At 43.5% G+C, this 63,794-nt stretch overlaps 2 protein-coding genes across 5 annotated transcripts; one reads left to right on the forward strand and one right to left on the reverse strand.

Annotated features, from left to right (window-relative positions):
• Positions 1–23,878: 23,878 nt before the first annotated feature.
• Positions 23,879–43,082, forward strand: LOC134459890 (ubiquitin-protein ligase E3A-like). Of its 4 annotated transcripts, none has more exons than XM_063212392.1 (16): positions 23,879–24,183; positions 25,680–25,724; positions 27,251–27,410; positions 28,634–28,805; positions 29,333–29,796; positions 30,942–31,121; positions 31,858–31,974; positions 32,557–32,691; positions 33,219–33,650; positions 34,458–34,602; positions 35,314–35,519; positions 36,085–36,249; positions 37,122–37,277; positions 38,462–38,538; positions 39,049–39,192; positions 40,614–43,082. In XM_063212392.1, exons 1-16 carry the CDS (start codon positions 24,107–24,109, stop codon positions 40,732–40,734), a joined length of 2,796 nt encoding a protein of 931 aa, XP_063068462.1. In that variant the 5' UTR covers positions 23,879–24,106; the 3' UTR covers positions 40,735–43,082. The 4 variants fall into 4 exon arrangements, with proteins under 4 accessions (XP_063068462.1, XP_063068463.1, XP_063068465.1 ...); XM_063212393.1 differs by having other exon boundaries at positions 38,465–38,538; XM_063212395.1 differs by having other exon boundaries at positions 24,002–24,131.
• A 1,532-nt stretch (positions 43,083–44,614) lies between these two features.
• Positions 44,615–52,437, reverse strand: LOC134459892 (cyclic nucleotide-gated channel cone photoreceptor subunit alpha-like). Its single transcript, XM_063212396.1, has 8 exons — positions 52,373–52,437; positions 51,606–51,668; positions 50,317–50,463; positions 49,416–49,475; positions 47,765–47,980; positions 47,337–47,438; positions 46,691–46,797; positions 44,615–46,312 (listed from the first exon to the last, which is right to left on the reverse strand). Exons 1-8 carry the CDS (start codon positions 52,426–52,428, stop codon positions 44,913–44,915), a joined length of 2,151 nt encoding a protein of 716 aa, XP_063068466.1. The 5' UTR covers positions 52,429–52,437; the 3' UTR covers positions 44,615–44,912.
• Positions 52,438–63,794: the final 11,357 nt, after the last annotated feature.

Consider the following 63,794-nt stretch of genomic DNA (forward strand, 5'->3'; position numbering starts at 1 on the left):
AGGCCTAACATAGTTTTTTTGAGTCAGCTTTAAACGTATTTTTCTTCAACCGTTTGTTTGGTTTCATGAGGCTCAATCACATTCCAAGGTCATGTCAGACACAGCATAGCATTGTCCTCACAAGCATCCACCGTCTCCCTGTGCCTTTGTTCAGTGTTACCTAGCAACCATCTTGAACTATGTTGCCTATATTTGTGACAAAATGACTGTTGGTCAATAAATTATTAATTTTGTGTCATTCACGTGTCTTTTTTTGAAATGGTGAAATGAAATCATCTTGTATTGTAACAGTTTCACATACGCTACAGTAGGCCTATATGGCTCAAACTGAGTCTATAAAGGGTTGGCCCCTCCCTGGGGAAGAAACGCCTCATTTGCGCGTACAGCCTAGGGTAAGGTAGCCAAGGGGGGCTGGTGGGTGTGGGGATGTTCCCCCAGAACATTTTGCATTTCTTACAAGCGATGTCCTGCATGTTAACCAATAGGGTGAATAATGGCAAATCCCATCAGATTCCAATGTACTGTATTCCATTGACATTTTTAAAACTAGTGTTAATTGTCACGGTAATACGGGACAAATTGCATCCTGTTTCAGCTCAATAGTACCCATACTTTTGTTTCTAAATATGTATATTAGGCTTGCCAACCATCCCTTCAAATATAGAATTGTATGGGACTTTGGATTCTAAATATGGCACGATTCTGTGTTTCAAGGAATGGTTGGCAAGCCTAATATAGGGTGTCCATATTGGTCACTGCCATTTCACAGCTTCAGTCATTCACCATACTGTACAGAGGCGGCGCAATAGGAGAGGTGAGCAGGGCTTTTCCACCGGGGCCCAAGACCCTCCCGTATTGTAATTCTGTTTCTAAATATGGGACGTCACGATTCTGTGTTTCAAGGGACAGTTGGCAAGCCTAATATAGGGTGTCCATATTGGTCACCGCCCCCAACTCTAATTTCACAGCTTCAGCCTCCCACCATACTGTGCAGGGGCGGTGCTATAGGAGGGGCGAGCAGGGCATTTCCCCCGGGGCCCAGGACCCAGGGCCATCCCGTATTGGTGGTGGTGGGGCCCCTATTGTGACCTTGGCAGGCCGTATGGAAGGCCCTATCAGTGTTTTGCCCTGGGGCCCATGTGTGCAATTATTCCGCCATTGATGCTGTGGGCTTCAGCCTTCCACCACACTGTGGGTACCCATCTGCCACGTGCCTCCTTCCTACACAGTCCTCTTGGCATGAGGAATACACAGTGGTGGTCACACTCACCCCACATACAGGAAGATGACTGACAGTGGCGCCACATGTACAGTATAGTTTTTCTCGATTGCTAGCGTGCAATTTCTGGAATCGTGTCACAAATGATCAGAGCTCTACAGTACACACAAATCCAAAATCTGAAACACAATGGAAAAAACCCCACTTCTCCAAAATGAATTTATTTGAGTCTTACACTCAAATAAATGTACTCTACTCTAAAATGTATTGGAAATAAACTGGTAAAAATAAAATAAATAAAACCATAAACATGGGCTACACTGTGAGGCCCATATTCTGCTTCCTGTACTGACAGAGTACTATTGAACATGATGGTTCTGTGGCACAGCGTGCTAAAACACAGTACCATATGCAGGTGACTCAAGTTCCAGTCCATACCAGGTCCTTTCCGGACCCTACCCCGTCTCTCTCTCCCCCCTAATTACTTCCTGTCACCTCTTCATCCTATCGGCATTACAGTAAAGGCACAAAAGCCATTTTAACAAAATTATAGATGCTCCATCAGAGACCTCCTGAAGAAATTCTTTGTGATCTTCCCGCTTTTGCACACCAATCCACACCCACCTTATCCACCACCACAGCTCCCCCTTTCAAACTGACACACTTTTTTTGTTTCAATTGAATAGAAAGATGGCAGTGGAGAATGAGAGAGAGAGAGAGAGAGAGAAGTACACACGGATGCACAGACAGACAGAGGGAAGAAGACAGAGAAGAAGAGAAAGAACAGCAGAAAAAATGTGTTTGTGTGTGTGTGTGTGTGTGTGTGTGTGTGTGTGTGTGTGTGTGTGTGTGTGTGTGTGTGTGTGTGTGTGTGTGTGTGTGTGTGTGTGTGTGTGTGTGCAGGGAAACCGACAGAGGGGGACAAAGGGGACAGTTGTCCCAGGCCCTGGTACAGAGAGGGCCAAGAATTGGGTTCTCATTACCTTGTATGTATTGGGTGGGAGCCCCTTTCTGATGACTTTGTCCGGGGCCCGGCCACAGCTGTCAGCGGCCCTGTGTTTTTGTGTGTGTGTTTGAGTGAGAGAGAGAGAGAGAGAGAGAGAGAGAGAGAGAGAGAGAGAGAGAGAGAGAGAGAGAGAGAGAGAGAGAGAGAGAGAGTGAGATAGAGAGAGAGAGAGAGACAGACAGGAAGAAAGGGACTGGAGAAAGAAGGAGAACATGGAAAAAGGAGCTGTGGTGAAGAAGCAGAGCACGAGTCGTCTCATCAAAAGGCTGTGTGTTGTAACAGTGGGAATATGACCATGTGTTAGAGGAAGCGGCTGACACACTTCATCTGAGTGCTAACCTAGTTACAGGCACTCCTTCACCCATCTTCTCCAGCGTCTACTGAACAGCACAGCTGCTTTCTTCAGTTATGAGGACGTTAAACTTTTTTTCCACACACACCTCAGCTGGCAGCTGCGTTTGAGATTGTCGGCCCATGGGTCACTCAGCAGACAATTTGAAACAAATCCTGCAGAGCCACACACTGACAATATCGCTGTTTTTTTAATGCACAATATTTCGGCCCTAGACCTTCATCAGGTAAACTTTTGAGTTTACCCAAATGGTCTTTGTGCAGGAGTGCTTTCGAGGCATCTCCAGTTTTGAGGACCAAAGGACTTCCCATGAACAGGGACGGATTATGAAGTCATTAGCCCCCGGGCCAAGAAAGTAGGGCTGCTCAATTATCAGAAAAATCAATATCACGATTATTTTGGTCAATATTGATCTCACGATATTTTAGACGATATTTTATTTAAAAACAAATGAATTGTGCTAAACAATTCACAATCTTCACTCCCTTCAGCAGTCGGAGTAGAGGGCCATAGAGAAAGACACAGTGGTGTTCTGCATGAATGTTGGGTAGCAAGTCTGCTTTGTGCTCGCGATGGCTCAAGTGGAGGGCTGTGAGGGCAATACATTGTGCTTATAACCTACCTTTTGGCAGTATAGACAAATGACAAAAATATTGTTTCAAATCGTTATTATGAAATTTGATATTGTTCGACAGCAATATTGATATCACAATATTATTAATACGATATATTGCACAGCCCTACAAGAAAGCCCCAAGATTTTAAAGGTGCACCGTGTAAGATTGTGTCCAGTGTAGGTATTGCAACTATGCTGCTCATTGAATCTCTGCTGCCTATGTCAAATTTGATCTTTTCATGTATATATGCATAAATAATACACCGATATTTACTAGTATGACCAAAGGACGGTACGTTTTGCAGCTGAAAATGCCTATTTCTGGAAATTCAAAATGGCGGACCATGGAGAAGATCCCCCTTTTCCAATCCCAGTCATGGATGTCATGTAGTGTGTCATACATCCATATGCTCTCAATATCTGGATTTCTACTGTTAGTCATGTGGATCAACATCAATTTTCATGCTGTGTTGCAACATTTTTCATTGTCCTGCATAGAGTTCACCTTCTAGCAACTGATGCAAACTCAAGGTCAATCTTTTACTTTTTCTTGACACCTCTGATCATTTTTTTTCTACTTGTTTCTACTTCTTTTCAATATTGCATCACCTTCATAACCCTAACCCTTTCCCTAACATTAACCTATTGTAGCCTAATGCCTGCACAAAATGCCTGTTGAATGCCTAAGCCCTTTTTGGGAAAAGGTGTCCTCTGCCTATTAAAACCTATCTCAGCCTCCGAAGCACATAAAAACATGAAATAAGTTGCATTTAAAGGAATATGCCACTATTTTCGGGCTTAATACAGTTAAAATCGTTGGCTGGGGTTTATAAAAGTGGTTAAGTGTCTTATTTTTCATGTAAGCCGTTGTCTTGCTTTAAGACAAGTTAAAAGAGGGAGCATGTCGCTAAGCTAGTGAAAGTCAATGGATCCGTGTAGCATGCTACATTTGAATGTGTTCTACTGCATTAGAATGTGTTCCCTCAGCTCTAACATACCCACTTTTTTAATTTAAAAAAAGCTCAAATCTCAAGAGTCTGAATGCAGCGTATATGTCGCTCCAGGTGCCAAAGGTCAAACGACGTATACGCAGCATCAGGCTAAAATGGGTTAAAGGGGACATTGGCCGGGCCTCATTCGACTTGTGACAAGCATTATGAAAAGGCGTGTTATTTGACGCTAGCGCATTCCGCGTGCTTGTGCAATGCCTTTTCTTGTTAATTCGTACTCTACAACATCGCAGAAAAGCAGTTTTGTCCTGTGACTGACCAGGCTCGCATGAGGCAAGTAGCGCGGCTGCACCGAACTTCTGTAGCAGACTTTTGGGCAGCATTAAACCTATTCTCTCACCGGTGCTGTACCACCAGCTGTACATTTTATACCTGCGCACACCCGTCTACTTTCACCACTGACCCCACTACAAAGTCTGCCACCTCCCTGACCAACCCCCACCCCCACACCGCCAAGACACACTCAAGACATGACAGTTAGGTTGTCTGCTAGGTAGATTGGACTGGTTCCACTTCCCCCTGCTATGTTGACAAGTTCTCGCTCACATATGTCGACAGAGACAGACAGGTGGGATCTTCTTATATTTATACAGTACATGGGTCAGTGACGTTTCACCAGTAGCACACTGGGGCAGCCATGGCCTAGTACAGTGGTTCCCAACCTATGGGTCGGGACCCCCCTTATGGGTCGCCAAAGATCCACAGGGGGTCGCGGAGCCCTCTTGATTTCAAGGGGTTTCGTTTTAAATATAAATAGCCCATGTTGAATAAAAGACAAAGCATTGAACTAATAAATGCATAGACGCAACAAATTGTAAGTGCTACATTAAACATTTATTCTATATTTGACCAAAGACGAATTGAGGAATAAAATAACTAAAATAAGTTTTCGCAGGAAACGGAGGGCATCTTGTGACTCCGTCTCGTGCGGGCGCTCACGTGGTTGGGTCATCAAAGCTTACAATAGTAAAAACATGGGTCCCTTAAGAAAAAGGTTGGGAACCACTGGCCTAGTGGTTAGGGAGGTGGACTTAAGATCAGAGGGTTGCAGGTTCAAATCCCATCCTTACCCATTCTCCCTGCACATCCATCCATGGCTGAAGTGCCCTGAGCAAGATACCTAACCCCACATTGGTCCAGGGACTCGAAGCAATGTATCCTGCAAATAACTGGAAGTCGTTTTGGATAAAAAAGCGTCAGCTAAGTGCAATGTAAGTAAGTAAGAAAGCACACGTCAGGGCGGCTCAACAACAGCCAGTGCCACTATTCCATGGATTTATTTTTGTGGGGTGGTTTTGTTTGTTTTTGGTGGACTAAGCAGCATATTCATTGCAGCATATCAATCACCAATTACTAATTAATTTATTTCATTATAGTCATTATATTTTTCTTTTCTTTTCGTCTGAGCCCCCCCAAAAAAACATCTTTGATCCACACGCATGGGTTACACTTTACCCGATGGCAGCATCATGCATGCCATGGCAAGTGTCACAACAGTGTCCAAAAGCTGACACAGTCAGGGGTGAATCATCATTATGTCAATGTCATAAATATTTTATGGTCATGAAAAGCTGACACTGTTTGGGCTGTCTTTACCAAAACCGAATCACTGAATGACACAATATTTATGACAGTGGTTCTTAACCTGGGGTGCGGTCACCCCCTGGGAGTGCGTCAGAGAGAATTTTGTTAGTGTTGAGGCTGTGACCAAAATTCTGCTTGGGAACATTATAATTGGGCCAAATCCAAACATGTTTTGATCCCCATTTAAAGTCATTAAGGTATTGATTAATGTCTCATTTATCTCAGAATCATTTAAATTAATCACTTAAATATTTTTTTAGTGCGTATGCACGTGTAGGAGTTTAGGTGGGGGTGCGCGGCTTGTCTTGGGAACATGTAAGGTGTGCTTTAAGACAAAAAGGTTAAGAACCACTGATTTATGACACCTTCCATGACTATGTTACGACACTGTTATGATCTGATATGTCATGTCCTACCTGTGACACAGACTTCAAGTAAAGACAAGTGTTACCCATGCATGCCCCCCCCCCCCCCCCCCCACACTAAAGTCACCTCTAGTCTGCGAGAGTAAAAAAAAAAAACTTGACAGACCAAAACAAATGCATCACTCATTGTAATGTTCAATTGTCAATTTCAGACAATCTACAGTATTTGGAAGTGCTGTTTGGCTCTGGCCTGTAACTGTACAGTTTCTTTCTGCCACAAATCCCACCCAGTGTATAATTCCTCATTGTTGGAGATTCATTGGTATCTCAGGCAAGGCCGCTGACAGCATTGGCTGGGCCCAGGACAAAGTCATCTGCAAGGGTCCCCCAGCCCAATACATAGAATGTAATAAGGATTCAATTATGGGCCCCCCTTCTCTACCTGGGTCCCGGGACAGCTGACCCCTTTGTCCCCTCCCCTTGTCGGCTTCCCTGATCTCAGGAGTTGGCAGCACAAAAAAAAGAACCCTTTGGATATCATTACGGCAGATTGATCTAGGACTCGCCCCCAGAATCAGCATGTTTTGCAGCAGGCAGGCGAGCGATCGCAGCAAGTGAACTTTGCGTGAGCCAGTCATCTGTTATCGGGGTGGCAGAGGAGGCAGTATCTACAGGACAGGCTCATTATGGCCGAGCAGCGAATACAGCATCGGTGGTTCACAAACTTTTTCACCGAGGAGGACCATTTTTGGACTTTAGTCCAATAGTAGGGATGGCACAAACCGCACCGAAAACCGAAACCGTACAATTCACACACATACCGAACCGAACCGTGCAATCCATCGCAAACCGCAATTCATGTACTGCCCAGAAAAATATGTAAAACGGAGATTCTAGGAGTATCTTATCCAGTCTCTCTGATTGAAACATTAGCGTATAAGACCAAATCAGAGGATGACACAATTAAAATCACACCATTTTCACATTATAAGCCTATACAAACCATATGTAGGATATTTACCGATAAGTCTGATTCTATTAGCCAGTGCACCATTTATCATGAACTAAAAAAGAAGAACCGTAGAGAACCGAAAACCGTGACCTGGACACCGCGATATGAACCGAACCGTGAATTTTGTGAACCGTACCACCCCTATCCCAAAGTAATCTATAGTCCACTAGTAATACAATACAATACAATACAATACAATATATTTTATTTGTCATTGTGACAAGCCCAACGAAAGTGTGCATTCCTTGTTGAAGCAAAAATAAATAAAAATAAAAATAAAATAAAATAAATAAAAATAAAGCATAAAAATGGAATAAAAAAATGGTATGTAAAAAACTGCTTTTGAAGCATAATTCAGTTCTGTGATGGCCGCTGTGTAGAAACTGTTTTTCAGTCTGTTTGTCCCGGTCTTCATGGACCTGAATCTCGTGCCAGATGGCAGCAATTCAAACAGACTGTGACCTGGGTGGGATGTGTCTCTCAGAATGCACTTGTAATCTAATAGTGGATAAACTATTGATGGTAAATCTAGCAATATTAATGGACAAAAATTTGCTTAGAAATTGCTTGGCAATTGTATTGTCCATTAATTTTGCTAGATTTTCCGCAGTTTGTCCGCAAATATAACTCCACAGGCCTGCAAATACATCTATATACCATACAAGTGAATACAAGTCCCTTTCGTCCGCGACTCCCCTTCAGTACCTCCGCGACCCCTTGGGGGGTCTCGACCCCCAGTTTGGGAACCACTGGCAATAGAGAATATAGCAAGAGCAGCAGCCTCCGCCACGGCCGAGCGTGGGCCGTATTTCACCTCTGCATTTCCTAACTGCCAGGGCTGGCCTGGCACCACAAACTGACGCGGGCATTTTTGTTTTGGCGTATTCCAGCCTCTCACCCCCAATTGCCTGGTTACCACCAGACCTAATCACAAGTGAGATTAGGTCTGGGGAGTTGCCTATTGTAAATTCCGTATGGGGCCGGAATACTTGGCTATTATGACACACTGCCCTGCTCTCTGATTGGGCAGAGAAACTGTTAAGGTCGGAATGCTTGGCCATTATGACACAGATCCCATGATCTTGTACGTTATGAGTCATCCTCGCCATACTGTCTTTCAGATCGGAGCGATTGTGTAGAACTAAAGGCAGCATGGCAGTTCCCAGGCTACACCCCCACCCTCAAACTACATTTATGATGGGCTCAATCCACTGTATACCAAGGATGCAACGATGGGCCGCCACGTCTTAATTGTAGGCCGGTCTGTACGTAAGGGAAAAATTGAAACAAACACCTAAACAAAAACACGGTCGGCCCACTGGGGAAATGCCCTGTATGCCAGATGACCAGTCCAACCCTGAGGGCTGCTACTTCTGCTGAAGGGCTGCCCTTTCTTTACCCCTGCAGTAGCACCAGTGTCATTCATCAACCCAGATCATGTGCATAAGACGAGGGCTTGTATTAGGAATTAACGGCGGGAAAATACTTTAAGACAAAATTTATGTCCCTTATATGGTCCTGTTTCACTCGCCTGCCTGCCCGCTCGCCACACCACACATTCCGATTTCCTAGAATTGGGAAATAGAGCTGAGGAGTGATTTGTGTTCATTCTTTCTCTCTCCAAGCAGCTTTTTCATGCATTACAGCAGGGGTGGAGAACCTAGTATGACTCGAGGGCCATTTGTGGCCCTTGAGGCCGTTTTATCCGGCCCCGGATATGATTGTAATGTTATGCAGCTTCACATGAAATATGACATATTTTGTAAAGGACTCTTACAAATTACATTTGCAATACCATTACGTTATATTCAGGGGACCTATAGAGGTGGTGGGGTCTGTTTTAAAGGTTGCTGCCTTCAATATAGACCTGAAGTGCAGGGGGATATCCTGGTTTGTGTTCATAGTACGACCCCCTGAGAACTTCTACGGCCCTTGGAGGAATTTGAAGTGGCCACTCAAATGAAAAAGGTTCCCCACCCCTGCATTACACTATGTGGGAGAGAGGGAGAGATGAGGAACTGATCAGGGCCGGTTCTCGTCAATTTGGTGCCCTAGCCCCTTAAGATGCGGCTTTATACATTTGTTGTTACCAGTATGGTAATGACCAAGTAGTGGTGCATTACTAAAGAGCCTGTGTTGTGTCATAGTATTGTAGTGCTATGGTAGTTACATTTCAATGACTATTACAGCGTGCCACTGGAGGTACAGCGCGCATTAAGGGGCTACGAGAGCACCCCTCTTTGCTTTTTGTGGAATTAGAAATTGGCATGTGTAAACATATAGTGTCATACATCTGACAGCTTATCTACAACCTACATACTGGTATATGTACTCAGTGCCCATTAAAAATCATTGTCAATACAAAGCCTTATGCTTCATTTCGCTGTAATGTTCTAATTCTGTGGGACTTGGTGCCCCTAAGACATTTGGCGGCCTAGGCTGCTCTGCCTATGCCTAGTGCCGGCCCTGGGACTGACCCCGGGTCACACTCGAACCCAGGTCCCCAGGTCCCCGGATTTATGGTAATGGCGCCTTAGCCGACTGGACCACAGCGCCCCCCATGGGTAGTTTTGGAAGCATGCAGAGATGCCATGAGGTTAAAGGTGCACTGTGCTAGCCTAGCGCAGCCAGACCCGTACAGCAAAAAGCTGTACCAGGGTCTAGGAGGGCTGGGCAGCAGTGTGGGCGGGATAAATGGTTGCTTCAGCACTCAACGTCACGCAATTGGATGGCAAACAACCAATCCCCACACACTTCTGTGTAACGTCACAGCTGTCTTTCACAACGTACACGCGACACGCCCCTTTGTAGTTGAAGCGGCAACTTCGAGCCGTCGTAGCAGTGAATTCGTGTGATGACCACAGCCACAAACAAGTTTCCTAATAAATCGTGTTTTCACTTATACAGTTCAAAAATGCATCGTTTTCAACCACATGGCCCTCCTTGATCAATCAGCGAAATGTCGAGCAATTTGGGGCTTGTTAAATGGTTATATTTATGATTGTTGTCAACATTGCATGTTCGGTGTTAGCTAGCTAGCTGTATACCCATAACTAATACATGGCTAGCCGCTAGCTCGGTAGACTAGGTGTCATTCACATCTATTTAGTAAGCGACTTACAGACTTTCAAAGCTCCCAAATGTCTCGTTTTTAATGACATGGATCTTATTAGAATTTGGGGCAGGCATATAATACAAGGCTGGATACCTAGCTCTTCTATTGACGACAGGTTAGCTAGCCACTAGCGAGGGTCTCTTTGTAGGTGAAGCGGCAACTTCGAGCCGTCGTAGCAGTGAATTCGTGTGATGACCACAGCCACAAACAAGTTTCCTAATAAATCGTGTTTTCACTTATACAGTTCAAAAATGCCTCGTTTTCAACCACATGGCCCTCCTTGATCAATCAGCAAAATGTCGAGCAATTTGGGGCTTGTTAAATGGTTATATTTATGATTGTTGTCAACATGGCATGTTCAGCGTTAGCTAGCTAGCTGTATACCCATAACTTTCCCTGATTGTGGCTCCCAACGCAGGACGCTCCCCGGTGTGGCAGCTTTTGTGATATCCACCGGAATTCTCATCCGCATGTACATCTGCTTGTACGAGGCTATGGCAAGCGATGTGGGACAAATGTATGGCAGGAACCGAATGTCAACATAAAGGCCTACACAATCTTCGATATGGTCAGCAATTGTTTTGGGACTGTCATTTATGTTATGCCTACACTTTGGAATTAGATCAGAGTCTTGTTGTTACACAGGTAGCCTATATTTGATTTACCCCAACGGTACCCTGTACTTAACTTTACTTGGTCTACAAGCAGATACAGGGCGGATGAGAATCCCGGTGCATATCACAAAAGCTGCCACAACTGTCAGCTCGCTCCCACTAGCCAGACTATCGATCCCACCGCCATATAACGGAGCTAGTTATCTTTTTGATGTTAGTTTTTTGTTTCTAACCCTAGTTTTTTGTTTCTAAGCCTAACCCTAACCTGGATACCTAGCTCTGTGTTGTTGACGACAGGTTAGCTAGCCACTAGCTTGGTAGTGATTCCCATCTATTTAGTAAGCTACTCAAAGACTTTCAAAGCTCCCAAATGTCTCGTTTTTAATGGCATGTGCCTTATTAGAATTCTACACCTACAGTAGTGGTCTGATAATAGCGTCTGACTATCTGGTTCTGTAAAATGCTCAAATTAGCTTACCGAGCTAGTTTAAATCATCGAATGATCAAATGGTAATGTGTTGAGATCTATCATCAATCCATGTCAGCCACGAAATGTATTATCATCCAGGCTTTTTAAATTAAGTAAACACTTTCGTGCTGTACATAGCACGGATGGACACCATGCTTCTTCTTAGAAAGTTTCCTGTTTACTAGGTAGCCCGGCCCCCCTCGCGATTTGATTGGCCCTGTCATCGGATAACTTTCAGCCTCGCAAAACGACCGGGGTCCGCTAGACTGCCCCCGGGAGCAAATTCAATTTGCGGTCGCCAGGGGCGTCTAGATTTCTAGGCTAGCACTGTGCATATGTTTAGCTAACCTGATTTACATCATCTGGCTGCGTTCGGCTACGTCACGCGGGGGCGTTCCCATAGTAAGAATCAGGTAAATGTTTAGCAGCTTCTTTACAGATTTCATACACCCAATTCACAAATGTTACATTTCTCGCACATACTTACCACCACCATCAGCATTCATTATGGTTGGGAAAATTGCATTTTCCATACATGAGATGGTGGATCTCCATAGTCCGCTATTTTGAATTTCCAGAAATAGACATTTTTAGCTGTAAGACTTGCTGTACTTTTGTCATGCTAGTAAATATTAGTTTATTATTTGGTAATAAATGTTCTGTAGTAATATATATTCTTGAAAAGACTACATTTGGCAATAGGCTCCATTCAGCAGCATAGTTGCAGTACCTACTCTGGCCACCATCCTACACAGCGCACCTTTAATGCCTCTGTGTCCACAAGGGGCCTTGTTGTGATTAGTGAAACTAGGCTGAGGCTAGATGCACAACGATAAGGCAAAGAACCGATTTAGCACTACATTTTTAGGTGACCTGAAAAATTACTTTCTTTTTTTGTTTAACCTGGATCAGCCTTGCATTTATAATGGATCCAATATACTTTTTTTCATAATTTACTCCTCAGGTGTAAATGGTCAAAAGTGCAAAAATATGAATAAGCCACCACCATCAATTTCAAAGTATTCATTATGATTAAGAAATGTACGTGTTTCATGCATACAGTATGTAATGGCATGTTTGCTAGAAAAACGTTCTCTATTTCGATCCGACTAATAAATACATGTTTTATATATATATTTTAAAATACATGTAAACATTTAAAAGAAAATCAGATTTGTGAATGAGCACCATTCATTTAGAAAGTAAATGACTAAAATTACAGACTCTGCCTTTAAGCAGAAAGAACCCACACAAATCACATAACATCACAGAAAACAACAACGCAGGTCACAAATCACCCTCAAAAAGAAACATGTGTTACGATGTGATGTTAACCAGCTTGTTTTTCATTCAGTGCACATAACAACAGCAGCAAAACGTCTGTTTGGTTGATTTCAGTGACTCTGTTGAGTTTCATGGGCCTCAGTTCACCCTCTGATGAGGTCACTGGCTGACCCCTTTGACCTCTCCTATTTATTGCAGATAAACTCTGGTGCAAGGCTTCGGGTCTGTTAGCTGCCGCTATGTAGCCTATGAGTCATGTGTGTATCCTACTTTGTACTTACACTTACAGATATAATTACAATTCTAGTGATATGATATTACATGGTTTCAACTCTATAATATCATATCACAAGCGCTGTATTTACATCTGTAAGAAAGAATACTTCTACTTTATACAACTCTGGATTCTAGTAACCTTCATAACAATGAAGAAAGATCAGTAGGCCTATACTTTCTATGTATATATAAATATTATTATTATTATTATACGTAAATTATATCTTATTGATATATGTATATATATATATATATATATATATATATATATATATATATATGTATATATATATATATATATATTGAATTCAGGTTAATTGGGCCACTTTGAGCCATTCGCTTCTACGCAAAAGATTGGCCCAATTTACCTGAATTCACCCCAATATATATATGGGGGGGAACACGGAGGATTTGTGGCCAGTCTGCTTTCCAGAGAGTTACTGCTTGGTGGTTTCTGACTCCCTCTGCTGGTGGTTTGTGATTCTGACGGGTAGTTCACACACTTCATCTTTCGCCTAATGTTCTGTTGACATCAAGAGTTCTCAAACTTTTTTGGGCCGGGGACTTCTACTGTTGCAGAATATTTTGCAAGGGCACCCCCACACACCCCCACACCCCAAAATTACCCCTCAAATTACTTTCGAATTTGAATGCCTATGTGGGAACAATGTATTTTGTCAAATGTCTACTGCCTACCGTATAGTGTATTTCACAGTAGTACCGCAGCAGTTTTCATATATTAAATTCAATTTTTGAAGGGTCCCCGATCCTCACTTTGAGAACCACTGACTGGTGTGTATCTCATGTCTCGCCACTCTGCCAAGGTGCTACTGCACAGTAGAATGCTGAAACATCATCACACACGATACATATGATGGGTATACTGGTATTGGCTTCAATATGTCAGAATAGCCTCAGTAATCTCAAATATTCATACGCTGACAAACTTGACACGTTTTCTTTTAATCCCTTTCTTCCATCTCTCTCTCTCTCTGTCTCTCTCTCTCTACCTCTCTCTCTCTCTCTCGCTCTCTCTCCACACACACAAGCACACACACACACACACACACACACACACACACACACACACACACACACACACACACACACACACACACACACACACACACACACACACACACACACACACACACACACACACACACACACACACACACACACACACACACTTGTGCCTTCAATGTCTAAGAACTGTTCAGACAAAGGCACACTGAGGTACTGTGAGACTCAACCCTTAAAAAAATCGACCATGCTGAACCATGATTTCATGGTGTTTGAGCATGGTTCGGCACGGTTTTTGGTTTGACTACGTATGGTTTAACTAAAAATTAAATTAACTGAAAAAATGTTTGGTTAATTTGGTTAATGAGGGTGCAGGGCCCACCGGTGAGTCAGTTCTGCGCCGCTAATTATGAGGGGGGGGGGGCCTTTAAGCCAAAAGTGCCCGGGCCCCTGAGAATATTCCAAGGACCAAAAGGGGGTCACAGCAGAAAAAGTTTGGGAACTACCCAACCTGACTCTCGCCAGAGCTACACATCACAAGGTCTGATCTGGGGTGCGTTTCTCGACAGTGTCGTTGCTATCTAAGTTAGCAACTTACTTGGTTGCAATGCAATTTCCCATTGGCAACTTACTAAGTTGCTAACTGGTTAGCAACGACACTGTCGAGAAACGGGGTCCTGGTCGACAAAAACGTGCTTTCCAACAACAAATGCATTCAAAACCGCTCTCTGCGTCATCTTTGACCATTCAATTCAATTCAATTCAATTCAATTCAATTCAAATAATTTTTTTCTTTAACTTATGTCTCACATTTTATTTCCTTTTTTAATTTACTTCTTTAATTTTTAATTTTAATTTTTATTTTTTAAGATGCAGAGCTGATGACCCTTTCACCATTTCACTACATGTAATATGTATGTGACAAATAAAAGCACTTGAACTTGAACATGAACTTAAACTTGACCATTCAATTCAATTCAATTCAATTCAATTCAATTCAATTCTTTATTTACATCAGACACAAAATGCATGATCTATATCAAAGTATACAAAATAGTAAAATTAAATAGCAAGACAAAGTAAGGTTAATAAAATAAAATAAAATAAAATAAAATACATATACACAAACATCAGACACAGAGGCACTCTCTTCAGTGTCGCCTAAGCTTAGAAAAGAACCTCACAGAACTCTTCCAATATGCACAGGGATTCCTGAATTCTGATTGGCCCGTTCATTTCTTGGACACCTTGAAGAACGTCTCACTGGCCTACATTCCAGACATATGTGTGATGGAAGTAGGCTACATTCATCTGGTGAAAGTCAGTTAAAGAGGACATGATATGGCTTCCAAAATTTGCACAAAAAAAGAATAATAATTAAAAAAACTAATAATAATAAATAACTAAAAGAAGAGCAACGTCAAAATTAACTAAAAGGAGAACAACGTCAAAATTATCCTGGCGAAGCCAATTCCTACTCCGCTGTGCATCCATTGGTTGGTTCTCACTCATTTACAAACACTTCAAAATGTTTGTTTATATTAGTTAATTAACAATTGTTAATAAAGTGTTAATAAAAGTGTTAATAAAGCATTTTAAGGGACTTTTGTGCTTTGTTTATAATATGAAGGGTTCATTTGCAAAACGGTGTATCTCCATTTTGTAGAATGTTGGGAAATTGACCTTTTGTATTGGGCATTCCATTGAATTGCATTGTAAAAAGCATTTTATATAGGTTAACAGTAAAAAGTATGTTCTCAAAATATTTTCATGTCATTTTCAATAATAAAATGAAAAAGTAAAAAAATGGAGATACACCGTTTTGCAAATAAACCCTTCAATCAGTTCATTAATCATGGTTAATACTGTGTTAATGAAGTGTTAATAAAGCATTTTAAGGAACTGTTATGCTAAAGTGTTACCTTTGTGGTCCACATTTACATCTCAATGTGCCACAGTAACATGTAGCCTGATTATCATCAACTTTCAAATCTCTTCGATACTTGTTCTGACTAAGAGCATAACAATTTCCCAAACTGCCCTGCCTCCCTTGGTTTGCTAATGGTTGTTTGCTTCCCGACAAAGTGGGAGGAGTTCCCGATTTTTGGGGAGCTTAGAAAGTACCGGTACTTGCATTGCTCTTGGCCTGACTAGTAGCAACGCTGAAGGTGTTCCGTCACTAGGAGGGCATGGCCTGGCTAAATAACATGGCTTTGCTTGACTTTCAGGAATATCCCATCTAAACCATTTTTGTCTCCTCACTACCATTAATCCAAAGAAAGCTCCTGCACACTGTTCACATTTGCATGGTTTACTGCAATGTTTCGGTCTAGCCTACTGACCTTCTTCAAGTAATTCAAACCAGGAGGTGTGTTTCAAGTCTTTTTTTTTTTTTTCACTTAGGCCCTTCTGTTAGCACTTTGGTCAGCTGCTTGTGTTGTGTTAAAAGTGCATTACAAATAAACTTTGACTTGACTTGACTTGACTTGACTTACTAAATGTGTCTTCAACACAACATTGTGTCTGAGGATAAGTATTAGGCCTATCAAATATGTCAAAGCAAGCAGCATGTTTTAAGCCCCAACATCTGATGTACATTTACCCCTAATGCAGACCCGTATTTGCCTGGTTAACACCAGACCTAATCACAAGTGAGATTAGGTCTGGGGAGTTGCCTATTGTAAATTCCATATGGGGCCGGAATACTTGGCTATTATGACACACTGCCCTGCTCTCTGATTGGGCAGAGAAACTGTTAAGGTCGGAATGCTTGGCCATTATGACACAGATCCCATGATCTTGTACGTTATGAGTCATCCTCGCCATACTGTCTTTCAGATCGAAACGATTGTGTAGAACTAAAGGCAGTATGGGAGTTCCCAGGCTAGACCCGTATAATTGGTGACACTAAAACTGAAAGTCCCCGGGGAGAGCAAACATTTTGAAAACATCCTTTAATTAGAAGGCCTGTGTTTCCCAAGCGATTTGATTGGCTTGTAACAAAGCCTTTGCTTATTTAAATGGGTCGGTGCTGCCACTGCATAACGCCTAATAGCCAGGTTGGGTTGAGAGCACTCCCCAGCCTTAATAAACCCCCTTTTTAGCACAAATTTGTATAATGCGCTTGAATTTTTTTCCAATACATTCATTATGCGGCCTACAGTATAACAACAATAATATGTCTAATAATAATAACAATAATAAAAATAATAATAACAACAACAATAATAACAATAATAATGATAGGAAGAGGATCATTATTTTGAATGTTCAATTTAAAAGGCAACCAATGTAGATGATGGTGAACGAACGATTGTGCTATAATGCCAATAATAATTGTGAAGTAATGTTTTTGTTTTTCCTGCAGAGTTTTTAGGTATGGCTACCATGACTCATGTCTTGAGTGGGGGCAGTCGAGATCAAGAGGGGGGCTAGAGCTGTGAGACCTCGCAGCACGGAGCACTACATTAATCTGGCCTGCTTTGCTTTGAGTCATCGGACCCTTCTGCATGTTGCACGGTCCCATGGGCCACCTTGTTTCCACCCACCCCCCACCCCTCCCCCTACTTCAATTTGTGTGAATTTTGCTGACATGGAATTATGGGCCGTGAGAAGAGAGGGCGATTAAGCACCTATGGCGGTATAAAACTTGCCCTCAGCAAAGATTTCTGGGCTATTTAACAGATGCTGCTCTATAAGGTATATGTTAAAAGCTTAGAATTTATTTAAATAGTCAGGCCTTAACTACTTAGATACATCGATCTTGCACAGACCGATCATGAAATAAGACTTCATTCTAACAGATGTCTGGAAATATGCCAAGTCTCTGTCACATAGGCTACCTACATGCACTACACCAGTGATTCTCAAACTGTGGGCCAGGGCCCACTGGTGGGCCTTGAAAGTATTCCAAGTGGGCCTTGAAATCATTTTCTAATTATCAAAATACTATTTGTGTGTGTGTGCGTGTTTGTGTGTGTTGATGTTGACTATTTATTTGAGTTGTAGGCCTATAGTTTATTGTTGGGTCAGAGGTAAACCCCGAACATTTGTGAAAATCTCAATTGGGCCCCAAGTTGGAAAAGGTTGAGAACCCCTGCACTATGGTGTTTGGTCAGTCCGTCCATGGATCTGTCTGTCTGTCCATACAGCAATGGGTTTCTTGACCTTGTTGAAAATCAATTTGACTCAAATGACTTACTCTACCATTTTATGCATGTTGTGTGTCTGCCTATTGAGCCCAGAGCCTGTTATAAAGTTCATATCTATACCAGTATGTGGAAACTGGGTTCAACCTGCGGGTACAGTACAATTAACTTCATCTTGATAATAAACAAACATTACTTCCAATGTGAAATGACTGTGTCTTACATAAGCTACATGAACTGTCTCATAGTATTCCTCTGCAAATTTGTCACCTCTGACGGCCACTTTAGGCCTAAAGCTGCAATTCTATTCCATATCTTTTTTTTTTTTACATAATCTGGAAGTGGGGGCATAGGTGTGCACAGTTAGGGACGAGGTGGTGCTAAAGCACCTGCCCATTTGCCCTACTGGATGAAAAATGACCTTTTTGAAAACTCTTTTTTTTTTTTGTCACAATGTACTGTAATCCATCAAAAAAGTTAGGAGCGCTTCTTGGACTCTAAACCATTACCACTGTTTGACTCCCTGAAGAAGGCATGTCTGCTGACACACGTTGGGGTCTTTTAAATGTCTAACATGACAAAGCCATCACAATAAAGGCTTTTTAACTTTTTTCAAAAGGAGAGTGCCTTGGATTTTCTTCAGTTTTGCATGTACTGTAATCCATGTTGACATGATAATCTACAAGTGCTTTATGATCAAATGCATGTTACAATAATTCCCCCATGATATAATATATACCGGTAGCCCTTATAAGCCAAGGCTCATTCCACATGCCACCTACAATCCCCTTCAGCACTTGCCCCCCAAAATGTCTGTGCACGCCCCTCAGTGGGGGCATATTTTAGACCCAATGTACGATGACTATATACGGAATATCCTGTCATTTCAGCCCAGTAACCTTCAGAAATCATGCAATTTGAAACCCAGGGTCACAAACACTGTAATATTATTCCAACAAATCTTTCCTCTCCGTACCCTTTTTTTTGTCTTGTTTCTCTTCTTTCCCTTTCCTCTCCTCTCCTGTGCAGAATAATAACAGAATCTGATACTCGCGTTGCGACAGGAAACCCGAAATTAGACTTCCTCTTAATTTACACGTCTGTGGTGGTACAGGCTTTGAAAGGCAGTCACCCTTCCACTGCCACCTTCACAAAGTTACAGTGGGTAGGTCAGCTATTTGTTGAAGGAGAGGATTGTGCAGATCCCACCAAAAGGTGCAGGATGAAGGACAAATGTAGTTTTCGAAGTCAGAAGTCAAGTCAAGTTGGTTTTAAATCCTTTTTGTTGTCTTTTATTATCTCATGGCTGGATTATGTTTCGACTTTAACAGTCTTCATCAGAATCTGAAAGAAAAAAAAAAGACTCTTGCTTGTTGAGACATTAATCAGTACCTTAATGACTTTAAATGGGGACCAAAAAATGTTCAAATTTGGTTTTGATTTGGCGTAATCATAATTTTTGCAGCAGAATTTGGGTCACAATCTCATCACAAACACAATTCTGCACACCCCCTGCAATCTCTGGCACATTACATTACATTACATTGCACTTAGCTGACGCTTTCATTGATTCAAAGCGACTTACAACTATTATTTTTCAGGGTATTGGTTACAGTCCCTGGAGCAATGTGGGGTTAGGTGCCTTGCTCAAGGGCACTTCAGCCATGGATTGAGATGTAGGGAGAGGTCAGTGGGGATTCGAACCGGCAACCCCTAGATTGAAAGACCAACTCTCTAACCACTAGGCCACGGCTGCNCCCTCTGGCACACCACAGGTTAGGAACCACTGCTGTATATATTAAATAAAGTGTACATGTACAGCACTGCCTTGATATCATACTGTCATGCGTCACGTCAGGATATACGGCTTGTGGCCTGAAGGTTGTTGGTTTGATTCTCGACCTGTTAGTGGGAGGAGGGATTACCCATTGAGTTCCCCCACCCTCTAAATAGCGTCCCAACAGTTATGCAATATCAGCAGACACTTTACAACTCAGTAATAACGATGACCGGAATTCTCCTTTGTCCTGAGCCCTTTTTGGGAAAGGGTGCCCTCTGCCTAAATCCTAAATATCTCAGCCTCCGAAGCACATAAAAACATGAAATGAGTTGCATTTAAAAGCTATAAAGCTATATAAACGCCAAAACCCTTGTTGTGCCTTAGAATGTGTCCATTCAGCTCTAACTTACCCACATTTTTCACAAAACAGCTCAAATCTCAAGAACCTGAATGCAGCGTATGTGTGTCTCCAGGACACAATGGGTTAATCACAGGATACTATATTCAATGTGACCACAAAAAATCATGGCCAGAGGACTCTCATGGTATGGACAAATGTACCTGAGAGAGCTGCAGGACAGTACAGCGGCAAGAGCACTGGCTCTAATGTATATTCATAAATAACAACAAGCATAGCACTCCATTAACACTGAAACTGAGGGATTGCAGTCAGCACCGTGTATATATTGCTCAGGTGAGGCTGCCATGCATAAAGAAGGCAAACCTTGCAAACCATTTTTGTTACCTTGCAAATTCCAGCAGTAGCAGCAGCATTTATGCAGATTCAGCAGATTGATTTGTCGTTGGTATGCTTGCAGCAGGCATGGTCGACTGACTTGGAAAATAGTAGAGCTAAGGGGAGAATAAAACAAAATTGATTATTTTGTGAAGCATTATGTCCAGCCAGTGGGGCTGTAGTAGGCCTACTTGAGTCTGAGTCGGGACTCATGTCTGTTTTTCTATGGACTTGGACGTGTCTTGGACTCAGACACTGCTGAGAAATTAGGCTTTTGGACTTGGCCGGGTCTGTTTTTATGTTGTTTATTAGAACACTCATAGATTCTAAAGTGCAGCGTCGAACCGATAACAAACACGTTTCTCACATCCATGTAGGCTTCTTTCAGAGAGGAAGATACCGCACACTCTTGTCCGTTGTGCTGAATTTTATTTACAGAAACAACGTTTCAGCCAGTGTGGCCTTTCTCAAGTTTTATACTGTAGGTTACCTTCAAACATTCACATTATTGACGTGCATCCTATTCATTGTTTAACAATGACTGACATGTGACTCGGACTTGCCTTGAACTCTAATCTTTGTTGGACTCGGCCTTGTCTCGGACTTGAACCTCTTTGGACTCTGCCTTGTCTTGGAGTTGACTATTCTGGTCTCTGACTTGTCTTGCACTCTACAGAGGTGGACTTGACTACAGCCCCACCAGCCAGTTGGGTCTGTGTTTTTGAGGAGACCAGACCAGTTCCACATCAGGAGGCTGCCCTAGTTTAGCCTGGCCTTGCCACATGTAAGCTCCAGTCCAAAAACATTCCTTCTAGTTAGGCCTACATCACATAGCATTACACTTAGTTGACGACACTCTAAAAAAAAGCAAAAAAACTGTGAAAGTGAAAGGTCACTTGGAAAACTCCAACTCCCATTGTCATTGTGACCCAGCACCCCATAGCACATGTGACGTAGGCCATCTTGCACCTGTTCACCCCCCTCGGGGATCGAACGTGCGATCTCGTCAACTACAACGGTTCGGCAATGGGAGACACAGTACGATACCGCTGGGCCAAGAGACTAGTCTCTCGGCCCAACGGCACGAGACTGTATGAAGCTATCGGAGGGAGGTTTACCAATGTTCCACGCCAACTCTGTGCTAGTTAGCCTCCGTTACACTCTCCCCCTTAAACCTCACTCCCATCTGGGTCACGGCACCACTGTGACAGAGGTCATCTTGCACCTGTTCACCCCCCTTGGGGATCGAACGTGTGATCTCGTCAACTACAACGGTTCGGCAATGGGAGACACAGTACGATACTGCTGGGCCAAGAGACTAGTCTCTCAGCCCAACAGCACGTGTATGAAGCTATCGGAGGGAGGTTTACCAACGTTCCACAGCAACTCTGTGCTAGTTAGCCTATATAACAAAATTGCATTTTATGCCTCACCTGTGCAAGGGGGTAGCCCCCAGTGGCGCCCCAAGGTAGAAGTGTGGCAGGACAGTACCATGCTCAGGGTACCTCAGTCATGGAGGAGGATGGGGGAGAGCTCTGGTTAATTACTCCCCCCACCAACCTGGCAGGTCAGGAGTCGAACTGTCAATCTTTGGACTACAAGTCTGACGCCCTAACTGCTTACCCCATGAGTGCCCACTTTACTTCCAAAGCAACTCACAGTTATTTTAAGTATGTAAGTTGGTTACAGTCCCTGGAGCATTAGATTAGGCACCATGCTCAAGGGCATCTCAGCCATGGGCGGAGGTGTAGAGAGAGGTTAGGGTGGAATTTGAACCTACAACTTTCTGATCTGAAGCCCATCTCTGTAACCATTAGGCCAACCCCTTTCCTTCCAAGTCTGGGCCGGGTGTTCCTGGAGTGTCGAGATAACCAGAAAATAAGTGAACAGGGCAGGGACAAGAACTTAGTCGAGGGTTAACAATAACATATACAACTAGAAATGCACTCAGGAGACTGCAGACCTCCGCCAATGAAGGAAGCTATTTGATAGAACATTTGACAATGTTACATCCTAATTTTTCCAAGTCTTTCTGCTTTGTTTTTGTGGAGTTAGAATCTGGAATGACAAAATACATCCTATCCCACTCCAGAGCACACAAGTGCACACTGCACACAACAAAATTGCACTTACACACGACTGCCCAATAAGTTCCTTGGAACTGAGCACAGTATGAAGTGGGAGAAACAATGGCCAATCTATTTCTGTGAATTAGTGGACTAGTATGAAGTTGTTAAGTTACCTTTTAAATAATTTTCAATCTTTTTTGCAAGTACAGTACAATGAACAATGACCATCAGGTAATTTCCATGGCCCTTGACAGAAGCCCTCTGTGAACCTCAACAGCGAAAGGAGGTGGGCGACCATCCAGAAACAGCTGTCCATTCAGGGCAGGCTGCCTATCGATTCTACGTATGGGACATGTTTATTAAAGGACAACTGCACTATCTGCACTATGTGCAATGATGTGTGTAATGTCTTTGTGTTTATCTTCTGTATTTATACTATGTATGCTACTGCATTGGACACCTTAATTTCCCTCTGGATCAATAAATGATAGCCTACTTTGCTCTCTAAGTGTGGGGTGTCTTCAAAGAGTTGTCTACAATGAAGTCTGCTTGCCAGCTTGATTGATTGATTGATTGATTGATTGATTGATTGATTGATTGATTTGTTGATTGATTGATTGATTGATTGATTGATTGACTGACTGACTGACTTATAGGCCTAGTTGTTACCCAGCATCATCATTTGCATTCATATCAAAGGTAGCTCTGACATCTGCTGGTCACAGTCAGTAAGTACAAACAAAATATAGAATTTGTGCCTACCCACCCACCACCAGCACCACCAGTCCACCACCACTAACCTTCTCATGCTGTTTTTTTTTTTAATCGATGGGGCATTTCATATGTGGGTTTCATGCAATGTGTCGGTCATATTTTGAGTGTGTGTTTTGGTGCAATTTTGTGTATTTATTTATTAATCTGTTGTTGGTACATTTTGGGGGAATAGGGTATCATCGAACTGTTTGTAGGCTATGTGTTGCTGCTTGAGATGATGTCCACATTTTTTTAAAGGCTGTTTATTCCTAAAAAGCATTTGAAATAGGCCTAAATTAATCAAAGGGCCCAGAACGGTCATATCATGCATTTTCGTCCACGCTTTGCAAGAAGCGATTCCCCTTTCTGCAGCTGGTGCAAGACTTGAAACAAAACAGCCTAGCAGTTAACGTTGCATGCTGGGATGTCTCTCCCCAGCTCCCCGGTATTCGATGAGAAGTCTTGTTGAAGTCAAGATGGCAGGAGATAGTAATATCAGAACACACAGTGAAACAGGCCTTAAATGAAGTTGCAAGCTCTGCAGGAATATCTGACACCACCGGTTATTACCCGTTGCTGCATTGAACACAGAATTTGCCGGATTGCAAACATTCTGGGGTGGGATTGCAAATTCTGACAAACAGCCGCACAAACAACTGAGGGATCAAGTCTCGTATGAATTCCGACGAGAAGGAGGACTGTGAGTGTGCGCCACCACAGGCTGAATCCAACCCCACAGGAGGATACGACAGGTCGGCATGAGTTTTAAGCGAGATCGGCGACTGGCGGGGCAAACGTGTGTCACCATAGCTAAGGTTGTCTTGCAGGGGAACGATTACAATTTTCAGTGGTCAAGTTGGAGACACTGACTGAGGTTTTAGTTTATTTTTTTTCGGTATTCCGCTGTAAAGTAAATTCCAATGGCACATTATTGCATTAAATGCCACTGACAAGACTGTCTTGATAGTTAGCTTTATGTTAGTTGCTATTGCTAAAGGCCTTCTAACATGGAAACTTGCTGGCATAGCTCTGTCACGCAGAAGTTTGTGTTGCCAAGGTAGATGGTATTGCACTTAACAGGATTTATTTACAGATGCACCATTATTTAGTAACCTCTTCGTCAATGCTGGACAGAACTTGTCTATATGTGTAACATTGTGGAACAGAATGATAAATAACAGAACGCTGTGCGTTGCACTGTATTTTCCCTTTGACGTTGAACTGTGCTTTCAATTTCTCATGCTAGTCAGCCCGCTAATCAATGCTACGATTTTGGTATACATTGTGTCTTTGGTTTAAATCAACGTTTTGAGTTGACAGTGTTGCGAGATGGCATTGCGCGTGCTGGATATATGGTGAGTTGAAGATTTGTTTTGCATGTTGGAATGAGGAAGATGGCCAATGGAATGCTAACTTTGGTGGTGTAGTGTTGAATGTATAGCCAGCAATGGGTTCCAATCAAGCAAGGTTACCACCTTCAGTGTATCAGATGACTCCGTAAGTTGACCGATCTATTAGTGTAAGTTGTAAGAGTTACATGTAGGGTTTATTCGTACTGGCAGGTGTTAATTGTGCGATTCTGGCATGTCGACATGTTTCAGTGTAAGCGAATGCTGGGTGGCTAACTAGTAGTTGGCTAATGTTAGCTGGCTAATGCGGCTGAGCCGTTGACGTTTTCTTAAAATCAGAAAGTTGCTATGGGTGTTGTGACAGCAGGGCGCTAGCTCGATTGAGCTGTAACACCTGACGGCTTATTGTGACATGTGCGCGTCTGACATTTAACTTGCAATGGCATTACTCTGGTGTCTTTGATATTATATATACTAGCATTGGATACCGCCTGATACTGTCCTTGCAACACTAGCCAATTGTTAGCGCGTAGAGCCACCGTGGCTAGCTGTCAAGAGAGAGGTTCCCTGAAATTGCTGTATCATAGCGAGGTGGGTTAGATGAGCCTGTCTGGCGTGTGCTTCCCGTTTTAAACATAGCTACATCTGCAATGTCATATTAAAAAAAAACCTTCAGTACGCCGTCATTATTCACATGGAATGGCTTTGCCTTTGAGTCGTGCGATGTGATGAGAGTGAGAGTTCTTGCACCTTCTGCAGGCGTTGGTTTAGCACTGGTATGAAACACCAGAGTTTTGCTTGCTTCCTGCGACGCTCAATCCTACTGTATCTTGAAATTACTTGCATGTCTAAATATGTCTTATCCTAAATGATGTTACTGCATTTGAAATCCTCTTTAGATTACAAGAGGAGTCAACCTTTGAAAACGCCGAAGCAAGCCGAATGTAAGTCGCCTTCACGGCATTGTCCATCTATTCCTATAATGAATATTGACCCCCACTCCAAGTGATATTGAAACAGTGGCCAAGCAGTGTTTACTACAGTTATTATTCCTCTTCGATTATATTGTTTGCAGTCATTATACTTGTGCAGATAGTGCAACACCTTGTAAAACATATTAAACGTCCATGCACCATGGGCATTATTGTTGTAGCATAAATCTTGCATTCATCTTGATGTTAGAATGTTTTTGTTATGGCAATAAGTACCCAGAATCACTCAACAGTTGCAACGTCAAGACATGGCATTTATCATTGCTTCCTGTTGTTTTGCTTTCTTACCCTGTCTGCACTTGGTTCCTCTTCTGTCTGTGTGGTGACTTTGTTTTCTGATGGCAAAGAGTAGGGCTGCTGTCTAGTGACATTACTTTTTGTGCAGTGTGTGGCCATTGTTTTTAAAGCATCGCAATGAATCGCAAAAAAATGCCCAAAGAGACTTAATTATTATCATCATTTGAATGGTAAAGGAATGTAGTAGTAGAACTTTATTGTCCCCATGGGGCAATTGTGTTTGCAGTACAAACGCTGGCACCAGACACAAGACACAGACAGAGATAACAGACAGCAACAAGCAGAAATAAGTAGTAAATAGTAACAATATTTGGCTCTGAAATAAGCGTTTGCTACTGTAGCAGTATTACTCTTTTTTTCCCTCTTCGGATCAAAAGAGGCCTAACCATATATCTAAGGCCTATTCTCATTTCATTACTGATATTCAATACTGATATTCAGTACTGATATACTGAAGTATTTCTGTTGGACTGACATGCAGATTTAAGTGTGTTAGGCACATTTTTACAGTGTCTGTGCTTGCTTTTTCAATCATACCGTATGTTGTGCACCATTGCACCTTGCACTATGCCCACCATAGACATCAACGTTTTCCTTTGGAGATTTCCTGTTCATTTAATACTGTTAAGACATAACATATTTTACTTGTCCTTGTTACATCGAATGTTGCACTCTATCAGCATTCACTAGATCACGTACACCTTACTGTTAACAATGTTTTGAAAGAGTCTCATTTTGTCTGTGTATGTGTGTGTGTTTCTCTTGAACCACTTAATTATAAATGACTATGTCAGGATGTCCAGTTAGTAGAGTAGAGTAACTGTATTGATCCCTGAGGGGAAACTGAGGTAAACTCAGCTATGTCATAGGATTCCAAGTCCATTGAAATGTCTTCTTCTCCTGTCTGTCTGTCTGCCAGAGGATTTCTATTGAACAAACATAAACCAAACGCTTGTTGGGTCCCAATCTTCTTCAATCTTCCCAATCTTGACCAGTCCATCACTGTTACCTGTCCTGTCTTGCACTTTGTCAATCTGTAAAATGTCAGTCCTGTGTATGTCTATGTCTTGGCATGGTATAGAGAGAGAAACATCATTTCATGTTTCTTGCATAACTTGTGCATATGAAGAAAGTACCAATAAAAGCTTACTTGACTTGACATCTTCCTCCTCTTGTTGCAGGAAGCGAGCAGCCGCCAAGCATCTAATTGAACGCTACTATCACCAGTTAACAGAGGGCTGCGGCAATGACTCCTGCAGTAATGACTGCTGCGCCTCCAGCCCCGCCTTCCAGCGCCTGGACAACAACGCGGCGGCGGTCAAGGCTCTGGAACTCTACAAGGTACTGTACAACTCCTTTGTCCCAAATGCCATAACAATGCTTAATGACAGATAGACATTACATTACATTATTATTACATTACATTGCATTTGACAGACGCTTTATAACCAACGCGACTTTCAAAAGACATAATCAAGCCAACATCACAAGCAAATACAAAGTGCACAGGAGATATACAGAACAACAAGTGCAGTTACAAAGAGGGGTTCGTTTTTTATTTTTTTTAAATTTTATTACAAAGAGTAAATAACGAGTACACACACACACAAACTAAACTAAACTAAACATCATGTCAGGAGTCTGCCCTGGGGCAAGGCCAGCTCAAGCATTAGTCTAGTAGATTCTCTCGAAAGAGGAAGGTCTTTAGTTGTTTCTTGAAGGCTGACAGATAGACACTTCAATGTTTCTCTACGTTCTCTATGTTTTTTATGTTTTTTTTATATGAATGTATGCTGTGTATGTGAGTACTGTATACAATGCAGTGGGTGAAGCCCAAGACAAATTTCCCCCTGGGGACAATAAAGTGTGGCATATAAAATGGGCAGTCATGGGTAAGCGGTTAGGGCAGTGTTTCTCAAAGTGTGGTCCGGGGACCACTAGTGGTCCGCGACAGAGCTCAGGTGGTCCACGAGGGGATTTCTATTTTTCCAAGACAAGCTAGCAGTAAACTGTATTTGTAACATTATTACAAAGCTAAACATAGCTGAAGTCTTATTTCCACCACAATAAGACAGGCTTGTAATGTGAATAAAAAGTATCCTACCCTATGTGATCAGCACCGAAATTAGACGTGTCAAATTAGCAACTGTCAACTGTCAATTCAATTGACAGGTGGTCCCTGAACATTTTTGGGGGGACAAAGTGGTCCTCGGTCTGAAAAAGTTTGAGAAACACTGGGTTAGGGTGTCAGACTTGCATCCCAAAGGTAGCCGGTTCGACTCCCGACCCGCCAGGTTGGTGGGGGGAGTAATTAACCAGTGCTCTCCCCCATCCTCCTCCATGACTGAAGTACCCTGAGCATGGTACCGTCCCGCCGCACTGCTCCCTTGGGGCGCCATTGGGGGCTGCCCCCTTGCACGGGTGAGGCATAAATGCAGTTTTGTTGTGTGCAGTGTGTAGTGAACACTTGTGTGCTGTGGAGTGCTGTGTCACAATGACAATGGGAGGCGGAGTTTCCCAATGGGCTTTCACTTTCACTAAAGTTTCTGACTCTGACTCTGAAGGTTAACGCCAAGCTGTGCGACCCGCACCCCTCGAAGAAGGGCACCAGCTCCGCCGCGTATCTGGAGAACAGCGCCATCAACAGCACAGGACACCACCACGCAGCCATGGCAACCTGTGCCAACCGCAAGATGAACCACAAGGAGTTGCACTCCGTGCGGGAAGATTTCAAAGGTGAGGCCGGGCAACGTTTTTTGTTCATTTTATACATGGGTTCTCAATTTTTGTTTTCCCCTGACTGCGCACAACTCAACCTCTGATTGTTGGAAACCGCTGTCGGTCAAAAAATTAGCTCATGTGGTTGGCTGCCAGTGTCTTGCCCCTCCTCATAACACTGTGTTTATAAACAAAAACCAAACATGTGTTGGAGGAATACCTCTTAAGATGCATGGTCTTGTTTTTTTGTCCTTCATTCTGGGCAGTATAAGAAGCAATGGCAATGCAAGGACAAACAGGCAAACAGGCAACAAACAGGCAATGCAAGGACAGGACATCTCCGTGCAACACAAACATTTATACTAGTGTGCATCAAGCGCCCCTTGACAATTCAAGCTTTGTAAAACCCCTCTCTTTTCTTGATTGTCATGAACTGGTGGTGAAGTCAAATAAATGAGTTCTAAATCTCTCTCCGTGCCTCCAGATGTTTGCCGTTACCGGTAGTAAGTTACTCTCCATCTCTTTTTCTCTCTCCGTGCCTCCAGACGTGAGCTTCCTGACGGAGGAGAAGGTGTACGAGATCCTGGAGAGCTGCGGCGAGAAGGAGGACTACTCGCCCCTGATCCGGGTCATCGGCCGCGTCTTCTCCAGCGCCGAGGGCCTGGTGCAGAGCTTCCGGCGCTCCAAGCAGCAGACCAAGGAGGAGCTCAAGTCTCTGCAGGCCAAAGACGAGGACAAGGACGAAGACGAGAAGGAGGCCTCGGCCACGGGGCCGTCCTCGACGGCGTCTGCGTCTGCGTCTGCATCTGCGTCGTCAGCCTCTGCGGCATCCTCCATGATGGAGGAGGAGAGCACTGGCATGGAGCTGGAAGCCTCCTCGTCATCGTCGTCTCGATCGAGCGCTGACGGCGGCGGTGGCGCAGATGGGACGAAGCTGGGTCCGGACGAGGTGTCGGTGGACATCGACGCCGTGCGGAGGGTCTACTGGCGCCTGCTGTGCAATGACAAGGTCAGGGTGCTCCCTAGTATTATACACCGACCGTGTTTCAATTTATGATGCTGATCACAGATTTTCCTAAATAGTCAATACAAACGACAGTCATCATATTTTTGAATTTAGAGTGCAAATCAATTGACCCATTGAATTCTTTTCCGGTATCCATGTGTTGTCGACTGAACGCTCCTTTAGGAGGCCTTCGGTTAGGAGACCTTCAGAGTCGTGAGGTTGAGAATAAATGGAGTTTCCTTAGCGCTGTATAGCAAAGTCGCCTAATTCCGCCCGTCTCCCAATTCCGCCCGCCTACTTATAAGTGATGATGGTTACTTATGTATCCACTATTTAAGTCAGGAATGGATATCGACATGATATTGAGTTTGTATGCTTACAATTTGAAACGGTGATGATATTTAAAACCGAGTCAAACGGCCATAAACAGCATTGTAATGAATGGTGTCGTAACGGCAGCATGGAACTTTAATTTCACGACGACATTCTGGCTAAAAACTCGCCCTGGCCGCTTCCCTGTTTCGCTTTAGGACCAAAATTATTCAACCGTTTCCACAGTAACGACCAAACTAATCACAGTTCCTGCATCGGTAAAGCCAGGACTACAAGTGTGAACGAAATCAGCAAAATGCCATGAAGGAATAATAAACAGTAACGGAAATACCGACGTGACCTGAAATCAAGCGGGCGGAATTGGGAGCCTTTCGCCGGTGAATTGTGCTGAAACTAGATTGTGGACATGCTGGACGTTGTCGCCAAATTACGATAGAAAGGGCTACCAATGTTAGCTAATATTGCTCATTACCTCATCTACACAGTTGCCGCTATCCAAAAATATACGATAGCGTAATTAAATAGTATTTGAAATAGTGATATTATCACGTTTTCAGTGAAGTGATCAGTGAAGTGGGCGGAATATGGCGACCTTACTATAGATGGCGGTAGTGCACTTCTTGTGCAAACACCACAGAAAGAGAAGAAGAGAGAGGGAACAACTTAGGAGACCGAAGTTGAGCACACTCCTTTGGCCGGAGTTTGACATCTTTCTCTCCTTTGTGATTCTTTGGTTCTACAATATGGATATCACAATATAAATTCGATATATTGCACAGCCCTAAGTTCTGCTCCCCTGCTATGCCCCATTGCAGGTGGAGGCGGCCTTCCTGAACGCGCTGGTGTACCTATCGCCCAACGTGGAGTGCGACCTGACCTACCACAACGTGTACTCACGAGACCCCAACTACCTGAACCTCTTCGTCATCGTCATGGAGAACAGCAACCTGCACAGCCCCGAGTACCTGGAGATAGCGCTGCCACAGTTCTGCAAGGTAGGCGTGTGCGTGTGTCTGTGTGTCTGTGTGTCTGTGTGTCTGTGTGTGTGTGTGTGTGTGTGTGTGTGTGTGTGTGTGTGTGTGTGTGTGTGTGTGTGTGTGTGTGTGTGAGAAATAAACCCCCTCACACACACACACACAAAGTGAAGTGTCTTGAGGATGAGTAACGCAGATTTTTCGCGGATTTCACCCAAGAGTATCCAATAAGTAGTTCTAAGTGTAGTAATTGGATATTCCTTGGTGAAATCCGTGAAAAATGGGCGTTACTCACTTCACTTTGAGAAATACCCACTTTGTGCATTGTGCAGGCCAGAGGATAGGAAAGGCAGGCAAATGTTGTGGAAGTGAGCAACTTGCTTTTAGTCATATTACTTTGAACTGGATTCCAAAAGTACATGAAATGGTTCATTACGGAAAAAGACGAGTTCTATGTGTCTGTGTTTCTTGCCCTGTGTCTCGGCATCATTGAAAGAGAGGGTTTTCTACCCTCAATATATTTATTCACTGAGGCTTATGGTCCTTAACGAAACTGCCACCAGCCCCACTTTTACCCCCTCCTCTCCTCTCTCCTCTATTCCCCTGCCCTCTCTCCTTTTGTAAAGTGACCTTGGGTTACTTGAAAGGCACTATGTAAAACCTAGTTATTATTATTATACAGTATATCTTGAAGAGTCTAAATTAAAAATGAACTGTCAAATGACATGAAAGTGTGTTGCATGTTGTGTCTTGTCAGGCCATGAGCAAGCTGCCACTGCCTGCGCAGGCCAAGCTGGCGCGTCTCTGGTCGCGCTACCGCACCGAGCAGATCCGCCGCATGATGGAGACATTTCAACAGCTCATCACATACAAGGTGAGTACTAGGCCTGTAAAGCACTGTATTGTATTTGTACCAAACCTAACCGACCTCTTTTTCTTTCTTATCCTCCGATTTCATGGTGACACATGTTGTTACTGATATTTTTTCTAGAATTATCATACCAAACGCCAAACGATATAGCGGGGTGTGTTTTTTCATAGTTTTCATGCAGACGACCTTGGAATAAAATATTGATGCTTTTGCATGTCCAATCGACATTCATTTCCTAAAACAGCATACAGTATTTGTTACCAAGCGCATATAATACCTGGAATCAGAAGATATTTACTCGCCACCGTGATGTTAGATGGTAGGCTACGGTGTCGTGAACGCGGAACTAGTATGTCACGTCCGCTTTCAAGCTCTATTCAGCTCGGAATGAAACCTTTGAAGAGGAAGGATTTTTTCCCCCCCTGTTCTAGAATTTTACTGAAACACTCTGCAGCTCCCATAAAGCTGTGTTAAAGATCCCACTAAGTGCTTGTTTGACTTCATAGTGAGAACTGAAGATTTTCCTAAATTGAAATCTCATATGTGATGGTATTCCTCTAAAGTGTGTCTAACTCCACTCGTCAGGTGATCAGCAACGAGTTCAGCAGCCGCAACCTGGTCAACGATGACGACGCCGTGGTGGCCGCTACCAAGTGCTTGAAGATTGTCTACTATGCAAACGTGCTGGGAGGGGACATAGACACGGAGCACAACGAGGAGGTAATTTAGTAATACAGCACAATTTTTGGATGCAAATTATTGATGAATTGAGTTAGCAATTCATTGTAATTATTATTATTTTTAAATCGATTAGCGCTCTAATCGACTGAAGTTAATAAATGAAATGGAATTAAAAGATTAAAGAATGACATAAATGTTACAATTTAATTAAGCGTTTAATTGTTGACATTCCTAAGCGCAATATATCATTTTTCAAACCCTTCGTCAGTTTGGGTCCTATGTGTTGTGAAATTGGAAGGAAAAAAACAGATTGCCCTCTTCAAGTTCAAATGAACCTGTTGCTTGTTTCTAGAAAGCGTTGTTACCAACCACTTGTATAATATTATTATAAAATTTGCCTTTGGTTCAAGTTAATTGTCAAGTTATAATACTTTCCACCTTCTACAATACATTTTTCTCTCCTCTCCTTCTTTTCTCTCAAGCACATTGAATGACAGTATATGTATGCTAATGTGCTATTACAAACCCTCTTGCTATTGCTCTTGCTCTTGCTCTTATCATGCTAGGAGGACGAGGAGCCGCTGCCCGAGTCGAGCGACCTGACGCTGCAGGAGCTGCTGGGCGAGGAGCGGCGCAACAAGAAGGGGCCGCGCGTGGACCCGCTGGAGACGGAGCTGGGGGCGCGCGTCTCCGACTGCCGCAAGCCGCTCATCCCCTTCGAGGAGTTCATCAACGAGCCGCTCAACGACATACTGGAGATGGACAAGGACTACACCTTCTTCAAGGTGGAGACGGAGAACAAGTTCTCCTTCATGACGTGTCCGTTCATCCTCAACGCCGTCACCAAGAACCTGGGCCTGTATTACGACAACCGCATCCGCATGTACAGCGAGCGCCGCATCACCGTGCTCTACAGCCTGGTGCAGGGACAGCAGCTCAACCCGTACCTGCGGCTCAAAGTCAGGCGAGATCACATCATCGACGATGCACTGGTCCGGGTGAGTGTCTTCTCTTTTTAACTCTCTGCTGCCAGCAAGTCAAACTAGAGCCATGGAATTTAGAGTTGTGACAACCAGGGCTGCACAATATCAGAAAAAAAAAATCGATGCTCGATAACTATTATCTTGCTCAGGCACCAGTGAAGCTGTGGATGAAAAGTTTTTTTTTAATTAGTAGTAATTGGTAGTAATTACTAAGTAGCCCAGTGTTTTCCAAGCTATTTCTGCCAGGAACCCCTTTCATATTTTCGCCACCTCTATTTTCCAAATGGCAAGCAATTTTTGTCCCATAATATTGCTGAATCCTGAAAGTCACTGGAAAAGTAATTACTTTTATTAATGCAATAGTCAGGGCTGATGGCATTCAGGCTCCATGCCTGATTTCAGGCTTGACAGAGTGAGCAAAAATAAAAACATTGATGATAATTAGCCATTAGGTTATTCTTGTCTCAGATAGTGTTACAGGTTCAGGGTTTTCTTCTACTATCAGGCTTGAATAATGGTCATACACAGGCTATTAAATGTTTGAATAATGAGTCAAAATAGGCCTACGTTACGTCACTATGCAGTATCTTGTCGTCGTTAGAGCAGGGGAAAAAGTTCAGGCTCAGGATTCTTTTTCACTATCACCTCTGAATAGTCCCGTGACGTTACATGTGTGTCTTGTCCTTCCTTTAACAAGTCTTGTTCAGGGATACAAAATTAATTTCAGTGAAAACAGACAATAAAGTGTAATTGTATTATATGTAATATCATGTTCTGGTGTTGTTTTGACACACCTGGATACTGTGTACCTGTGCTTGACAGTTGGAGATGATCGCCATGGAGAATCCAGCAGACTTGAAGAAACAGCTGTACGTGGAGTTCGAGGGAGAGCAGGGCGTCGACGAGGGGGGCGTGTCAAAAGAGTTCTTCCAGCTTGTGGTGGAGGAGATCTTTAACCCAGATATCGGTACTACCCCTTAATAATAATAATAATAATAATAATAATAATAATAATTGATGATAATAATAATAACTATTTGAATATCACAGTATCATACAAGGCATGAGCTCAAAGTGCTTGACAAACGCGTCAATGTTAAAAATGAAAATAAAAAGTGAGGTAGACAGGAACAAGAAAGAATAGCAAGAAGACAAGAGAAGAAACTAGACTAAGAGACTACCGGTAATAGAGAAAATAAGTAGATAGATAAATAAGTAGATGTAGAGAAAATGAAATGAGGAGTTTAAAGAAGAGATAAGTAGAGATTATAGAGACATAAGGTCCACAAGGGTTCGGCCCAGGATAAGTCATAAATAGTCACAGTGAGTGGGGCACTCAGATGTGCCCCCTGGTGGCAACAGGGGTGAGGAAAAACTCCCTTAAAAGACCTCAAATCTATTTACTTTACTTTACCTTACATTACACTTGCTCCAAAGGGACTTACAGTTATTTAGGTACAGGGAATTATTTGCAGTCCCTAAAGCAATGAAGGTTAGGAGTCTTTGCTTGAGGGCTTGTCAGCCAGTCAGGAATCATGTGGGATGGTAGTTAACTGGGACGTCTGGACAACATCACTGCTAAGTATTTTCATTCTACATATTGCATTAGATTTCATTGGCAAGTTATCATCATGGCAGTTCGTTTTTTTGGGGTTATAACAATGTTAAATTCTCACAGGTATGTTCACGTACGATGAAAGCACAAGACTGTTTTGGTTCAACCCGTCGTCATTTGAGAACGAGGGCCAGTTCACACTGATCGGCATCGTATTGGGCCTGGCCATCTACAACAACTGTATCCTGGACGTGCACTTCCCCATGGTGGTGTACAGGAAGCTGATGGGGAAGAAAGGGACTTTCAGGGACCTGGCAGATTCACATCCGGTATGCTCATTACACTTTCACTTTGTTTTAACCCATTTTAGCCTAAGGCACCTGCAAAAAACGCCTGCAGAATGCCTAAGCCCTTTTTGGGGAAAGGTGACCTCTGTCTATAAAAATCTAAATATCTCAGCCGCTGATGCACATAAAAACATGAAATAAGTTGCATTTAGAAACAAGGACCCTGATCTTGCATTCGAATATGTTAATTCAGCTCTGACATACCCACATTTGTAATTTAAAAAAAAAATCTCAAGAGCCTGAATGCAGCGTATATGTCGCTCCAGGCACCAAAGGTCAAACAATGTGTACGCTGCATCAGGCTAAATGGGTTAATTGGGACAAGTGTACAGAGGCTTTCCCAACTTACGATATCATGGAAGAGTTTATTTATGATTCCATAAATATGTTAAACTGGCGTATGTTATTGATTCACAGCCCACAAACTATTCCAAGTGTTTGACTTATTTTGGCTTCCTATGTTTGATTGATTGATTGATTGATTGATTGATTGATTGATTGATTGATTGATTGATTGATTGATTGATTGATCGATTGATTGTTGCAGGTCCTGTCCCAGAGTTTAAAGGAGCTGATGGAGTACGAGGGCTCGGTGGAGGAGGACATGATGATCACATTTCAGATCTCCCAAACGGACCCGTTTGGAAACACGCTCATGTACGACCTGCGAGAAAATGGTGACAAAATCCCTGTTACCAACAGCAACAGAAAAGTAAGTGGCTGTACCATGTGCTTAATAGTACAGTGGCAGAGCAATTGCACACAGGGCCCCAGGGCAAAACACTGATGGGGTCCCTCATAGAGCCTCCAATGGTCATGATAGGGCCCCCACCACCAATATGGGAGGGCCCTGGCGCCAGGGGCAAATGCCCCGCTTGCCCCACCTATAGCTCCGCCCCTGGCTTAATGTAAGCTGGAGGGGCGTCTTCTGCCACACAAAGGCGAAGTGCAGTAACTACATATTTTGTCAAATTGAGTTTAAACTGTAAATGGTCCTCTTAACACCTCCTTTATCTTGAGACAAAGTCTTATGGTCCAATTATGTCCCGTTTCAGAGATGTTGCTATGTCAAATTTGCAGTAACTACAATATTCAACCTAATACCAATGTTGGTGTAGTTAGAAGCCCAACTGGGAAACTCCAACTCCCATTGTCATAGTCATTGTGACACAGCACTCCACAGCACACAATTGCACACTGCACACAACAAAAATCACCCGTGCAAGGGGGCAGCCCACAATGGTGCCCAAAGGGAGCAGTGTGGCGGGACGGTACCATGCTCAGGGTACCTCAGTCATGGAGGAGGATGGGAGAGAGCACTGGTTAATTATTCCCCCCACCAACCTGGCGGGTTGGGAGTCGAACCGGCAACCTTTGGGCTACAAGTCTGACGCCCTAACCACTTACCCATGACTGCCATGACTGTTACTGTTCCAATGTTGGTGTAGTTACTGCACTTTGCCTTTGTAGGGCAGTATTGAGTGGTTTTCTGGTACATGCTGGCTAATTAACATTGCTAGTAGCAAGTGATGTACAGTAATAGCCAATTGCACTCTTATTCTCTCTTTCACTGTCTCTTCATAGGACTTTGTCAACCAGTATGCAGAGTACATGCTGAACAAGAGTGTGGAGAAGCAGTTTAAAGCCTTCAGGAGGGGCTTCCACATGGTGACTAACGAGTCCCCGCTCAAGTACCTGTTCCGGCCAGAGGAGATTGAGCTGCTCATTTGTGGAAGCAGGGTTAGTTGAAAACACACACACACACACACACACACACACACACACACACACACGCACATACACACTGGAGAAGATGGGCAAAGGAGCCCCTGTACTGTAACTAGGTTAGGACTCAGATGAAGTGTGTCAGCCGCTTCCTCTAACACATGGTCATATTCCCACTGTTACAACACACAGCCTTTTGATGACACAACTCCTGCTCTGCTTCTGCACCACAGCTCCCTTTTCATGTTCTCCTTCTCTCCCCCTTTCTTCCTGTCTCTCTCTCTCTCTCTCTCTCTCTCTCTCTCTCTCTCTCTTTCTTTCTCTCTCTCTCTCTCTCTCTCTCTCTCTCACTCTCTCACTCACTCACTCACTCACTCACTCACTCACTCACTCACTCACTCACTCACTCACTCACTCACTCACTCACTCACTCACTCACTCACTCACTCACACACACACAGACACACACACAGACACACACACAGACACACACACAGACACACACACAGACACACACACAGACACACACACACACACACACACACACACACACACACACACTCACGGCTTGTAACATCCTTTGAACTTCAATGTGTTAACAATACAGTCTGTGTGTGTGTTTATACAGAGTACACCCCTCACATGTCTGCAGAGTTTTGATAATATCTTTTCACAGGGGAATACTAAAGAATCAACATTTCGACACAATGAAAAAGTAGTCAGAGTACAACTTGTATAGCAGTGTTAATTTATAGTTCGATCAAAATACAGCCGTTAATACTTAAACCGCTTGCAACAAAAGGGAATGAGTTCAGTGTTGCCCCATGAAAAGATGGGTAACACTTTACTTGACGCCGGCGTCATACATATGACATAACGGTGTCATAATGCAGTCATGAATGTGTCATTAACTTTATGTCAATGTCATAAACATTGTATGACTTTGTCTTTAAGTGAAATTCGGTTATGACAAAAGACAGGCCAGACAATTTCAACTTTTCATGGTCATTAAACGTTTATGACCTTGGCATTATGTTTATGACTCGTTCATAGTACTATTGACACTGTTATGACATTATGTCATACGTATGACGCCGGCGTCAAGTAAAGTGTTATCAAAAGATGAGGGACCTCATCTGTATACATGTTTGTGTTTTACTCTTTCTAACTCTGCAATTCTCCCCTTGCCTTGAAACCAGCAGAACCTAGACTTTCAAGCACTTGAAGAAACCACAGAGTATGACGGAGGGTATAGTAAAGATTCCCGAATTATCAGGTAAGCAGCTTGTATGTCCTCGCTGTCCAGCAGACACTCTGTATCTCCACTACTATTTTTTGCTATTTTATATTCGTTATTTATTTATTTTAACTTGTGAGTCAGTACTACTGGTCAGTGTTCATGTGTATATTTTTATGATGAATTTAGTAAACAACTTGAATGTTGAAATGTTTACTTCTTTAAACAATTGTGATTTATAAATTACAAAGTTAAAAATAGATACAAGGTTTGTGCTGGACAGTGACTGTTGAATGTGTCTACATAGGTCTTTATTCCAAAGCAGGGGTGCATTTCTCAAAACCATAGTTGCTCACAACATTAGCTACTTTGTTGTTTGCAATGCAATTTTCCATTGGCAACTACCCAAGTTGCTAACTGGCTAACGAATGTGCCCCTGGTTAACATTGTAGAAGAGCAATATTATATAGTATGCAGTGTGTGGATTTTTCCCCCACACTTCTAGTTTGGCAGCTTATAACAATTTTGTCACCACATTTGTGTCTGCAGGGAGTTTTGGGAGACGTTGCACTCCTTCAGCGAAGAGCAGAAAAGGCTGTTTCTTCAGTTCACGACCGGCACAGACCGAGCACCTGTAGGAGGCCTTGGGAAACTCAAGATGATCATCGCCAAGAACGGACCTGACACAGACAGGTGAGGAACTCCCTTTGAGGCCATTCGAGGAGTTTATTTGCAAAGCGGTGTATCTCCATTTTGTAGAATGTTGGGATATTGACATTTTGTGTTGGACATTCCATTGCATTGTATTGCAAAATGCTTTTTTTCATAGGTTTAAAAAGTATGTTCTTAAAATATTTGAATGGCAACAATTCACACAGAGGTGATAGGACCTCTGGACAAAACATTTAAAAGTCAAAAATGGTGGATACACTGTTAAGCAAATAAACCCTTCATTTATACCAGGACAATTACGAAGGAAGAAAATGACAATATATTTGTATCAGAAGTGCCTTTCGTTTACAGGGAAACCATGTAAGATACAAAACTCTCCTTCCAGAGTGGGGAGAACCTTTTTGAAGACGACCCGGGTTGCGTCTGTCTAATGGGCAAAAAAGCCAAAACATGTAGCCTGGTGAACCAGCGCCACCCGCTGAACGGCAAAATGTTTTGTCTATGGGTGGGTCTGGCCTCGCATAATGATTCAATGAAGCCAGAATGCCATGAATCTGGCAAACCAATTACAACGCAAAGATGTGTTTTGAATCAAAGCGGGCAGGGTTTTTGTTCTCATCAACAATCTTAGGAATTTATTATGCATCGAGGCCAGACTAAATTAGACATCCACATTTAGTCTGGTTTATCAGGCTACAAAACATGCTCATGTCCCATACACCTTTTGTCACACCTCTAGATTTTTGTGTCTTTAGACCCCGACAGCGAGATTGCTGTGCAGCTTCCATTTGTGTCCACAGTTAATCCTGTTGGATGTGGTTCATCCTTCTTGGTGGCATGCAGACATTACCTTAGATACCGTGGCTCTTGATACATCACAAAGACTGGCTGTCTCGGTCAAAGATGCAGCAGTTACACACGCACCAAGAAATTCTCCTATTTTAACTCTGATATGTCACCCATAATGTTGTGGGCATTGCAACATTTTGAGCAAAACTGTGCTCTTACCCTGGTAATTGAACCTTCACACTTCACTTTACTGGTCCAATGTGCAATTAATGAAGATTGGCCAACAGGCTAGTCCACTTGAGCCATGAAACTTCCCACACTAAAATGACAGGTGTTTCAGTTCTTTTGTCCCAACCCCTGTATGTTCATTATAATTATGAATGAATGACATTACCTTAGATACCGTGGCTCTTGATGCATCACAAAGACTGGCTGTCTCGGTCAAAGATGCAACAGTTACACACGCACCAAGAAATTCTCCTTTTTGAACTTTGATATGTCACCCATAATGTTGTGGGCATTGCAACATTTTGAGCAAAACTTCCCACACTAAAATGACAGGTGTTTCAGTTATTTTGTCCCAACCCCTGTATGTTCATTATAATTATGAATGTTTTGATCCTATGTTATGTTTTGTTTTGTTTTGATTGCAGGTTACCCACGTCCCATACCTGCTTCAACGTGCTGCTCCTGCCCGAGTACACCAATGTGGAGAAGCTGCGGGACAGGCTGCTGAAAGCCATCACGTACGCCAAAGGCTTCGGCATGCTCTGAGCTTTACCCTGCTCAAGCAAACAACCACGGACTCCTTTTCTCTCGCTCGCGCGCGCATACACACACACACATGAATACACACACATGAATACACACACACGCACATGCATACAAACACACACACACACACACACACACACCTCTAGTCCTGATGTTGTGTCTAAATAAACTGAAATGACGTGTTTCAAATGATGTGAGGAAATGATTCACACTCTATGGTGATGACCAGGAAACTAAAAATAAGAAACCAAGGGAAACGAAGAAGAAGACGACGAAGAAAAAAAAAAAGAAAATGTAACAAAAGTCTGCAATTCAGAGAGGGCCGTAAGTTAAAAGTGTGCCCTAGTTGACCTTCTGACTTATTCCCTTCCTTCACCCCAAATCTCCTTGTACTTCCAAAATGACCGTAACGGGCTCGATTGAGCCACAGCAAACGATCAAACTATCACACTTCTCCAGCTCACCCGCATTGTTTTTTTGTTTTGTTTTTTTTTGGTGTGTGTGAATGCGTTACTCGTCTTGTGTACAGTGCATTTTATTCCTCCTTACTATTTATTATTAAAAGGGGTCAACAGCTCATAGAACGGGAGGGAAATAAATGTGACCAACCAACGCTTATTTAACACGAATGGTTTTGAAAAGAAACCCCGTCAAATTGGGGGGAAAAACAAACAAAATTCTTGCGTTCCGACAGTTCCTCAGATAGGCCGATTAATTGAATTGAAATGTCTTTGATGCATGTGGTCCTCGGTTTTTTGTTTTGTTTCCTTCTTGTTTGTTTCTCTTTGTGTCTGTGTGGAGGGGCGTTTTACCACTCAGATTCATGTTGGGTGCTGTCAAACCATCCATACCACCATTGCTTGTTCCCTTTTCATTTCCTTTTAAGGACCTTTTATTCCCAACAAAAAATTGGAAGGAAATTGTAATGGAAAGGATTGCAACAACAAACTTAAGATGTTGTCTGGCCGGGAGACTTGCTTTGTTGAAAGAAGATCCATTTTTCTACTGAAGGAAAAAAGTGTTTGAATGCACCTGAAAAAAAAAAAGTTGGACTTGATTTCTTGACAGAGGTTGTGTAAGTGCACTTAGACATTTTTCGAATGTTTTTGTCGATGCATCAAGATTCCACACTTTTTTATATCCCGTCTTGGTTCTGGATCCCCAGTGTCTCCTCCATGGATTATTTCCAAAACATGTTCATTTAACATAGAATTCATTTTTTGTTCTTGTCTAAGCAATTGTTTGCTAATTCTGTTTTGCCAAATGGGGTGTTGTTCATAAAGTTTAGCTATTAAAATGATTTGAAATGCTTTGAATTTGGATCTACAAATCCATAGTCTACTCTCTAGACTCCCATTACTGAATATTAAATATGGCACTTGTATTTTCATTTTTTTCTGTTATACGTAACTGCAAAGCTGTTCCCCTGTTGTCAATAGTAAATTGTGTATATGGAATGGGCCTATACTCAATAACTGGTGGTGATATCTGTTGGAATGAAACTTGTTTGAATGCCGGTCTGGGCTGCAGCATACTGTGATAGTAGCAGTGGACAATAGTAGTCTTTAAAACTTGTGAATTTTGTTTTCCCCAACCGGTTAGTATCATGGTCTATGGTATACAGAATCCTGACGATCATCAGCTAGGTTTGAACAACTATCTTCATTTTGTTTGTTTTAATGCCAGTGCTATCTAAGTGACGGTTTTGCAAAGCACCTGTAGTCCTTTGAAGTCACAGAAGCTGCCCAACAAAAGTTATGGTCAATGGCAATATAGCTTCTGATAACTTACAACCTGCATACTGCATGTATTTTTAATCTAGCTTTGGAAAGCCTTTTTCAGGGACAGCACTACTACAGAATGACCGGTTACCAACTCAACCAGTAAAATGTTTGAAATCCTGGAGAGAAAAAAAATCGGGCTGTCCAGCTGTGCATGTTGGCCATGCCCTTATCCGATCTCTTGAACGCATTCTGAGCCGCTTTTCTCATGTTGACCTGTTTGATTTTCTTTCTTTTTTTTTGTTTCCTTTTGGAATACGACTTTTATTTTGAAACTTCTGGCGATGGTGCTGCTGTCCCCCAAACCAAACCCACCCGCCCCCGCCCCCGCCCTCGCCCTCACCGGCCCTTTCTCTTAACCCCCACATGTGGACAAGGACTGAGCTGATGATGCGAGAATTGAGGAGGAAACGGTCGGATTGCGTCCCCTCAAACTGAAAGCACTCTTTGTTGTACACAACATTATTGCTCCCCTTTGAAATGACACAAAAATGTTAATTGGCAAAAAGGCATCCAGTATCACATGGTGTGAAAAACATAATGCTAAATAAAAGTGACTGCTTTTTACATCTTTGTATTTAATTGAGTAAATACTGGTTTGACTGATGACAATGGCAGGGGTGATAGTATTCAGGCACCATGCCTGATTTCAGTCTTGACAGAGTTCGCAAAAATAAAAACATTGATAATAATTAGCCATTAGGTTATTCTTACCTCAGAAAGTGTTATAGGTTCAGGGTTTTCTTCTACTATGAGGCTTGAATTATGGTCATACACAGGCTATTAAATGTTTGAATAATGTGTCTAAATAAGCCTACGTTACGTCACTATGCAGTATCTTGTCGTCGTCGTTAGAGCAGGGGAAAAAGTTCAGGCTCTGGATATTTTTTCACTATCACCCCTGCAATGGGTTTCCTCGTCAGCCTTAGTCCTTTATCTCATCTCTTGAAGGTGCACTGTGTAATATTTGTTGTTTATTTCCAGGATTCATGCTGCCAATTCAGAAATGTTACCCTTTTCATGAATACTTAACCACCACCATATTCTAAGTGTTCATTATGACTGGGAAAATTGCACTTTTCATGCATGAAAAGTGGGATCTTCTTCATGTTCTGCCTTTTTGAATTTCCAGAAATTTACATTTTTAGCTTCAAACTTTGGTTATACTTGTAAATATTGATTTATTATTAAGTAAATATTCATGAAAAGATCAAATGTGGTGATGGGCAGCACAGTTTCAATGAGCAGCATAGTTGCAGTACCCATTCTGGCCACATTCTACAAAGAACACCTTTAAAGATACAAAAAAGGTAGAAAAACATCAGCAGAAGTGGAACACAGTAAAGAACAATTCAAACAAACTCAGCAGGGCCCCATGCTTGTGCATTAAGATGGTGTGTGTAGTGTGTTTTCTTCTCGTCCTGTTGGAGAGTACTTCGGGGCATTTGTGCTAACTACAATGAACAGAGGCTTACATGTCATTGAAGCAATTGATATTCACTGATTCTGAGAAACTGAAACTTTAAAACTTTTTCAAAATGTATATAAGAGACTGTTGGGGGCCCTGCCGTGGCCTAACTATGGGGCACTCGTCTGCTGTGTGGCCAACCCGGGTTCAATTCCTGGCCTCGGCCCTTTGCCGGCCCTTCTCCGTCTCTCTCTCCCCACTCGCTTCCTGTCACCATCTTCACTGTACTGTCATAAATGAAGTCAGAAAGACAAAAAAAAAATCTTTATGTAACAGACTGTTGATCATCCCGGTTTTCTTGTTCATACACAATGGTGGAGGAGTTCTTTGTAATGAAACTGACCAAAGCAGTTTTTATTTATTGAAAATGTGTACATTTTACAAGACAGAAACAACATATAGTGGACCGGATACTGCCAGGTAAACATTTGTTGTCCTGCTCAACTGAGGGAAGTGAGGGATATTCACAAACAATGTGCTGTTTCTGTATATAAGATAACATGTGTTCTCAAAACAAGAAAAAAAATGTCCTTCACAGTGTCTTCACTATCAGTATCAACACATAGTGTGTTTCTACACATACAGTCCTTTTGAAAGGTAGGCCCACTAGTGAATAATTAAAAAAAAAAAAAAATCCATGTGATTTTTTTTCCTCAACCTTTGCACCATAGGGAAACCTAAACGCTATCTGAGGAAACTGAAAACTTCCCTGAAGAACCTAAGAATAATGGGAAGAATTCCAAGGTTCCTCAGATAACTCCGTTTTAGAACTTAGAACTTGAAACTCCATAATAGCAACTGAAGCTTCCTCAAAGGATCACTGAGCTCTCTTGAGGAACCTTTAAAAAAACCTTTGGGTTCTTCCAATAAGCAAATTTGTCACATACAGGTTCCTACGTAGGCATTTTATTATAATACTGTGCAAGTCTCTATTTCTTTTCTTCCGGCTTCTTATCGGCCACAACCTCTGAGAGATCTTCCTCCCTCAGAGTTCGGCATCTGGCCTCCATGTTTGTGATCCTCTGCTTCAGTCGGCATTGGCTGTCAGTCCATTCAGACATGACTTTCTTCAGCTTGCCGTTCATGACCTCCAGGTGGCTCTCCAGCAGGGCGATCTTCTCCTCCATGTCCTTGGGGTCCCCTACGGCGGCGGCCAGCTCCATGTCGATGAGGTTGTCCTTCATCAGGATGGCTTTGCCTTTCTCCTCGATGGCCTTCTTGGTGTCGGGGTACTCCAGCAGGGCCTCCATGAGATCGTCCTTGGAGAGGGCGAAGAGGTCAGAGTAGCCCACGCTGCGGATGTTGGCCGTTCGCCTGTTGCCGGCTTTGCTGCCTTTGATGCCGAGGATGCTGATCTCGCCGAAGTAGGCGCCGTCGCTCAGCACGACGAACTGAGTCACCCCGTCGTCCGCTACCACGGCCAGCTTGCCCTCTTTGATGATGTACATCTCGCGCCCGATGTCGCCCTTCTTGCAGATGTAGTCGCCGGGGCTGAACACCTGGGGCTGCAGCTTCAGCACCAGCTCGATGAGCAGGCCCACCTCGCAGTCCTGGAAGATGCGGACTTTACGCAGCGTGTCCATGTGCACGTTGATGGCGATCTCGGCCTTCAGCTTGTCGGGGAGGTTCTTCAGCACCTCTTTCTCGTCGCAGGTCTTGTTCTCCGTCCAGAGGTAGTCGAACCACTTGACGACCCGGGCCTCCAGGTCCTTGGTGACCTTACGGAACTGCATGTACTGCTTGATGGAGTCGATCTTGGCCTGGAACTCGGCGCGGGACGCGTTCATGTTGGTGATCATGGCACCGACGTTACCGACGATGGTGGCGAAGATCAGCACGCCGATCAGGAAGTCGGTGACGACGAACAGGTACTCGATGTCCCGTACGGGCGGCGGCGTCTCTCCGATGGTGGTGAGCGTCAGGGTCGACCAGTACAGGCAGTAGATGTACTTCCTGGCCAGCCGCCCGTACTCCGGGTGGCTGATGTTGGGGTACACCCAGGTGTCGGAGCCGAAGCCCAGGACTTTGGAGATGGCGAAGAAGATGCAGGCGTTCCAGTGGATGATGATCAAGATGTACAGCACCAGGTTGCTGATTCGGAAGATGTTCGGGTAGTTGGTCCTGGTCTCGGTCCGGTCGAAGAACTCAAAGAGCCTCGCCATCTTCAACAGGCGGTTGAAACGGACTTCGGGGTTGTTGTAGCCGATTTGCAGCAGGATTATATCGGTCGGGATCATGGATATCATGTCGTATTTGAACTGCGGTGTGGTCTTGTAGTGTTCTTTCAGCTTCACTACGTCTTTCACCAACAGTCCCTGTTCCAAGAAACCTTTGAAAGAAAAGGAAGATTATTAACCACACACACACCCACACCTGTGTGAACTTGACAATGTAGCCCATTGATGCTGGATGTTGCATAGTGCAACGTTGACCCTAGTGCCTGGAGCTGCATGACGCAACATTCAAGCTCATGAGATTTCAGATTTTTAAAATGAAAAATGTTGGTATGTTAAAGCTGAATGAACATGTCTTAACTGAAAAAGAGGGTCTTGGCTTTTAAATAAAACTAATGTCTTGTTTTTATGCATTTCAGATGCTGAGATATTTAGGTCTTTATAGGCTGACAGTACCTCTTCACAAAAATGGCTTAGGCGTTTAGTGTTTCAGGCATCAATGGGTTAATGGTAAAACAACAAAAGATAATTACCTGTCCTTGATCTGACAAAGGTGTCTATGTAGTAGATCACATCAGATGTGTAGTCGAGTGCAATCCATAGATAAGTATAATTTGCTTGAAGTTCATTAAAACAAGCCCTATAAAACAAAAGAAAAAGAACAGAATGAATGAAAGAATGAAACATGATTGAAAAGAACATTTCAATTCACATTTATTACACAATTTAAGTGAAACGGAATATACTGAATGACCATTTCTAACACATCTTGTTTGCTGTCTGTTTTACTGTCTGTGTGATGTGCTGTGGTCAGTGTTGCCAGATGTGTCTGATCAAGTCCCGCCCGAAAGTTTCTCAAAAACCGCCAAAATGCACTAAATTCCGCCCAATTTCAACAAATTGCATTGATTTCTATGGGTGCAAAACTGCAACGAAAGAAACGCTAAATGGATTTTTTTTCCCTGTTTTTACCCCCAGATCAGGCAACACTGGCTGTGGTTTGTCTTGTCTCATGTGTTTTTATTGTAATGTAATGTTTTAAGCCGCCTTCTTGGCCAGGACTCCTTGGCAGAAGAGTTATTGTAACTCAATGGGACCACTTCCTGGTTAAAGAAAGAAATAAAAGAAAAAGAAAAGAAATAAAACCAGCTCAGATTAACTGATAAACAGGCTACAAACCTTGTCACGAGCATCATCAAGTTGTAGAATGCGGGTACGGCAACTACTGTTAGCCAGCGGTAGTACAAGTCAGTTGAAGGATCCATAACCCAGTACTCCTTTCTGCAAGAAAAGCAATGAAATGAACATAAGAATGTTGGCAATTTATTTAATTATTCAGAAGTTGTGACTTGGGGTGGGGGGGTATGGAAGCCCCACTGGTATCCTCAAATCTTCTCTGAAAGCACAGGTGTGCATTCAGTTGTTGTGGGTGCCAGACATGAACATTCACAAAAGGAAAAACTGGCTTTTTTGAGGACCTAAGTGTTAAAACAGTGGACAGTTTTGTCTGTTGCCTTGTTCAAGAAGTAAAACTGAAACTGGAGTGCCTTTTTTGAAGCTTAAGAAGTTTCATTTTCATTCCTCTTATCTACCAACACGGCACTTACGGAGGTTCTTCTTTCTTTTTGTCGTCTTTCTTGTCGTCCTTTTTATCGTCTTTCTTCTCATCTTTTTTCTCGTCTTTCTTCTCATCCTTCTTCTCATCCTTCTTCTCATCTTTCTTCTCATCTTTTTTCTCATCCTTCTTCTCATCCTTCTTTTCATCCTTTTTTTCATCCTTCTTCTCGTCCTTTTTCACTTCGTCCTTCTTGTCATCTTTTTTGCTGAGGAGATAAGAATAACCAAAAATATTACTATGGTAATTCATACACAAAACTATTTCATTTTATACAGTCAATGTGAATGTGATTTACTTAAAACCAGACTTTGCCAGGGATTTATTTTAATGTTAATTCTAGAATAACACTCTTGTATCCACTTCTCTCACTCTGCTGGTGGTGTTGCAACATCCCAAATGTCTTTACCTTCATCTTATCAGACAGCAGGGGGCAGTGTTGCCCTATCTACATCAGAGTCTCTAAGGCAGGGCTATTCAATTAGAATTTCATCTGGGCCACATTTCGAAACCAAGAACTGCAGTCGGGCCACACATTTTCAGATATCACGACCACTGAAATGACACTTAAAATCAGTAGTCCACAAACAATTTTAAACACGTTCCTCTAACCTAAAACTTAACCACATTGAATGTGAATGTATAAGACAAGCAGAAGATTCACAAGCGAATAATGTGTTGTACTGCAGTAACAAAACTGAAATGTATACTGCTTCAGTTGGGGGCCATGCCTGGGCCGCATGTGGACTGCATCTGGGCCACATATGGCCCTCGGGCCTCCAATTGAATAGCCCTGCTCTAAGGTTGCACCAAACATGTTCTAGTAGAGTGTGATACTCCAAGCCCACACTTTTCCTGGATACACATGACGTCAGGTGAATGCCCTACTGTTAGGACACCAAACTTGAGCACACTCCTTTGCGTTGGGTAGGCAGGGTTTGGGGTATCTTACTCTACTAAAAGATGTTTATTTGTGCTGTTTAGTTTACATGTAGACTCAGGAGTAAAGGTCTGCATCCAACTGCAGATTCACATTAGCCAGGCTGTGCCCTCCTAGTGGCATAACACATTCTGTGTTGCTTCTAGTCAGGTCAAGAGCAATGCAAATATCGCTTCTGATTTCACGAAAAATCGGCAACTCCACCCACTTTGTCGGACACTAGTCAACCAGTAGCAAACCTAGGGAGGTGGGTCAACCATACCGTTTGGGAAACGGTAATTGTTATGCTCTTGGTCAGACCAAGTCTTGAAGAGATTTGAAATTCGATGATAATCAGGCTATGTAGACTCAGGAGTAAAGGTCTGCATCCAACAGACTACAGACTGCCTTTGACCACCTCCCCTTACAGTATTACCACAGTAACATAATAATGATAAAACATGGAATGCATACTTGCACATTACTCTTGGAAATTGACAACACTTTTGGAAATGAATTGTGAAGCGTATGGTAGAAGGTCAGTAAGGTTGGCATTAAGAGGGATTTCACAATAAAATGACTCCTTCCATCAATGTTTCTTGGACCGACCTGTTGTGCGTCCATTCCTTACAAGTGGTGTTTATACTACACCCTGTGAACCACAAATCTAGTCGAAAGATAAGGTAAAACTACTGATAAATACTGTATGTATGATGTTACTTACTCGTCTGTGTTGTTGCAGTTGTTCATGTTGTAGGTGGCGAGCGGCCACTGGCTGACATGACTGACAAGAGAAGAGATAAAGACAGCAGCAGTTAACACTAATGTATACTGGTAGCAAAGGGTTAACGTAGCCTCTTAGTGCAGATGGGGTCACTGGCAGGCCTATTCACTATTTGCTGAAAATACACAACTACATCATAACAACATTGTTGTAACATTACCGAGAGACTTAAGTAACATATTAAGCATAGCCATTACATTACATTACATAGCCATTAGCATTTTGGTGACAAAAGGTTATAATAGGCTCTGTGCTAAGGGGTTAATACATTCTTTATCTGAGTTTTCTTGCCTTGGGGGGTTTGGTGTCTATTGTCAAAACTTGCCAAAATAGTCAGCGGCCCATGTTAATGAGAAGGAAAAAAAAACTTGCGTGCTACATTTCTATTTCTACGTATCATCATGGCATGTGCGTAGTCTCCTCATCAACTTCACACCATGCTTCCTATTTATTTTACATCAAACTATTTCTCTGCAATGACAAACTCACTTCCTGTGGTGTAGATGGTAAGACTGTTGTTTGGAATCAGAAGTCACAAAAATTCGAATCCCTCATCACTCATAGCGGGTAAACCTCGGGGCAAACCTCCTAACCTCACCTTGTTCCAGTGGACTGTAAGCCTGTTCCCACTGTATGTAACTTCATGTCACTTTAGATTGGAGCGTCAGCAGGGGCGCCGTCAGAAATGTTTGGCCCCATGAAATATTCGAATTTTGGGGCCCTTTTAAGGTCCCTGTCAGTGATGTCAGTGCTCGAGCCCTTAGAATCTGTAACACTTTCCCCCCTAGCAGCACCAATGAGCACCAGCTAGTAATGTACGTGTCATATAATATGAACTCACTTTCTGCGGCGTAGGTTGTAGGTCTTTTGTTTATTTTTGTTTGTCGTGCTGCGTGGTGTCTCCTGCACCATCTCCACCTGCTGCTGTTCTGTGATGGAGGTCCGGTGCTCGTCTCCTCGAAACGACACCCTGTCCATCCTGGACTCTCTGCAAGGTGTTGCAAAGAACAAAGACGGACATCTGAGATCACGATTTTGCATCCACCATGACTTGGAAATACTACACTACTAAAAATACCAGCTGCCTCAGAACTGCACGTTCATTTTAAATCTTTCTTGTAAGTTCTGTGAAGCTTTGAATCACAGCTTTGAGTTCAAACAACACGCACAAATCCACACAACTTAGAATAAATATTTAAATTAACTTGGAATTCTGAGGCAGCTGGTAAACTGGTAAACTCAAGTCAAACCATGCTGTTGCTATTGTATTGCAGTGTATTGGTGAATACATTAACTATATAGGTTATCTTATCATGACTTATCACTGATATAAGTGATAGGGCAGTCATGGGTGAGCGGTTAGGGCGTCAGACTTGCATCCCAGAGATTGGCGGTTTGACTCCCTACCCACCAGATTGGTGGGGGGAGTAATAAACCAGCGCTCTCCCTTATCCTCCTCCATGACTGAGGTACCCTGAGCATAGTACCGTCCCACCGCACTGCTCCCCATGGGGCGCCACTGAGGGCTGCCCCCTTGCACGGGTGAGGCATAAATGCAATTTTGTTGTGTGCAGTGTGCAGTGTTCACTTGTGTGCTGTGAAATGCTGAGTCACAATGACAATGGGAGTTGGAGTTCCCAATGGACTTTCACTTATCACTGATATCATTTTTTACAGTGTACCTTATATATCCGCCACCCCACCCCTCTCCTCAAGAAAGGAAGATCCTGTCCACCACTTTCCTACTTCCACATTTGATATTCTTACCCATGTGGTTTACATTGTGAATATAGAAGAGAATTTCAATTCGTATACATTTTAAGCCTTGTTTACATTGAGACCGCAAAGAATAAATTCAAAATAGAATAGGCCTACTCAAAAACGTTTCATGCTGGGTATTTTTCTTTCTCTCAGAATTCTGAGAAACTTAACAGAAACAGTTTCTTGAACCTTTTTTTGTTTGTTTAATTTGTTGATTGGCCAGTAAGTTTTGTGTTCTTCATAAGTTTAGTGAAGGACAGGAGTTTGAAAGTGGCTGTGATGTGAGATGGGTTTATTCGGTATACTGTATCTTGTTTCCTGAAAAATGAATGCCATGTTATTTGTGCAATCAAAACCATTGCAGTTTACCTGGACACAGCTCCTGAGGCAGTATGGAAGTCTCTTTGAGATTCTGGTAAATCATTGTGATCCCTATAAGAAGAAAGAGACACTTGTCACTATATTTTACCAATGAGTAAATCACATCCTCTATGTCAGTGAGGTCAAACCCGGGTGCCAAATCTGGCCCGCGCAGCCATTTTATTCAGCCCACAAGATCCTTTCAATTGTGTATTATCAGCACCATCGCCCAGAATTCCCTGAAATGGACACGGATCTTTGTGCCACAAATTTTGGCAAAATCTGTGAAACTGACACAGATTTCGTGTCCCGTGTCCATTCCACAGAATTCTGAGAGATCAGGCTGGTATTACAGTTGGCCCACACATACCATTAATGTAGGCCTATATAGCGTAACAAGACTTGAACATGAAGTTTGGTGTGTCATGGGATGTGCACACATATATAGGGACTACCATATAGGTAAAGAGAGTGTGTGAAATTGAACTGAGAAGGAAGTGTATGTACGTACAATTTTAGTCCAATTTTTTTTTTTTTAAATGTTCAATTTGGCCCGTGGCTTTGTTCCAGATTTAGATTTTGGCCCCAAGTCAATTTGAGTTTGACACCCCTACTCTGTAGGCCTACTGAATTCACATATTACTGGTTCGTGTGTGTACACAAGTGTAAAGTGTGTGTACAATACAAGTGTAGTATACAGGTGTGTGTGTGTGCGTGTGTGAACTCTTGTGCTTGTGCTTGTGTATGCAGCCAGGGTAAACACATGGTTGTCTCACCTCTCCTCCCCGCTCTCAAGCTGCTCCAGGTCACGTTCACAGGTGTGTGCTGCCATGGAGGAGGTGGAGGAGGAGGGAGAGGATTGCTGCGTGCACTTCTTTGGCATGGCTCCCGCACTCTAAGCCATCAGCCTCCAGGGGCTGCACAGAGAAGACTGCAGGGGGACAGAAGAGAAGGTAAGGTAAGGTAAGAGAAGGTAAGGTAAGGTAACTTTATTGATACCCGAAGGTAGATTTGTTTGCAGGTTAAAAAGTAGAAGCTTAAAACAAAACACCACACAGTACATGACAGTGACACAAGAAAATAGACAGGAGACTGAACAAGACAAAACATTGACAAACAGACAAAAACAACAACAAAAAACAAACAAATGCTCCTGGCACACAGGCATTTTAAACCTACGGCCAGAAGGGAGATGTCTCAGAACAGATAAACCACAACATGTGTCATGTAAAGGTAGAGAAATGGACCGACTGCGATTGGTAGTCAAAGCACTGACACGAAAAGACATTTGGAAATAAACACTAATCGGACATGGGTGGGGTGCTGAGGTGGACTGTGTATGAGGACCTTGTAGACGGACGACTTCACATCGGGAGCTCGTGTCTATGTTCCCACAGCCCATTGGTCTTTTAACATCATTTTTTAGGCCCATTGGTCTCACAGCTTATACCTGCTGGTCCATGTTCCCACATTTCTAGGAATGTATTCAAATTTAGGCCCTATGTTCCTTGGCAGGGAGAAAGGCGTGTTCTTTTTGTTTACTAGGAAATGTGGGAACATGGAGGTCTGGATCATAGGGCCTATACTTGAATAATTTCTTTAAAATATGGGAACATGGAGCAGCAGGACTAAGCTGTGGGACCATTGGGCTGTGGGACCATTGGGCTGTGGGACCAATGGGCTGTGGGGATCATAGGGCTGACCCCCTTCAGCATGAGGACCCAGGTATTGGTCTACCCTGGGCCATATCCAGAGTTGTATAAAGTAGAAGCAGAAATACTCCTACAATTGTAATTACAACACTGGTGGTATGATATTACATGGTTTGTAATCTGCTACGAGTGTTGTAATTACATCCGTAAGAGTAATTCTACTTCTACAACTCTGGGGTGCATTTCACAAAACCATAGCTGCTAACTATGTTAGTTACTCTGTTGTTTGCAATGTAATTTCCCATTGACAACTACCCAAGTGGCCCCTGGGGCTGCATTTCTCGAAAGCGTAGGCCTCTTGTTAGCCAGCTAGCAACCTGAGTAGTTGCCAATGGGAAATTGCATTGCAAACAACAAAGTAGCTGACGTACGTAGTTTGCAATTATGGTTTCGAGAAATGCACCCCTGGTCATATCATACTCCACCTTTCTCCACATCATCTCCAATGCACCTCTTCAGCTGGCCTATCATAATAAAGGCAACAATCCTGTGGTAGAGCACACCAATATAAAGACGAAAAATATGCACTCACAAGCTACGTCTCATTATTTATTGACAAATTACCAATACCACCATGTCCACAAGCAAACGCGTTTCGGCTCTCAAGCTCAAACATGAGTCGAAACGCATTTGCTTGTGGACATGGTGATAATTTATAAATAAATAATGAGACGTAGCTTGTGAGTGCGGATTTTTCTTCTTTAAGTTGATAGCTTTTATCGCGCACCCAAAGTCATTCATTTTTTTCAAGAAGTTGAGCGCGTCCTCTGACAAACTTGAACAGCACACCAATACCCTGTACACCTGTCCTGTGCCATCAATGGGCAGTACGCTCCACAGGGACCCAGGGAGGGACCCATTCGTTTCATTTCCCAACTCTTCCCATGAACGGCCATCCGGTTACCTTGCTCGTGAATGTGCGTTACGCCCCTTTTTGGGGGAAAACAAACGGAACGTCTCATTAACTTACATGCTACGTCAGCTAGCCTAAATTAACACAGTCCATGCTTCAGCCATGGCTGTTTGGCTATATTATTTGAATCTTAACCAGTCTTTTACATTTTAAGGACCTAAATTGAAAACAGGTCATGGGTTGCGTGCAACCTTCTTCAGGGCTAATAATGAATTAGCCCTGAAGAAGGTCGCACGTGACCGAAACACGTCGGCTATCAATGGTGTCCATGTATTAATGAAGGACTTTTATACAGACCTCAGAGTGCCTCCGACCCTCTCTCTCTCTCTACTACAAGTTTGCAACTTTGGATACCGATGAGCACCTGAAGGTTTTCACACTGTTACCCCACAGACGCAACTCATCTATTCTCTCTTTTCCTAACTTGAAAACAGGTTTGTTGAAAAGCTTTTTTATTTGACAAAATAGGCCTAATAACTCTGTTTGGCATCAATATCCCAAATATGTCTAGTCCAGAGTAGGGCGTACTGTTCTGCCTAGTGCACGGTGATGTGTAAAAAAAAACATAGGCCTAATATAACGATGGATTACTTTACATCACGATAACGATATATATCACAATATAGCCTACCCTAATTACGGTATGTTTTCAAGTGTTCTCTTTATTTTCTCCCTGTGTCGTGTCGCAAAACCAAGTCTCTTTAAAATTAATCTTTTTTTTCTTATTTTTTTATTTCATATGACCTTAGCGTGTGCCTAGTTAAATGCTATCAAATTATATTCAGTTATAGGGCCCAATATTGGCTGTAATAATGGATAAAATGTAGTTTATCATGATATAAACGATAGAGGAGAAAGGGCACAATAGACACTTTTCTATCACGATAACGATATATATCGGCATATTGCCCAGCCCTACTACTGCCATTAAAATACAACGTGTAGGCCGAGCTCAGTCCTCCTGATCGGGAATTCCCTGATGAAGACCAAGGAGGAGGCGGCCTGATCTAAAAGAAGAAGGGTAAAAATAACTCTTTGTACCTCTCTATTTTCTCGACTCGTGTGTCGCATTAGGATTGCAAGAGATTACTGAGATTACGTTGTCTGTCCGTGGCCCTGGGGGTAGGGAGGGAGTAAAAAAGTAGTCAGCCTTTTCGTGGGCTACACTCCTCGCTGGCTGGTATGGCGCCGCCAGAAAATTTTAGACACCCCTGAAAGATTCGATTTTTGGGCCACTTAAGGGCCCCTGTCAGCACTGAGTCAGTGCTTGGGCCCTTAGAATCTGTAACACCTTCCGCCCCCCCCTAGCGGCACCCATGATTGCTTACAAATACAACACACTCCCAGAGCAGTGTGGGGTCAAGCTAGCTCAGGGCTTCATCACCTCAGGAGGTCAAGTGGGGTGAGGTCGTCGTTATCTCTCATTATGTCAAATCACACAGAAATAGACAGACAGACAGAAATATTGCAGCACACACATACACACACTAATTAAGCGACAGGTCTCTTGAGGTATTCCCATGCTAGGCAAAGGCACATGAATAGGCCTACTTGTAATGGGCGCGTGTCTATGTTAAGTGAAAAGAAATCCCGCACACTGTCCATTCCACCAACAAACTTTAATACAACGTTTCGGTCATCCGACCTCAAAACGTTGTATTAAAGTTTGTTGGTGGAATGGACAGTGTGCAAGATTTCTTTTCACTTGACTGACAGCCCATTGGTCCTACAGCCCATTGGTCCCACATTGCTAAGATTTTTAACATTAATTTATAGGCCTATTGGTCCCACAGCATACTGCTGCTGCTCCATGTTCCCACATTTCTAAGAGTTTATTCAAATTAAGACACTATGTTGCATGGCAGGGAGAAAGGCACATTCTCTCAGTTTAGGCGGAAATGTAGGAACATGGAGTTGTGGAACATAGGGCCTATAATTAAACAATTTCTTTAATAGCCTACGTGGGAACATGGAGCAGCAGGAATAAGCTGTGGGACCAATGGGCTGTGGGAGCATAGAGCTGACCCCCTTTCGATGTACTTTGTTATCTATATCATTACTCATCAGTGCATTGGCCTTTTCTTGGGCAGGGGCCGCCTGGGCCTACCTGGTATTGGTACATGGCTGATTCTTAATTTTCTAATTATAGCCTACGTCTTATTCTAGTTTGTTGTCAGATGCCATGGGGTAGGCCTATGCCATTCAAAGAGCTTACCGTAATGGGATTAGCTGCATAGCCTAACCAATGCTTCCTAATAGCCTATGCTTCCAAAGGCTCTGCTGTTGGCGGCATTGACATTGCACATATGCATGCTGAATCAAAAGTCAAATTCATTCATTCAATATGGACACTGGCCTGTGCTGGGTTTACCAGTAAATGTATCATTATGAAGAAAAATAAAGCAGTTGTACTTTTGCAAAACACTGAATATAGGCTACTGCATTAAATTGCACTGTTTTGTCCAGTTTGCAGTGTTTTGTGTCCAAGTCATTGCGTTTACTGGACTAACACCCCATCAATACTGTAGTATTTTAAAGTAATAGCCTGCTTTAGTTAACTTCCACTGTTCCACTCTCCTGAGGAGTTGATCTACTGCCTTACTTGAAGTTTTTCTTGCAATTTCACAAAGTTCCATTGTACATGCTTGAAGCATGTGATATCAACATCAAATGTCACAGATAAAAGGCAAGGCAATGTTCCGTTTAGTGCATTATAATCTAGGCTACTTTTGTTTGGCATAAAAACACATAGAACGTGAACACCGTTAACATTTTCATTTCATTGGTGAAATGCTACTCCTTGACTGTGACACATAGGTCTGCAACTGTTTGATAACTTGGACTAATAAAAACGACATCCCACCAGGGCAAGACGAGATAATGTAGCCTAGCATATTTTCTCAACACGAATTGCCGCGCACATTACCTTGATGTTGACCATAAAAAACTCCCCGATGATGTTTCTTGACCAATGATTCAAAGTTCGGTACAAAAATCTCTCATGCGCCTTGATATAATCCCATTTTCGGTGACCACAAATGCCCTTTCTCTTCAAAGATAGTTTTCCTCTAACTTTAAAACGTCCCATCTTTCGCTCTTCTGTAAAGATCCGCTCTCAAACATTTTAGGCCTCTAAAAAGTAAGGAACAATATCAGCACCACTGAGCGCGAACAGCTCCCAGCTGAGTAACGTTTGGCGCTACCGCGTGCCCTCCCTCCCCTCCCCCTTTCAAAATGCGATTTGTCACGCACCTCCCTCGAGTGTGGATTCCCCATATATTTTTCCTCCCCGTCATTAGCCTACGTCTTGTACACGACTGCTTGTGTATACAAAAGGAAAAAAGTGGGAGGAAAATATTTTGTCGAGTGGATACTAAACCATTCCTTATGGTGGTTATAGCCTCTGCATGATTCTTCAAATGATAGGCCTAATGAGGTCTTTTGTCTTGCATGAGGTGGCGTAAAATGTGAGAATTAGGCTATAATGTTACCCTTTTTTATGTCATGCAGATCTTCAGTAACTGCAATTTGTTACCTCACTTTATAATAATGTAAAACCATAAACAAAACAATTGATGGGTTTATTTGTATTTAATCACAGATTGTGTGACAAAAGTGTCTGTACAGAGGCTGTGTGCATGCTCATAAAAATATATACACTTAGTCTATTATATGAAGTTGTGCACACATGTGATGTGAGGAATGCATTGCTTTTATGTAACTTTAGGTCTCCAAAGCACCTCAAGAGAACCACAAAGGGATGGACACCTTTCTCATCCAGTGAAATCCTCACCCTTGCACTCCCTCTCACATGCATTGTTGCCAGATTGGGTTGTTTCCCGCCCAATTGGGCTGCTTAGGATGACCGTGTTAAAAAAAGGCTAAAAAGGGCATTTGGGCGGGTGTCTCTGCCAATAGAAATCGATAGAATTTAGTTCAAATTGGGTGGGATTAAGTGCTTCCAGGCAGGTTTTGAGCAGTTTTTTTGTGGCTGGAAATGATCAGTCTCATCTGGCAACCCTGCTCACATGGGTATTCCTTAAGCAATCTGGAGAGCGGTGGCTGAAGCTCCTAATCTTAGAACATGCTAAGAGTGTCCCTGAACCACCTAATACTTTCCCCTGGATGCTGTTAAGTTCTTATAATGCAGGACTTAACAGCAAGCAAGTGCAGTCAGAACGTGAAACAACGATTTAAAACCCCACGCACAGAATATGTGCAGTTGAAGACATAGGCCTACACCCTTTTATGGTGGTTACAAGATGAACATTACCAGCCAATCACACACTCAACAAACGTCTTGTAAACGGTGAAGTTAAGTTGCTCTTCAGTTGTTGTGTGGTTCTTTTGTACCTTAAGCACAGGGACAGTCTATTATGAAGAATTAAAGGAATCTTGCTTAAGCGTTAAGCATTCCAGTGACCAAAACAACTTGCTTGATGATACATAGCAGTATGACTTGTTTATGGTCAGCTTTTGGAGTGTTGTCCAGTGGATTATATCAACATCCTTTAGCATACTCCTATCCATTCCTTAAACATGCTTACGCCATATTAAAAATGTATCATGCATGAGTGTAGTGGAAGGAAATAAGAAAACATGCAACAGGAAAACATCAGCAGATGCCAAATCAAAACTAGCATCCGGTCTGAAGAAAACCTATGATCGAAACTTTGCGCCCAATAAATTAATTATTTTGTGAGCATGTGTGCAGATCCTTCCCCCCGTTCTGGAAAGCGGAATAACCCCTGGGTCAACCCTTTTCTGTGCTCCTCACCAGACGGCACCGGGCTTCTCCCGGCGGGGGATAAGCATCAGCAAATGAGATTGAGGATCTAATCTTTTGGTGTCATTTCAGCTTGACACCAGAGGCACATGTCAACACTAGCCTATAGCTCATATGGCCGGTGATGAGAGATGACAGCTTTGCTGTGTGTGTGGTGTTCTTTTCAGGAAAAAAACACACACACGAATGCCATTTCTCTCAAGTTTCCCCCTTTCTAGGAAATGCAAGTGGTCAGAGTATAACATTTTGGGCAACTTTCCAACTGTATAGTAGTTAGCAAATTAGAAACACAACAAATGTGTACAGCCCATGAAACATTCTTTATTTTTCCTTCCTGTTACAGAGTAACATATTCATTTCCTTCCCTCCAATTGACCTATTATGGCAGCTGGCTCCCTCTTGTTCAGTCAGTATTGTGATTACATCCAGGGTTGCCAGATGAGGCAGCCCAGAACATGCTCAAAACCCGCCTGGAGACACTAAATCCCACCCAATTCTATTAATTTCTATAGCCATAAATTGGGCGTTTATTTCTGTGCCATTTAAGTGCCATTTTTACCCGCAGACGGCCATCCTAAGCAGCCCAATTGGGCGAGAAACTGCCCAATCTGGCAACACTGTGCTCAGTCAGCATTGTGATTACAACACCTGTAGACTGCAGTTTGTTTTGCTGTGTTGTTGTTGTCAAGACTGAGCTAATTGTTGGCCCCATGTGTATAGTAGGTAATTGGCTGGCTGCTGTTCGCTTGACTTACGTCAACTGTGTAGTCCCCATTTGTTGATTAATATCTGAATTCCCAAAAGACACCTTCAACCTGTAATGCTGCAGAGGGCTGCTCCATGAGAAAGCTAATAGATAAAATAAGATGAGATAAGATGAGATAAGATAAGATAAGATAAGATAAGATAAGATAAGATAAGATAAGATAACATGATATATGATATAATATAAGATAAGATAAATGAGATAAGATAAGTTGTGTGTTACACATGTGTTAGGCCTACCTGAAAAAAATATATAGTGGTGCTGTGTGCACCCGAAAAGGACTGTATTGAAAGGGAGCTGGATCAGGTATACAACAAACACCACAGGCTGTCCGGCCAGAACAGTATGAAGATGTCCAATGAAGTCAGACACACACAGATGTAAAGGCAAGCTGTGAAAACCGTGAACCGTGGTAAACCGTGGTTTTACTAGAAAAGTAAAATAGAAAATACAAAGACATAAGCATATACATGAATGAATGAAAATACACATGATACACTATATACAGTACAATATACAATATATACAATGAGGAAACTGAGGATAGCTGCCTACAGCAGCTATCTTACCAAGGGGGAGGGGAAACATGAGGGTGACTGCCTACAGCAGACATCCTAAGCAGGGGGAATGAGGAGGGAACATGACACAGCTACCTACAATACCTGTGCAGACTGGGGCATGGATATGTGCCTGCCTAAAGCAGACACACAGAGCATGCATTAAACAGACATGAGTGATGCAAGCGCTACTCCACCACAGTAGCACATTACTGACCCAATACACTCTCTGGTAGAACCGTGCCATGGAGAAATGAGTAAACATATACTATGCAGCTACAAGACAATGGAAACTGTACAGTAAACACAATACAATACAGACATGCCATAGTAACACATTACAGAAACTCACTCTCAGAGACGCACAGCAAGAGTACATGAGTGGACACTGGGATCCTGAAACGTCCAAGATGATGAGAGAGATGGATCCCAAGTGTGCATGGAGTCCCCGTCCGATGAGTGGTCTGTGGTGACCTCTTGTCCTGGCCCTATATGCTCCCAGCAGCACAGCAGGGTGCCGAGCCAGGGGTGTTACCAGCAGGCCAGGACCCACCTCTGGAGCCGGAAGGTCTGCTTGCTGAGCCAATCACTGCCTACCCACACACTCGGTGCATGACGGAAAAGTACCGGGTCTGTAGGTCAGTGAAAGGGTCTGTATGTCAGTAGCAGGGGGGGTGCCTGTTGCCGAGGGCCCCTAGCAACCCACTATAGGGCCACGAACGGAAAAATCACCGAGTGCACAGGTCAGGCAGAGGAGAGCAGTAGAAGGAGGGGGGACACAGGTAGCCCACCAGCAACGGGGGATGGGCAACCTGCTAAGAGCAGTGAGGAGATGCCTGGCTGTTGAGGGCTCAGGGGACTCAGGGCTCACAATTCTTAACAGCCGCCCCCAACTTTGTGTAGCAAAGTTGAAAATGGTGAGGTGAAAGGGGTGCCGATGGGATGCTGATGGTTCAGAGGACAGGTGGCGTGTGGTCTGGTCCGAGACCCAAGCCGTACTGCCAACTGCCACCAGCTCCTGGCACGGCTGGGATGACAGGAAGATCAGGTCGGATGTCTGAGCCGCCCCATCTGCCCACGGCGACTGGACCGATGAGGCTCCGACGCTGGAGTGGAGGGATGCTGGTGTAGCTGCTGCTGCTGCTCCTCCACACGGCTGTGTGGAACTCTTGACCTGGGGTGGACACTCGGGGAAGGACTCCTGATGGCGGCGCTGAGGGTGGCCGCCCCATGACGGGCTCTGACAGGTGTGCGCCGTGGCTCCTTCCTGCCACTGGTGGTGCTGATGCGACGCACAACCTGACCCGTGGATGAGGGGTGAAGCTGAGACAGAGGGGGGCGCCAGTTGTGACTGTCAGCTGAGTTGCTGGCAGAACTGACTGCCTCATTGTGGACCTCTGGATGCTTCCATTGACCATGCCTGCTAGCCGCTGCCGGAGCCAGCCTGCCTGAGGTGTGGCGCTGGCGCTTGGCAGACTGATTTTTATTTTATTTTTATTTAACCTTTATTTAACCAGGAAAAATAAACCCGTTGAGATTAAGAACCTCTTTTACAAGGGTGTCCTGGCCAAGTGGCGGCTCAAGTTACAAAATTAAAATTACACAGTTGCATTAAAATAACAAATCAAGTAAAATAAAACGTCAATTGAAACAGTTACAGACAATAGACTCTGTCTCAAGTGATCTCATCTTGGAATTAAAATCGTTCAATGGAATCAGATCTGTTAGTTTCAAGTCCTTTTGCAGATTGTTCCATGAGGTAGGGGCTGAAAACACAAATGCCCTCTTCCCCAGTTCTGTGCGGAAGCAAGGGACAGAGAGTAACAAATGGCCTTTAGAGCGCAGACCATAAGACTCAATATTCCTCACTGTGATTAGGCTGCAGATGTAAGGTGGTGATGAACACTAGCAGGTGCCTGTTCCTCGGTGAACAGACAGCTTGAGGGTGACTGCTGAAGCTGGGCTGGTCCTTGGAGCGCCCAACCGAGTCGAGTCTTCATTGCTGCTGGCCCACCTGTAGGGCCCAGACGCACTGGCTTGACTGGCGTGAGGAGGTGGGGGCAGTCAGAGCCAATGAGCAGCAGGGGCTGAGCTGCCGTGAACTCCTGTAGAGGCAGAACTCTGAGGTGAGGGTAGGTCTCCTGAAGGGCCTCTACTGGGTAGGAGTGGCTGGACAGGCGTAGCTCTGGCGACGTGAATGCCTGCTTGATAGGGAACTGGTTCCGGGGCTGATCAGCAGGTGAAACAGAGAAGGAGACTGATCTCCCTGAGACGGGCCTCTGTTTCTCACAAAAAGTCCTGAGTGAGACCTCCTCCTTCTGACCCTGGAGATGTAGCCTCTGAGACGCACTGTGGATGAGGATAGTGCGCTCTGACCCATCGTCCAGGATAGCATGAGTTTCCACCTTCCTCCCGCGGTGATGAAGGCACACCTTCACCATCTTGAGTAGCACTGTGCTACTACGTGCGGAGGTGACGCAGTAGTTCACAGGCTCACGGGCGGTGGCTGACTTCTGTGAAGTGGAGGTTGAGGTTGGACTGTTGACCTCATGTAGAACGTCGAGGTGGGTGCGGTTACACTGCTGACAGCGAGCCTTCAGGTAGCACTGTGCTGTCTGGTGATCCCGACCACACCTCAAACACTTGTGTCCAGCCGTGATCCATTCCACTCGCTGCTGAGTGGAGAACGATGTGAAGACAGGGCACTGGTTGAAGTAGTGCTCTGTTGTCCTGCAGCACGGACAGAACTTCTGTGGCTCTCTCTGACGAGCCGACGATGATGAAGATGAAGATGAAGATGATGACGAAGATGACTGTGATGAAGATGGCTCAGCGGACTTGACAGGACACGTCTCCTGATGCGGCGGAGATGGCGGTCTCGCTGACTGTTGCGAGGACTGCAGCTGCGTGTGCTGGTCCGAACCCGTGGCCCTCTGGTCTGCCAATGAGTGAGGCGCAGCCTGCTGTCTCTGTGCAGATGAGGGGGGTCGTGAGCTGTCCACTGGTGGCCGTTGCTGACACCTCTCGTGCTCTGTTGGTTCTGCATGCCCAGGCGAGGAAGGATGCAGCAGTGGTGGCACCCGGGGTGGTGACTCTGCTGCATCGCCTGGAGTGTAGTACACTGGCGGAGGAGGTGGCGGGAAGTTGTCATCATCCAGCTGTGCAGGCTGAGGAGAAGGGGGGCGTGCCTCTGGTCCTGGGACATGCCGGTGATCCCTCACTGGATGACCTGGGCTGTGATGTCCGACGGAAGAGGACGCTGGAGCAGCTGGCACCTGGAGACCGGCTAGGTGCTGCTGCATGAGGAAGTCCACGTCTCTCCTCAGCTGCTGATTGGCTGCACGCATCAGCCTGCTTTCCTCTCGCAGTGCCTGGAAGGTCTGCCTGTGTTCCTCTCTCAGGTGCTTGAGAGCGGTGAGGATCGCTGCTGATGCGTCGAGGTGGGTCTGAGCAGCAGGGGGAGA

This window comes from Engraulis encrasicolus, chromosome 12, assembly GCF_034702125.1.
Source record: "Engraulis encrasicolus isolate BLACKSEA-1 chromosome 12, IST_EnEncr_1.0, whole genome shotgun sequence".
Lineage (NCBI taxonomy): Eukaryota > Metazoa > Chordata > Actinopteri > Clupeiformes > Engraulidae > Engraulis > Engraulis encrasicolus.

Bases quoted from the DNA above. Each gene is read 5' to 3' on its own strand.
- LOC134459890 (XM_063212392.1), top strand. From the start codon at position 24,107: ATGAATTCCGACGAGAAGGAGGACTGTGAGTGTGCGCCACCACAGGCT. The intron at 24,184-25,679 runs GTCGGCATGAGT...AATCCTCTTTAG, and splicing joins CCCACAGGAGGATACGACAG to ATTACAAGAGGAGTCAACCT. The intron at 36,250-37,121 runs GTAAGTGGCTGT...GTCTCTTCATAG, and splicing joins TTACCAACAGCAACAGAAAA to GACTTTGTCAACCAGTATGC.
- LOC134459892 (XM_063212396.1), bottom strand. From the start codon at position 52,428: ATGGCAGCACACACCTGTGAACGTGACCTGGAGCAGCTTGAGAGCGGG. The intron at 47,981-49,415 runs GTAAGTAACATC...TTATCTCCTCAG, and splicing joins AACTGCAACAACACAGACGA to CAAAAAAGATGACAAGAAGG. The intron at 46,798-47,336 runs GTTTGTAGCCTG...TTTGTTTTATAG, and splicing joins TTGATGATGCTCGTGACAAG to GGCTTGTTTTAATGAACTTC.